Genomic DNA, 72,089 nt, shown 5'->3' with positions numbered 1-72,089 from the left:
GCCTCCAGCTTCCAAATGTTGCCATGTGCTGGTGTGACACAACAAAGTTCCTCAATGAGCGATGAAGGACGTTTCATCCTCCCACGTTGTCTCATCTTGTCCTGATTTCCCAGGTAATCTAACTGACAGGTTTTATCTGGCACTGGAGTCTGTTTGACAGCTACGAGTTTCATGTAGGAGACCGTAGGTGTGTGGCGCAAGTGTAGCCGGTTTTAACGGGGATTCTTAATTCCTGAACGACGAGACCAGACATGAGTGAAGAGCAGCAATCACTGAGTCTGTGTCAGTGTTTTGAGCAATCACCTGGGCTGAGATTTACAGTACGTCCTACCTTCGTCCCCGTGCAGCCTGATGAGGCAGCAGCTACTGCGCTGTCACAACATAGTGAGGTTTCCATGAAAGAAATATACGTGGAGTTCATGATTTAGGCAAAGAAAGTGAAATTAGATGGATTAAAATACATGGACTACAAACATAATAGGGCACGCGTGAGAACAACAGTGGACTTAAATACTTTGCTTTATTGTGGTAAATAGTTTCAACAGCTGCAGTTTTTCTTTATCGATGGATAGTTTACATCCAAAACACATTGTTAAACACTGATTACCTCTGCATAGTCACACCTATGATTTACAGATTTAATTAGATTAGTTAAGTTCATTCAGCTCGTCGTGCCAGTTGGAGTCAACTAATTAGGTTTTCTTTCTAAAGGAAATTAATGTTTTTTTTTTTCATTAAATCCCTGATATTTCTGTGCATTAGGGGTTTATTGGTATATTTTGTGAAGCTGCAGTAACATGTTTCACGTACTCGGTTTATTTTTTGTCGGCAATGAGCTCGTAACTGATTCCTCTAATGAAATGATTTAGTTCCGACCACTGAAGGTTTAGTGAGCTCCTCTCTGGCTTCATCTGTGGAAACATCTGGAGAGTTATTAACTCAGTTATTAACGTTTTCTCTTCCTGTCCTCAACACCGAGCTATTAGCTTTAGCGTTAGCATTATTGGCAGCATTCCTGAACTCTCCAACATCAACATGAAACACATCCGACAGAAACATTAATATGAGCAGCTTGGAATAAACATTATCTGAATCTGGTCCCTCACACTGAGCCAGTTCTTTTTTTCACGAGCAATTTATCCCTTAAAACTACAAATACGTCTTTGTATTCACATCAAGGTAAAAGAAGGCTTTTTACAAACTAGACACATACAGAATAACCGTGACTGTTTTTTTAATATATATATATTTAATGGGATAAATGTCTCATGGCTGAGATGTAAAGTCAAGGTAGAAAATAAAAAAAAAAACTCTTAAGAGATGGACGATCGCATTAGTGCTTTTAGTTTCAAAACATAAAGATGATTTATCACCATTTGATGGCCTTTGATCTTTTATATAGGTTTTGCTTCTATGAGCAAATTATGTCATAATTATAGAGCTCATTTAACAGATAACGTTGCTGTATTCATCCAAAGGCTCCAGCAAGATGACATGTGTGCAAACTATTTCATTCTACCGAAAATATGTTTTTTTTTTTTTTTTGAAAGTGACATGCCATCACTTGCTCCACATATCTGGTCGGTCGATACACGAGCACGCCCTGCGTGTCGACTGCCAACACTTCAGCGATGCGCTCAGTGGTCCTGAGAAGGTAATTAAACAATCACACCCACAAACAAACTTGTTTGATATCTCTGAGAAACACGCAGAGTAATGATGGATTATTACAGGATAAATCTGCGTGTAATATTGTGAAGTGGTGGGCAAGTACACACCAGGGGGAATGACAGGTACAAACACAGCCGAGACACAGTGATTATAGGCCTTCCTCTAAGTTTTGAGGGATTTTAGTGTCAGTCTCCCGTGGCAGGTCGGTGCCATGCAGACTCTTTAGGTTCAGAAGGCAAAGTCATGTAAAGTTAGCATAGTTCTTTATATTAACAGTAGGAGAGTTACTTTACCAGAAAATTAAAGGAAACTGTATGCGCCTCGTAAATAATTTCTCACAAGATTGTAACTGGGCCAGAGTTTGTAATGCGCCCACAGTTGTTTTATTTCAGTGTTGTGAAACACAAAAGCTGAGCGGTCGAATATTTGTGGGTCAGTCTAACTATTCAGTCATTAAATTCAGCTTCACGTCACATGAGTTACACATCCAAAGAGTTCTATGACATCATGTCATAGTTATCTTGACGTTAATCTTGAAATGAAGTTGAGGTCAGGATGACTGAACTGTTTCAGGAGTTTAAGGAAATAGTAACAGATTTGCTCGTCACTCGTCACTGACGGCTCTACGGCTGCTTTGTAATATGACACAAGTGAGTGAATCTATAGCAAGGCCATTCACAGGCCGCTTTAGAAAGAACAGTTACTAATCTCATAATATCAGTATCAATATCTGTTCATAAAATGCTCCAGATAGAATAGTGTTTTTCCAGGAATGTGTTACTTTACGATGTGCTGTTGAAGTACTAAGGGCCTGAATCACAAGTACAAAGGATCATTGAAGTGACAACATGAGGCTGTTCTGCCTTCATGTTTATTTGGGTTTACATGGACTGGTTGGATTGAGCGCTGAGACACTCCAGCAGAAACATGATGGGTGATGCACTCTGGTGTTGGACGTGCTGATAGAGGACATTTTCACATAAAAGTGAAGAAGGCACACAAATGATCTATTGCAAAGTGAAAGATGTGAGACAAGGAGAACAACAGAGATTCAAAACTGATTGCAAAAATGTAAGAGGACAACATTTAATAAGAAAGACCAGAGATGAAGGCAGTGGAGATCCAGCGGAGGAAGTGCCTCAGCACAGTTACTGCAGCAGCGCTTAGATTCAATCTATTACACCTTCTCTTCCAGCACGTTGATAACAGACAGAATCACACAAAGAGAAAAAGACTGTCCGACATTGTAAATCACTTCGCACATTGTACATGTTCCCATTAGCATAAAGTCCTCCCTATATTTATATACTTACCAGATGTGATCCTCTGTGCTTCCAGTTTGTAGAGCCCATGTGTGCGCACATTACCAAGTTGTATATGTTTAATTACATCTTTAAATATTAGACAAATTAAAATTAGGTGGGAGTCCCTGTATTGACTTTATAGTGCAGATAGGAATTCTCTGAGTCATTCCAGACATTAAAAAAAAATAGAAATCTTATCAGGTAGAGGAAATATGCATAATGTTGCCGTAATAGTCCTAATAAGAGTTGATAAGACAAGTTACGTATAGAGAAGAGAAATTCATGTTGACTTTATGACATTGTCTTTTACACATTGTTTTATTACTGGTGCAGATGAAGTGACTTTTCAGATTAAAGCTTTAGAAATGTGACCACATGGCCACAGGTGTTTGCAAAAGCTGGTCAGACCACATTGGCAGTGACTTTTAGGCTCCAGCAGACAGTGAAACTGTCTTATATTGTTCTATGGATCAACAATGAAGCACAATGGCAGTTTGAAACAACAAGCCAGCCTTTATTAAAACTATTAGAAAGTATTTTCTATTTCTGATTCTTTTGCCGCGGGTTGCTGTTTATTTTCTTACTCCAGTTTCTTGATGAAAAGCAAAGAAACTGTCCCACATGTCGCCGTGTGTTTTACGGCCATCCGTACCATCCCACACCGTCCCTGTTGAGGATTAAGACTACACGACCCGACTGAGTCAGAAGGTGTGTTTGTGTGCTCGGTGACTCACACACATACCAGTAAGATCGCACCTGTTCCTCCGACAAAGGTAAAACATGCACACAGAAACTATAAAACCGCAAAAGCAGAACTGCACTGACTGAGTTGTAACTTACATGTTAGTGTGTTAAATGAATCGTACCTGCAAAGAGAACCACATTGCAGCTGCCAAACCTGGTATAAAATATTAAGTCTCTCATTACAGATTAATGAATCCCAGGAAAAGAACCAACGAAAACCCTGAAAGTAAATCAAAGGCTTTCATATCAGCTCCAATGCTTTCAGCACAGCTGATTCCAGGAGCTGTCAGAACCGTGGTGTCACTGACAGAAACCAACACCCTCAATACTGAGAGACAGAAAAACAAACAAACAAACAAACACAAAGAGACACTCACCAAGTCATCAGCTGGAACTCACAGACCAGCAGAGAAGAGACACAGAGCTGGGAAAGACTGCTCAGGCTGTTGTTAACGCTTATATTATCTTCTTTTTGTTTTTCTTCCTCTCATCCCCCCCTCTCACTCGCTCTCTCTCTATTCCCTCGCTCCTCTCTCCATTGAACTGTACCTGCTGCAACATGTAGTGAGAGGGGAAGGTGTGTCCTCATTACCTGGCCTGCCTCTGCGCTGGCACACAGTCAAAGTCCTGACATGTCAGGCAAAGAATTCCAGCCCAGCGTTGACCACTTCAGGAGCCTTTCACCCAAATCCCCAAGAAGAACTAGCTCCGTCACACTGCTGGACAACTGGACAATCACTTTGGCTACTCAGTTTTTGAATCATCAACATGATCAATAAAACGGTCCAAGTGGCTAAAAAAAAAGAAAAGAAAGAAAGAAAGAAAATCCAGTGGATTAAACATTCAAACAGCCCCTAAATGGCTTTTCTTTACATTAGAGCCCAAAGTGAAACAATCCAAGCAAAGTGTAAATACAAAGACAACTATACATTTCAATAGAAGGAGCTGCTCTTTCTGCTTTATTTACTGGAGGGAAAGTGACTGGATGAGTGTAGCAGTTGTAAAAAAAGCTCATTCTCACTGTTGCCTGTTGTAACATATTGTGAGAGTCCAATCCCAGCCTACGGTAGGCAAACACACACAGACAGACCCGGGGTCGGACCCACGACCTTCTCAATGTGAGGCCAGAGCACGAACCACTGCACCACTGTGCAGCCCTATTGTGAGAGTTGATGTTTAAAAACATGCATGCTCATCGCTGCAGAAATTGTACGTCTCTCGAGGTCTCAGTCATTTGTCCGAAATGTCCAATATATTGACTTCATCTGAATTAAGGACAAAGTGGAGTCATTTGCTGGTTTTTCAACGGCAACAAGGATTGAAGAGGAAACACCAGCTGCAGAAGGACACGGTTTTCCTGTATTTCTTTGTAAATCTGAACCTTTTGAGTTCTTTTGAAAAGATAATGAATATAACATTTATTGATTTGCTGTAAAACAAAGGAGAAATATAAACATCTGGAGAGTCTTTATCCGTGTAATTATGCTGTTATCACTGGTCTGGCCCCCTCAGCATCAGATCAGGCTGCATGGGAGCCTGAGACCAGTCGACTCAGTGTCACATGCCGTACCAATGTGATGTGTTTGAGCTTTTACTTATACACACACACACACACACACACACACACACACACACACACACACACACACACACACACACACACACACACAACCTTTGTATGAAGTTGGCCTTAGCACAATATCTCCCCCCAGTTTAGATATGCTCATATTTTTCAATGGGGCGGCCTTGCATGGCTGCAGCCTCCACTGGTGAATGTGTGTGTGAATGGGTGAATGTGACGAGCTATGTAATGCACTTTGGGGCTGTTGTCAGCTAATAGGCGCTAAATCAGTTAATGACTGAAAATGTTGCAATTTGTTTTGAGGTACAACCCTAAAATGCTTTGAATGCCTTGAAGATGACTTGATGTGTTGTTTGAAAATATACCTGATGTACCTTTTGTTTTCTCTAAACTCAGACTCACTGTCATTTCAAGTAAATCAGCCACAAAAGCCATTTATTTTCCAAAATGGGATTAATGAAGCTTTTGCTTGTATTTGTTTACAAGTGTAAATGAGTGTCTCTGTTCACTGGCTGCTTAAAAGAACTCTAACTTTCATCACTGAGGCCTCTCTCAATCTAGAAAAGGACAAATTGTTGTAATGTGGTTCATAAACACTCTGGATTTAAATGAACATTGACTGAAATTGAATCATAATGAAGCCTCATCTAAGAAATTCACCACCAGCCGCCGCTGCTGAGAAGACTGTTCTGTCATCTGCTCATCTGTATTTCTTGATTGAAAATTGTTGCAGATAGTAATTGTTTTTGATCTCTTTGATTTCTGATCACATTAATAACATTTAGCTTGATCATTATTGATATATACAGTATTTATACTGTACAGTATTCATCGCTTCTAGTATTAGTTTCTTTACATACCTATAGCTGTGTACATTTTAGACAGTCACTTTATTACAACCTATATATTTTATATGTTGTAGTATGTAGTCCTCTTTACTAATTAATGTACTTTATGTGCTCAGCTGTGATATGTCTGCCACAGGGGGGCGCTGCTGTAACAGTCAACAACTTTAACCTAGTAATTTATTTGTCTTAATCTGATTATAAACTTGTACGGAGGCCCTAAAGTCCATGTAGAATAAATGTCATACAACGTCTATATTGGTTGTTGGACAAAGTTTATGTCTTACCTAAAATATCTCAAATGTTTTTACATCAATATGTGATACAGAAAACAGAAAAACTCACTCCAGCGTTGTGTCAAGCAAACAATTCCTGCTGATAACAATCCTTGTGCTCATACGCTTCTTTTTTTCTTCTTTTTTTATCTCGTAAGAACAATTTATGATCTTGTTCACGTAAGATAAAAACAACAACAAGGACTTTAGGGGCTCCGTGAACTTGTGTTTGTGCAATATGCCATTTATGTTTTGTATAAAAGTGCCTCAACTTAATAAGATTGGCATTACTGTTTTACAGAGCACTGGTATTCAGCTGTTCATGTTCCATTTTAATTATTGATCAATATGACCTCACGATTGACAGAATCAATGATCAGACACACCTGATTCATCAGTTTGTCCAACAAAGTAAGCTGGGAAGAAAAGGAGCAGAACCGAGTTCAGGAAGTAGTGGAGCTGTTCATAAAACATAAAGTTCAGTTGGAGAAACATTCTACACCGGCTGCCGCTGCTTCACTCGCTTTGTTTCGTTCAAGTTTTCAGTTTTATACACATTTTCTGATCTTCACTGTGGTTTCAATGTTTCTCAAGATATTCTGTGTATTAGATAAATCATTTCTTTCATTTTTACTGCTTCATCAGTGAAATATTTTGATATATCCTTCAGACATGGTCCCAGTTGTTAAAAACGCACTAAAATATGAATTATGACTCAGTGTTGTTCAGTGTGGAAATAGAAATCTCCAAATGATGCTGTCTAATGGTTTGAATCCGATATTTAATGTATTACACATGTAGTATTTAGTGCAGGCCACTACAAGAGCCAACTGTTATTAACATTTAAGAAAAGCAATTTGTAAATCTGTTTTCATCAACACATTAAGAGTAATGTCTCGCTGAAAAGTGTTTTTAAGCCCCATATCTAGGAAACTAAAGAAGACACGAGCATTAAATCAGCTGATGAGAATCAAGTTGAAGGTTGACGTCAGCAGGCGTCTCCTGAAAAGACTTTTGTACCTTTCAGTCGAACTCTTCTCCTCCGCCTTCGGCCTCGGTGTCCTGCTTGGTTCAGTCTGCAGCGCAGTTTGAAGCCAGATCAATGCTTTTTACATGAGTCTCTGACTGAGTTGCTTTTTCACCTCAGGAAACATTAGAAGAACTTTGTCATAGTGAAACTTGCATGATAGCATCAAAAACAGTTTGGACTGAGCAGCGTTTCTTGATAACCGTTCTCTCAGGAAGCTTTGGCGTCGCACTGTGAAAAAACAAGACTGCATACAAGTTGCTTTTCAGACACGGGTCAGATTGACTCAGAGACATGAACAGTCCCAAGGACCAGACCACCATTAAGGTGCTTCAGCATCAACAGTTCTCAGCGCCGTCATTTACAGTCAAATTTATGTAATTGCTTTTAATGAACAATTGTTCAAATGTAACTCTTTTTCTCCAGAGTTCAGAAATGTTGAAGTATTGCACAATATTAACGGGCTTTCTCCGTTAGCATTTTGCTTAAAGGAGTCATATCACACAACTTTTCAACACTTCCACGTGGTTCCTATTGGCCCAAAAATATTGTATTCAAAGTTTTTTTCCCCAAATGCAGCTTGTCCTTGATTTTCAGCCAGTTGAACATTGGATCATTGGAGCCACATTCAGAATCTGCTGGTTTCAGGGAGCTGGACTGGCTCCGCCCACATGATTTTTCTGGCAGTGCCTTGCAAAATAGGAAGTTTTCTCTAATGGCTTCTCCATCCACAAAACGCACGTTGGCCAAGAGCTGACAATGTCCACTAATATCCGTCGACTCATCAAGTTGCAAAGCAAATTTCTTACTGATGCGCATCTTTTCCAAAACAACAGTTTGGATGTCCGCAGACATGTCATCAATGTGTCTGGCAATTGTGTTATCTGACAGAGGCCCTTTAGCTCTCTCTTTGGCCGCGTCAGGGCCGAGCATCTCATTTACAATGGCTTTACAAGCTGGCAGTATTAATGTTTCTGCCACAGTGTGCAACTTTTTTGATTTAGCTACGAGTTCAGCAACAAGGTAGCTAGCTTTGAGGGCTCTCTCGTTTACCTTTGTGGTTTTTCTCAGAAAAGTTGCCTGTTTCTCGTTGTTTGTACGTAAGCGTACAAAATAGTCCATCAGCTTGTTTTGAACGGAAGGGTGTTTCGTTTGGAGATGGCGTTTAAGCTTGCTTGGCACCATGGCGCTATTGGATAGCTTCTCACCACACACCAAGCACAGCGGCGTCGGTGCTGTCGCATCCCCGGTGAAAGTAAATCCAAATGAAAGATAGCTTTCGCTGTATTGCCTCGAACTCACCGTCTTGTCTTTTTTCTTTTGTCGACCACTCATACTAGGGCCTTCATCTGGGTCACAATTTTGTCCAGGACCCTGTTCATTTGCATTTTCCCTCCTCAAAAACTTCTCCATCACTGTCACTCGCTCACCTCGTCTTGCTGTGATCCCAAACTGTCACTGTCACGTGTCGCGCAGCGCTAACTCTATTGTCTTTACAGGCATGTATCGCTCTCTGCTGCCACCCACTGAAATAGAAGAGTATTACATTATCTGCCACACTTTATTACAGCACAGACACCCGACAATGGTTAATTAGGTGATATTAGATAATTTCCCACGGCACACCTGACGATCTCTCACGACACACTAGTGTGCCACGGCACACTGGTTGAAAATCACTGGTTTATGTATTTAGTGACAATCGGTACCTATTGCAAATCACATTGTCACATTATATAAATTCTAAGTCATTATTTTAAGTACTGCAAAGCTCTCAAACTCCATCAAAACTATCATGTAAAAGTTACAAATATATCTCATGAGTTACCACAATTAATGTAAAACAATCCCCACAATGCTCACAGTTTGTCTCTTGATGATCTCAGAGTTGTTGCTGTCGGGCTCACTGCTGATGAGCCTTAAATTTCATCCTCTGAACTTGGCATGTCTTCTGAATCTCTTACAAAATACTGGGTACGCCTCAGTCTGTCATTCTGTTGTGTAGATATAATGAAGCAGTAAACAGCTTCTCCTGGGCTTCTACCTCATGTTCCTTCTGCATCAAAGACCCCAAACTAATACTGATGTTATCGATTCAATCAACTCCTGAACAGTGACACACTGTAAAGCCACAGCGGCTTTACAGTGTGTGTGACAGCAGGACTGTGACAGAGGCCGACTGCAACAAACACAACTAAAACACTCCTGTACCTGTACCTGTACCTGTACTTAAAACACTAATCATGTTTCTGAAGTGATTGAACAGAAACGTGTTTGTTTGTTAGTATTTGGGAAGATGGAGTGGACAAAAGAAGCTGAAACACCTCAAAAGAGCTTCTGTTCTCATCATTTTCCCCAAGAGTGAATTGGAGAATCTTTCTTACTATTAATTCTTACTTGAGTCCATCTGGTTTTTAACACCAGAACGTTTTTTGAACATACAATCATGGGAACCAGTATTACCAGTATGGTTGCTAAAAATGAAAAATCAGAGACTCTCTTTGACCAAAGACTAAAAATCTCTTCCAGAATTGACTGTGTCTCAAAAACATTTCTATTAAATGTCTCATATCAGTGGACTGAGAACAAATTAAATTTCAATGACTCCTTTCATCCTGTGGGATTTAGGGCTGAATATCGCGACATGATAAAACAGGATTTTCTAATCACAAGGGCTGTGATTTGACTGCTCACGTGATCTGGTCACGTGACAACTTGTGCGTCCTGCGCGTGTCATCTGCCCACCTTGCCCGAACAGGCTAGTGGTTTTTAGGGATGGAGCCGATCCGATCTGGAATCAGGTTCTGATATCAACGTAATTCATGGATCAGAAATTTCCAATCCAACCTGCGGAGATTTCTGATCCATGAAGCCTCGTCTGTGCTTTGCTGTTGCTGAAATGACTCCACAGTGTTTCCCTGCTGCTGCGCTGCTCGCTGGCTGCAAACTGTGGACTGGATTTCCTGAAGGGAGGCGGGTCTCAATGAGACCATGAGGAATGGGTCAGGAAATCCATTCCACAGTTTGCAGCCAGCGAGCAGGCTAGGGAAGTAGCACTGTGCTATCCAACTTTTCATGGCAACATGTTGCTGTTTGGACGGATTTTACACTCAAAACACCTCCATGAAGCTGCATCCTACTCCACACTAAACTCCCTGAAAATATTCCCAATCATTTGTGTTGTTCGAGCTGGAAGCATTGTGTTGGTGCTGCCTTGCTAAAGAATTTCCCCAGGAATTAATAAAGTCATTCTGAGCTTATAAAGATAGAACTAGTTTATTATGAGATGATGACGTCACTCAGACCCCCCCATTGTCCACATGGAACAAAAATTGTTTGTACTGCTTCCTTTTCTACTAACCTCAAGTTGTCTTTTGAGAGAATACATGTATACATTAGTACATTTCATACTTTACTGTAGAGAGGAGTTTATTACAGCTTCATTTAAAGTCAACAATAATGATAATAATAATATTAAAGCAAACAGAGCTCTGCTATCAGAATCGTATCAGCAGATATACAAATTAAAGTATCAGGATCGGATCAGAAATGAATAAAACGTGGATCGGTGCTTCCCTACTGCAATGTAGATGAAACTGCTCAAAATCCTTAATGTCCAGCCCTGCATTAGTATAGTGACCAAGCCGGGTTTACAGCTTTGATAAGTACAATGGACAAGCGGTTGGCTTGTTGTGGTGAATGCTTACAAGACCGCAAGTCACAGTACTTAGTAAGTTTACAACTGTAATTGAAGTAGAAGATAAATAAACTGTCTTTCATATTAATACATGATTCATTTGACTTTATCTTAACATAAGCCTCGCCTATAAGAAAGAACAATTTATGTAGAATTAATCTGATATTGTTTATTATAATACACATTGATTTATTGCTTGTGTTTGTTGAAAAATACATGGGAAAAGGTCCATGAAAAAATATCGCATATTAAATCGCAATACTGAGGAAAAAAAATCGCAATTAGATTATTTTCCAAAATCATTCAGCCCTAATCCATACTACACTCTGGACTCACTTCCGTTCGTAACGTAACGATCCTGAAACTATCTCCACTTCTGCTGGGGTAGAGCGACATCATGGAGGTCAGAGGAGAGTGACATCATGGGGGAGAGTGACATCATGGAGGAGAGTGACATCATGTAGCAGAGTGACATCATGGAGGAGAGCGACATCATGAAGGAGAGTGACAACATGGGGGAGAGTGATATCATGGGAGAGAGTGACATCATGGGGGAGAGTGACATCATGGGGAGAGTGACATCATGGGGGAGAGCGACATCATGGAGGTCAGAGGAGAGTGACATCACGGGGGAGAGTGACATCATAGGGGAGAGGGACATCATGGGGAGAGCGACTTCATGGAGGTCAGAGGAGAGTGACATCATGGAGGAGTGACATCATGTAGGAGAGTGACATCATGGGGCAGCACCAGAGCTCACTGCTGGACCCCAAAACAGCCTCATGGTTGTGACGCCACCGTGTGTCAGAGTGTCGTAGAGGAAGGAGACATTTTGGTGGCGACACAGCAGCTTGATTAAGTTCAGTTTTATCTGTTTAGTTAATGTATAAATTAATATATGAACAGGGACTCTGAAAAGGCTCAGTGGACTTTGTGATTTATCCTCAGTCACTCCAGAGGTGGAGGAGGAGGGTGGAGGAGGAGGTTGTTCTGTCTGCAGCAGCAGTGCTTCCAGAGCGGATGACCGTACTGCGAGCGGCTTTTATCAGGATTTACAGCCATAATGTAAAAATATACTAAACTGTATTACTTATCAGGTATGTATAATAATAAAATAAGCAATATAAAATCTATAATTTCTTTATTTTACATGTAACCCATTGGTAAATCATCTCAATTTCATTTTTTTTTGCATGAGACTTTCCCAGAGACTTTAGTTGTTACCGTGTACATACAGTTTAGTATATTTGTACCTTATAGCTGTAAATCCTAATAAAAGCAGCTGGGACAGTACAGGCGTCCCCAGAGACTGGAGACAGTCTGTGTGCTCCGGCAGCTTTACTCACGGCTGTCACCGCACTATTTATGTGTTTACTCTGAAATTAGACTGATTGTTACTCACTTTGTCACAACTGATAATCAATCAGTTTTATCAGCTCTGGATCATTTGAAGATGAAACTATGACATATGAACATGGTGCTGCTGATTCAGCAGTAACGTTCCACTAAAGAAACATCTATACCACTGCAGCTCGGCGGTTTATGATTACGTGGATCTGTAAGTCTGATATGTGAAGATATTAAACGTATGAGATGAATCTAGCTTCTATTCTCCACCTCACAATCAGCACCTTCAGGTTCCCCGTCTCCAAAATGTACTGCTCAAGGTTCAAAGTTTGCGTGCCGGTACACACATTCTCCTGCAAAGTTTATTTTTATAGATCACAAACTTTGCATGGGAAGTGTCGTACGCATCTTTCAGGACCTGTTTTGTGCGTAAGCAGCTTTCTAAATGAGGCTCCTGAAGAGTCCCAAGATTTCCCAGGGAAGTATTTAATGAATATGGCGCCCCCTGCAGACCTATTTGTGCCATGGCTTGAATAGAGTTTTTCTCCCCACTGGTTTGCCCACATTTTTTCATCTGTGTCGTTGCCGTGAGTTTCCTGAATCAAATAACAATTCGCTCTTTCATTCTTAAGGAACAGAACTAAAGCTTTTCTTTGTATAGACTCTCTGGAACCCCGAGCATTGAGCGACGCAGAAGAGAAAAAAGACATTTATAAAAGGATAGAGTAATTAGGAAAAACAAAATCAACAAAAACGATGAGTTCAGTTGATCTAAAAACACTAACATTTGTCCCTCTCTATTCTCTGTCTTTTTAGGATGACCTCATAGTAAATAAGTCCACTGCAGGGCGCTGCGGAGTCGTCTTGCTGTGTGGAGTTGCTGATGAGCTTTCAGTGTGAGCGTTCCACTTCACATTACAAATACATACTATTAGATTTGCAGCGTTCAAATGTGGACATGGTTACCTTGTGATCGTGAAATCCACGAAGGCTCCTCTGTGGCTCTTCCACCAAGGTCCTCTGCCCCCCTCTGTTGCAGAGGACACGCGTCTGTCTGCAACATGAGAAAACCTCACTGCTGTCTCACAAAACACAATCCTCACTTAACAATGTTGTGATCTAAGAGTTTGTGTTCATCTGCTCTCTGTCCACATCCTCAAAGAAATAAAGTCCAAGCATCCGTTTCTATCCACACTTCTAAGACCAAAGCGTCTCGTACTCGGGGGTTTGGGTTCATAATCTGACCTCATTGTAAAGGTGGAGCCAGAGTTGTTGCCTGGGAGCCTGTTGCCTGAACTGGACGGCCAGGAAGCAGCTGCTGCTACGCCCAGTCATCCATCGCCTTGTGGCGCTTCTTCCTACACCTTTTCTGAAAGAATAACAGCTTCAAGCAGTCTCCAATGTGGAACGAAGCAATGGCACACATAGAAGCTCTTGTATTTTCAAGAAAATAATAGTTTAATAAACAAACAAACATTCTTTATATAAAATATCTCACAGTCTTCATTAAAATATAATACAATGCATTTAAAAGAAAACGCTTTGAATCAATATATGTGGACCTCTGGTGGTGAAAAAAGAACTCAGGTCCTTAACTAAAAGTACAAAAAATAAACCAAATGTATAGATAATTATTTAAATGACTATACGTGCTGTATTAATGAGTCTGTTGCATTGTAGTGGATGTTTTAGCCTGGACAGGAGGGCAACAAGTAAAGTAACTAGTAACTAAAGCTTGCTGACAGTAGATTACAGTATCCCTCACAAATGTGACCTAGTACAAATATACATTTGTCTAAAATGGAAATACTCAAGGTAGAAGTACCACCAATGTGTAAATGTACTTGAGTAAAACGTTGAATGTTTTTTAACATAATCCCAGAAAAATAAACTTAATAAATGAATCGTTGTTACGATACTTTTTATTAATCAAGGTTATTGTGTCATCAAAGTGCTAATCTGGATGAATTTCCATGACCTTTAAGGAGTTTAATGATTTTTCCTTTGGTTTATTAATTAGTTAAACCTAAAACTGAATTTTGGAAGAGTTTAGGTAAACAGAAAATACTTTATAATAAATTGAAAAGAAAAAAACTGTGTTCAGATCATTTTCCCCCAGACATTGTAATGTCAGAATTTGTTTTCCTTAAATAAACAAAGTATACAAAAGTATCACTCCAGAACAAATCAGAAGAAAAGCATCCTAACTCCTTTCACCAACTCCTTTAGGAAGCCTCCTAACACCTTTCACTAACTCCTTTAGGAAGCCTCCTAACACCTTTCACTAACTCCTTTAGGAAGCCTCCTAACACCTTTCACTAACACCTTTAGGAAGCCTCCTAACACTTTTCATTAACTCCTTTAGGAAGCCTCCTAACACCTTTCACTAACTCCTTTAGGAAGCCTCCTAACACCTTTCACTAACACCTTTAGGAAGCCTCCTAACACTTTTCATTAACTCCTTTAGGAAGCCTCCTAACACCTTTCACTAACTCTTTTAGGAAGCCTCCTATCACCTTTCACTAACTCCTTTAGGAAGCCTCCTATCACCTTTCACTAACTCCTTTAGGAAGCCTCCTAACACCTTTCACTAACTCCTTTAGGAAGCCTCCTAACACCTTTCACTAACTCTTTTAGGAAGCCTCCTAACACTTTTCATTAACTCCTTTAGGAAGCCTCCTAACACCTTTCCTTAACCCTGTGATGTCATCCAGGGGGTTAAAGTAAAGTCAATAGATAAGGAGTTAGGAGAGACTTTTCGGACGGAGCCCTGATGTTTTGCGAAGGCTTCAAACTATTTTAGCAGTACTTCTCACCTGTTGGACTTCAGTCGTTCCTTCCCACTGAGCAACAAGTGGTCCAGAACACGTCTAAAAGAGGTCATCTTTAGACATCCAGAAGATGTCCTCAGAAGGGCCAAAATGAAAGTTTTTTATGTACGTCTTTCTTGGACGTCGTCTGGATGTCTTTTCTGGATGTCGTATGGACGTCATTTGACATCCGGAAGACAGCCACAGCCAGAATGAAAGTTTATTAGACGTCTTTCTTGGACGTTGTATTAACGTCTTGTCTGGACGTCATATGAACATCAATGAAAAGAAGAACGAGGACAGGTCAATCACGGGAGTAAATTATATCATATGGATATTTTTGGATTATGGAAGGAAACACATGCACACACAAGTTAATTCCTCAAACACCTTCAGCTGGATTTCAAACCCACAACCCTCTGTCTGTAAAGCAAGTCCACTAACCAGTGCATCATCCTCAGTGAGAGAAGAGACAAAGACTATTGATAGTGCAGATAAAAGATTTACTCAGGTACATAGCTGTATTCACACCATGACAGGTTATCAAAGTGCTGAGTTTCTCTGTGGAGACTTGAAAAGTCCAGTACCTCGTGACCAAAACAATAAATGGTCATAACTCAGACATTGTTCATTGAACTTCACATTCGGTCTCCTCTTGCCTGTCATGATCTACGTCCCTCATTATTTTAATGACAAATCAATAATCCTACAGGCAGTTGGACTGAACAGACAGCGTGTTCAACTGATTCTGGCTGTCCTAGATGTAAATCATTTTTATAATGTCCATCATTTTATGTCATTTGTCAACTAGTTCTGGCTGTCAAATAGACGTCCAGATTACGGCCTGGATGGACGGACGTGTTTTGGACGTGTTTTGGACGTCTATGGACGTTGCTTGCTCGGTGGGTTGAACGATCTCTACATGGACTCGGCCTCCAGAGACGGTTCGTCTTTGCTGCAGCCTCTGGATCTGGACGCCGGTCAGTTTGCTGCTTGTGGCAAAAGTTTCCTTCACTCAAACTCCCCGAGGCCACACTCTCACCCCGAAATGATCTGCCCTCCACGTCGTTTACCATTTTATCTTTGTCCCAGGCTGTTTAAAGGAAACCTTTCTGCTGAGGGACCCTGACACTGGGGGATGTGCTGACCTCTGCTGGAGGGAGAGGAGCTGAGGCGAGATTCTGGGATGCTTTTCAGTGGGACACGTTTGAATTAAAGTGTTTTATTGTTTACTTTTTTTTTTTACAGCAAATACTAGTTTTCCTGAAGTTCTTCTAAATTGAAGATTTGAACTCGTGAAGCTTGACATTTAGAGAATTCACATTTAAACAACCGTAGATTTGAAGGAAGGGTGAAACAAGAAATCTGCAGCAGGGGACTTAAATACTTCTGCAATCCTCACAATGAGTCAAACAGCAAGAAAAAGTCTATCAATCGTTAGAAAAGTCACTTCACATTTCTGCTGAACACAGCCAATGAAAAGCAATGTTGGAAAAAGAAATTGAACCTTCAGGCTTTTTGAAAACTCAGCTTATGATAAGTGTAATCAACCCTGATTCAGTTTGGTCTTTTCAGGAATGTGTGCAGCTTCTGAAGAGCTTCTAACAAGAATAGCTCTCTAGCTCCCTTCACTATAATGAAAAGCATCCAATGGTCCCTGCTGGGATTCTAACATACACACAGCTTAGGTGCCCCCTGCAGGAAGTTCTCCAAGAAGTTCTTCCCAAAAATGCGGACTCATTCTCCATTCATCTACATGGTCTCTTTCAGGGTCTTCAGCCCGTTGGTGAGGAAAAGCAGCGCACACCCGGACAGGTCACCAGTCCATCACAGGACTTACAGAGAAGAATAACCGAAAATAAACCTCAACTCGTTGTGGAGAAAACCTTCACACAGAGGAAACTCAGAAAATAGTAAATAGTAAATTACGTAGTGTCAAAAAGGCACTGCAGACAAACATGACAATGTTGTCCAGACTATGAAGCACAGTGGAGGCAGCATCATGATTTAGGGCTGGTCTGATGCCTCAGGGTCCCGACTGCAGAAGGGAAAAGTCTATCAGTGTTGACCATGAGACGAAATATGTAGGATTTTGAGGCTCGGCCAGAAATGAGTGGAGAGACGAACTGAAAAAATCTGGGAGGAAAAATGGTCCAAACTTCCACCTGAATGTGAAAATCTTAGATATTAAGTTGGACCAGAGCTCCGCAACATGTTGCTCTGGAGCCACTTCTGGCTCTACGGGTCCTCTGTAGCGGCTCCAAGATGCTTTCACTGAATTACAGGACATTTTCAAATCGCACAACAAGAGTTTCAAGTCAAGGGGGGGAAAAAAAATACAAAAAATAAAAAGGCTGAAAATGGTCCAAAGAAAAAGAAAAACTATCTAAACTGGCTAAAGTAAAAAAAAAAAAAAAAAAAAACAGCTCAAACCACTTAACTACTGGGAAAGGAAAAAATAAGCAAAAAAAATAAAAATAACCAAACGAAACGGCTAAAAAGGAAAAAGAGCCAAAATATCAAAAAGTCTAAACTGCTTTAAAATGACTAAAATGGCAAAATCCACAAGAAACAGTTTCAAAATCTAAAATATGAGGTCTGTTACTTTCCTAATTGTAATTACAAAACTAAACAAATGCAACATAATCCAGGTTGGTTTGGATAAGAAAACCACACGTTCAACTATATGAGTTGTCTCATCTCCATTTCAAAGTTAAACCTGTTTTTTTTGCTCCGGATTAAATTCATTGTGTAAATCAGGGGTGTCCAAACTATGGCTCTGGGCCAACTGCGGCCCGCAAGTCATTTCTAATTGGCCTCAGCAGCAAAATCCAATAATACAGTGAACTGGACTGGAATCTGGCCTAAACTCAGTGAGAGCAGACAAATGGTCATGCAGGTTTTACCGGTTAACACAGTTCAAACCTGCATGACAGCCTCCCTGCAGCACCGTGCCGAGCTGGGCGGTTCCACTTCAGTCAAACGTCTGTCCTGTGGGTCAGAACCAGCCGCTAACGGCTCCAATCCGGACCCACAGACCACCAAGCAAGGTGGCTGTATAGGATTTAGAGGATTTGTTTTTCCTGACATTTCACTGTATTATGCACCAGAAAGTTATTTTCAATAAAGCAAAACTTTCCAGAGTTCATTCAAAGGTTAATACAGCATCATTTTACCAGCCACTCAAGATGAAACATGACTGTATGTGGCCCCTGAAGTAAAGTTTTATTTCGTATTTATTTTGTATACCTCTTTGTATATACTATATACATGTGCATATGTGTATCTATACCACGTTCCAAATTATTATGCAAATTGCATGTAAGTGTCATAAAGATTGAATTGTTTGTTTTTCCATTAAACTTGAGGAAGGTATTGCGTGTCAGGGCTCTTTGGATCATTGGAATCCATCTCAGACTCCTGTGGTAATCAGTTTTCCAGGTGAGCCCAATTAAAGGAAAAACTCCAAAAGAGGGATGTTCCACATTATTAAGCAGACCATCACTTTCAAGCAATGAGGGAGAGAAAAAGGATCTCTGCTGCCGAAAAGCGTGAAATAATTGAATGCCTTGGGACAAGGTATTTCACGAAAACATAATCATGATCATCGTACTGTTAAGAAACCTGTGGCTGATTCAGAGCAATGCGGGTTCGTGTAGATAAAGACACAATGAGGAAGATTTCTGCCAGAGAAATATATCGGAATAAGAGAGCAGCTACTAAAGTACGGAAGAGTTTAGGGCCACTGAAGAAGAAAAAAAAATTTGGAGGCTAAAAAAACACAACCTTCGTGGCCCCAGAAAAAGTCGAAAATCAAATTCGAGATTTATTTTCTTTCACAGAGAGACGTCTATCTATCCCTCATCATTTGCCCGTAGATGTGAAATCACATTAAATCACTTAATTCTGACTATATCGGGTCGCTTACTGCTTATGGACATGTGAGTTTACACAGGATTTCCTTGATTAATAAGAAGACATTTAAATAAGCAGCCCAGGACCCGTGCCTTTGTCCTTCGTATTCGATGAACTTCCACGACAGAACAAGGCAGCAGGCTGCTCTTGTCTCTTCTAGTCCTGATACCGATGATAACTGCACCGTGTTTATGAGCTACATTCTGTCCTGAAGCATCTTTTCATCACTTCATTAAACCGCCTGATATACATTTAGAGGAAGCAGTCACACCGCTGGCATATGGATGGGCCGACTTTTTTTTTCCACCGTGAAAAAAAAAAATCTCGAATTAGATTTTTGACTTTTTTTGAGGCCACAAAGGTTTTTTTTTTTATTAGCCTACAAATTTTTTTTTTTTCTTCAGTGGCCCTAAAACTCTTCCGTAACTAAAGTGCCATTTCAAAGCAGCAAAAAGATATTTGAAGCTGCTGGTGCCTCTAGAGTGCCACGAACATGAAGGTGTAGGATCCTCCAGAGGCTTGCAGTTCTACATAAAGCTTCTATTGCCCCCCCCCCCCCCCCCCCCCCCTCCCCCTAACCAGTGCTCACAAGCAGAAACAGCTGCAGGGGGCCCAGACACACATCAAGACTCATCAAACCATCTTGTTCACTGATGAGTGGATGGTCCAGATGGAGGGAGTAGTGGATGGTAGGTGGATGGCCACCATGTCCCAACAAAGCTGCTCCATCAGCACAGAGGTGGTGGAGTCATGTTTTGGGCCGGAATCATGGGGAGAGAGCTGGTCGGCCCCTTTAGGGGCCCTGGAGGTGTGAAAATGACCTCTGAGAGGTATTGGCAGTTTCTGACTGACCACTTTCTTCCATGGTTCAAGAAGAACCGTGCTTTCCGTCACAAAATCATCGTTTCCTGCAGGACAGCGCACCTTCTCATGCTGCAAGGAGTACCTTTTTAATCATTGGCTGCTATGGGCATTAAAGGAGAGAAACTCATGGTGTGGCCCCCATCCTCCCCTGACCTCAACCCTATTGAGAAGCTCTGGAGCGTCCTCCAGCAGAAGCTCTATGAGGCTGGGAGGCAGCTTACATCCAAACAGCAGCTCTGGGAGGCTCTTCTGACATCCTGCAAAGAAATTCAAGCAGAAATTGTCTAAATACTCACAAGTTCAATGGATGCAGGAATTATGAAGCTGCTATCAAGTAAGGGCTCCTATGTTAAAATGTAACTTGACCTGTTAAGATGCTTTTGATTAAAATAGCTTTTGAGTTCAGCAAATATTCTGTAAGTTCAACAAACGAGTATTTCCTTTACAATCTATAAACTGTTTAATAATTGGGAGGTTTGTTCAATAACATTTGAGTTGTGCTCTTGCGGTTGATGACTTAAATTATGCTGAATGTCATTCGCATCAACTATTTAGGAAAATGAAAGGAATATATCATTTGCATAGTAATTTGGAACGTGATGTATGTTGAAAACATCTTTATATTGATTCGGTTATGTGCTTTTAAATAAGTATGTCTCTTCCATAACATATTTGGTGATCGGTTCGTTTAATATCGACTGGTCCTACAATTTATCACGTCACAATAAAAACAGTAGTTAGTAGTACACAGTGCATTAGAATGCACCATTTAAGGTCTATGTTTTCAAAAATCTTCCCAGGGAAGGCTCCCTGAAAGGCAAACAGACACCTCTTCTTTTTTTGCTCCATTTATTTTTAGATTATATATATATATATATATATATATACACTTGATTGTATTGTAATAAACAAATATATATTTGGGCACCGCGATATAAACTATATGCGGAAATATATACCTCACCTCCAGTAAGAGGTCCGGCTGTTAGTGTATCTTTCCATATGTGGCCGTTGGTGAAAACAGTTTGGCCCCCCTGGTTCCGTCAGCTCTGTCTGCCATGAAGATTGCAGAGCTCTGGGTTCCACACTGTGTGTTGGTGTGAAGTTAAATCAGATGTGATTACCAGTTCATGCAGAAATCCCCAGCAGCATGCACATAGGAACATCAGGCACATTATTCAATCTTTGTGGAAGTTAGAGAAAAAACAATTGCCTCAGGTTTAATCATCATAAGAGTGTTTATTAGAAAGCAGATTGTCAGTGGTTCAACAGGTCTGGATAAATTCCCACTTATTCTTTTACAAATTCAATCTTCCAGCTCATTTTACAGACAAATTTAAGAAGACATCTGTTCTCTATCAGTTTCTTTTTTTTTTTTTTTTAGTTTTTCTTTGTTTAGTCATTGCACAACTCTCATACAGACAAACGTAAAATAACTAATATTGAGCCTGGAGCTTTGGGTTATACTGGTTTCATATTCCAGTCCACATGAAGCACCGAGCTGCTTCATGAAGCGCCGAGCAGCTTCATGAAGCGCCGGCGTGTCGGCGCGGCCCGAGAGCAGGCCGCCTGCGTTTACACCGACTGTCCACATGTGGGCCGCAGAGTCCGGGGGACCATGGGGACAGGAGGGGAATCAGTCTGTGACTGAAATGTTCCTCAATCCTGGGGAAAACAGCCGGATAACGCTGCCTCAGATTATTCATGAAGCAGGTTTGATAGACTCTCCACTTTGTCTTCATGTAGGTTTAATTTCAGCCAGGCACTTTCTGCTCACTCAAACACCATGCACGTTCAGTTTGGGTTTATTCACTATGCAATTTGTTAACTGACAAATGAAAAGAGCAGCCTGTGTTTAGAGTTCTCGCTCAGCCTTTCTCATTACCAACAGATACCTCATCCTGCTGCTCTGCACAAGCACAGGTCTGACGTACTGGACCAGGAAGTACCGTCACACTGACAACAGGTTTCTTGGCTGCTGTCACCACTTTAAAGATTTCCATGGAGTCGCTTTGTCTGCAGGAAGTAAGGGCGAGCTCATGTGAAATGGATTTCACTTATAGCGCTTTTCAACTGCTTGAGCAGTAGGGACGAGAATCGAACATTGGTTCTTGTTGAGAACCGGTTTCCAGTGATTTGATTCCCTTATCGATTCCAGTGGGCGCGAATGACATGGCCACGCATGTTGCGTAAGATTACTCAAGCAGGAAACTTGGCGGCCAGGCGGCACAAACACTTTGAAGTTTGGTTCCATTTCAGGTGACAGGATGAAACCAGGGCAACTTGCAATAGTTGCAAAGTGGATATTTCATCAAAGGGAGGAAATACGACCAATATGCAGAAACATTTGCACGCAGCAGCGATAACTATGAATGAATGGTGCGTTTTCGCTTCGCTCCAGAGTGAATCTCAACCCAGCAGCAGCGCCAACGTCAGCGCGTCCTCTGCTGTTAATACTGCAGGTTTTATTTCTAAATGAGGATCGATACGAGAATCAATAAAGAACCGAATCGTTAAGCAGGATCCAAAATGGAATCAGAATCTTAAAAATAGTAGGATTTCCCTATAGAACAGTCCCAAAGCGCTTCAGATCGTTAATCACATTCACACACAACAACGGAGGCGGCTGCCATGCAAGGCACCTCGTCCATCTACTGGGAGCAATCTGGGGATTAGTGTCTTGCTCAAGGACACTTCAACAAATGGACAGGTGGGGAATCAAACCTGCAACCTTTCCGAATGGGAGACAACCGCTGTCCCAACGCACAGTGACCAGTAGCAGTGTGTTTCTATGTAATCCAGATGATGTCGTACTTTATTGGAGAAACTGTTAAAGTCAAGATTGAAGAGCACAACTCGTCACTTTAGAAAAGTTTCTACAGAGATAACAGTCGGAGTGTTTTAAAAAAGTTCCACCATGGAAGCCGTTTTCAGAAGGTTCAGTTCTCAGTGACTCCGACCACGTTGTCATGGAAACGACCCCCAGAATGCAACCAACATTTTCCACTTTCATTTGAAAGCGTTGCCGTGTAAACGAGGCCTGGAACTTAAATCAAACTTTGTTGTTGGAGTGTTTGCTGATGTGAAAACATAAACTCATGAGTTGTGACTCGTCTTTGACTCCGTAAAACTGGAAGTGAAAGTTTCACCTCAGTGACTCAGCTGATCAACGTAACGATACGCTGCAAGTCGCCTCGGCGGAGATTCTGCAGTCACCTTAAGATAAACTAGATTCCTGAATGACAGTGTCGTCCTTTGTTTGGAGGATCCGACATGGCTGAGGTCTTTCATGTGTTTGAACTGGCTTCAAAGGTCCCGTCAAATTAAAACTATTTCCAGTTTGCTTCTGTTTCTGTGTCCTACCTTCCCATGTGTCTCCTGACCTGCGCCTCGGGGGAAACGTCTCGGTGGGATTGAAACCGTCAACTACAAACATGAAATGTCACTTTTCTTTGCCCTGAAATATTTGAAACCTGGAATATGTTTGGAGTGCTTCAGGAAACCGTGTGAAGTAACTCAGCATCAACTACTTAACTTAAAACTGGTGGTTGAACAAATCCAACTGGTTGACTTGATCGAATCACAAAGACCAATAATCTGCTTGTAGATTTAAAGATTCTCACTTCTCGTCTGAAAAGCACCATCACTTTATCCAGCAGCCCTGGGTGGTGTGGACGACGTAGCTCCAGATCTCACTTTGCGTCATAAGTGGAGGCCTGAACCTTCTGTGGTTGATTGATCTGATCGCAGTCCGTCAGAGAGAGTCGACATCCAGAACAAAGAACCAAGCAGAGGAACGTCAACACAAATCATCCACTGTAACTAGAGCGTCACTCTTCATGATATATTGAGGAGTTCCGCCATCAGGAGAGACTGACAGTGGAGCTGCTGCTCCTCCACATGGAGAGGAGCCAGCTGAGGATCAGGACGGCCCCGCTCGCCTCCCATTAGGAGTTTACCAGACATGTTCGGCCCGGCACCTGAAGGAGAGATTATGTCTCTGGTTTGGTCTGGGAGCGTTTGATGATCCTCCCAGAAGGAGAGCTGGAGGAAGTTGAGGGAAACGGAGACGTCCGGCCTTCTTTGCTCTCTATACTGCCACCGTCACCCCAGATAGAGTCCGCCGGACCGCAACACACCTTCACTTCTCACACGCTCCATGTGGCCTTTAATGAATGTGTTTTCTAACTTTTTATCAAAACAGTTCAGCTGCAGCCTGGATCATCAGCTAAACTCTACTAGTTTGTAAGTACAATCCTCAGAAAGCTTCGTAATTTAGGAATAAACTTCACGGATTAAGTGGAAAGAGAACAGTAACGATTCCATGACAGCCGAGAGAGTTCTGGCTGAAAGCGCCAGGAGAACTCGTGTTCAAAAGCTCTGAACAGTCAAGTGGCGTGTGGGGAAGAAGAACAAAGCATGGATGCTCCACGTGCCTTTGTCTTCCTCCACAATGAATCAGCAGCGCTTCCATCACGTTACGCGGCGGCGGCGGCGGGGCTGCTCACTGCGGCATGCTGCAGCGGTGGCTCTTGTAGGTGCCCAGATGGCGAAACCTGCGCCCACACTGCTGGCAGCAGTAGGGCGTGGCCCCGCTGTGGATCCTCTGGTGAGTGTACAGGTTTCCCAGCTCCTTGAAGCGCCGGCCGCACTGCGAGCAGGCGTACGGACTCTCGCCGGTGTGCACCCGCTGGTGTCTCTTGAGTCCAGACAGCACTGAGAAGCCTTTCCCACACTGCAGGCAGGGGAAGGGGCTCTGAGCGCCGCTGTGGACCAGCCGGTGGCTTTTTAAACGGGCCGCGTGGCGGAAGCTCTCTCCACACTCCGGACACATGAAGGGCTTCTCGCCGGTGTGGATGCGCTGATGTTGCCGCAGGTTACCGAGGTAGTTAAAGTGGCGGCCGCAGTCCCCGCATTCATACCCGCCGTCGCTTTTGATCTCCCTCCTGCCCCCCGAGCCCGGCGCTGTGTGGCCCTCGCCCGACAACCCTTCAGGCCTCCTGGACTCGCCGCTGGCCTGCCCCATGCTGACGAGGGCCGAAGAGGTGGACTGCAGAGCGTCAGCAGAGTCTGGGTGCAGCAGCTTGACGTGTTCCTCCAGGAACAAGGAGTCGGGACAGAAGACGCCACACAGGGAGCAGATGTAGGTGTCTCCACAAAACTGCTGCCCTGAAATCATCAACATTCAGAGGTTAACATCAGCTACTGAGGATAAACCACTTAGTTCCATTCAACTGAAAGTAGAATCTGGAGTTTGGACCAGAGAACGCGTCTTTAGGAACGATGCTGCCGTTTTAAAAGTGTCGCTCTCCTGTTATCAGCCAAAACAGATGTCAAGGAGAAGTCCAAGCATTAAAATTTTTTGTTTTATCATCTCATTGCACTTCCCTTTAAAGTAAAGTAAAGATTTAAAAAAAAAAGAAAAATCCTTTTTTTAACAAAAAGAGAAAACAGAAGTCAGAAATGCTTAAAAACATCGGGGTGAATGTTTCGGGGGCTCAGGGAAAGTGAGAGAAAGAGGAACAGAGCGGAGAACAACTGGAAACACAGTTTACCAGAGGTAGACCCTCTGCAGTAGCGGCCAAAGTATTTTGATGACTTTTCCATCTCATAATCTTAAGAAGACATTTTCTTTTTGGGTCCACTGATATTCCTTTGATTAAATGGCTACAATGTCACCACATCCCAATAAGTCGGTTAGGATTTTGTTCCTAGTGTTAAACACGTTACATAAAATGAAGAAGGTAAAGGCGTGCGTCTTGTTGCTCTGCCAGACCTCCTGCTGTGTAGTGAGCGACTCCCCCACCTGCCTCAGCCCCATCCGAGTTGCCCTCCAGCGAGCTGCCCCCCTCTCCTGGGGAGTCCTGGGGCTCCATGGAGAAGTCGGGGGTCTGGATGTGAGGGAGGGGGGCCGGGGCCTGCTCCAGGGCAGTGCCACCCCCACCCAATGGCTTCTCTTCATCCTCCTCATCTTCCTCGTCAGCAGTATGGACGCCCTCACACTCTGCGTCCTTCATGACTGCGTGACAAAGAGGGAAAACACGACCAGACAAAAGTTACCGTCACACGTCAGATACACAGGAAGAGCTCAACACATTTTTAGGTGTGAAAGAAAAAACACTGGTAGTGACTCTGCTTTGCTCACAGTCCTCAGACGACACACTTCAGGCGAAGCAGCTTGGACAAACTGGGTGTGAAACTTTGACTGACTTTCAGAGCGGCTGATCAGAGTTTTTCCACTCCAGCGAACACTTTTCATTCGAGCTGCAGAATATATTGCAGATTAACCATCAACAAAATGTCAACACGTGCAAACTACAAACACTTTCAAACTCAGAAATGTTAAGAGTCCATGTGCTGTGAACAGCTGGCCAATCAGACGGAGCCTCATCACCTTCATTTTATTGTTTTACACCTAATTAGTGTTCACTTTCTTCTATTATGGGCACATATGTTTATATGCAAGTTTCTTAAAAAACATTAAAAATGTTACTCTTTCACTGAATTTGATACGTTTCATTATATTACTTCGATACACCGATCTTGTTTTTGAAGCATCTTTAATTTGATTTCTAAATCATTTTATTGCTATACTGTATGTACGGAACTTTGGGTGGGTGTCTGTATGCATAAGAAAATAGATTTATTCACAAATGTGAGTGTATATTTCAAGGATTCTTCTTTTTCATACCAGTCCACTGTTACATGACATGGGGAGGTCCGGCCGACGCCGAAACACGAATAAGTAAAAAATGGAATAGAATACTTTTAAGCCGCAGTTCCACCGCAGTAGGTACCGGAGCAGGGCAGGGCGGGAGGGTACGGTGCGGCAAAGCGTACCCAGGCCCAACTCTGTGGCGCGGTCCCACCGCAGACAGTACGGTTAAAACGTAGTGTGGTTGTGAACGACGCAGGTATGGGTTGGGCCGACCAAGTAAAGCCTTGAGCCTCGTGACACAACTTAACTTTGTCATTGTGAAAAGCAGCGTCCAGCTCCTGCTGAATCTCCTCCTGTTACTGAGAGGAGCGTCTGTATCTCGTTGAAAGACCACGATATGTCATGTGCCGACGTTTCAATAAACCCAGTTAACAAAACAAGTCATGAGCACAAAGCAGCAGATATATTATTTAAATATTGTGGGCAAGTCTAGAGTGATGATCATCACGACCAATCAGCTGCATCATCGGGTCTCCTTATGAGACCCCTTCCTCAGTGCTAGGTACCTCAACAGAGGGGTGACGAAAAATGTAACTGGTAGATACAGGTTTTTTTTCCGTACCGTCTCCAACTTTTGTCAGTGGGGCCGTACGAAAACCCGTCCCGGCACAAACAGCGCGGTGGGACTGCGGCTATATAGGTACCGACCGAATTCGTTGGTACTACTGAGCACCGCTTCACATAAAATCAACAGGTACAATGTTTTGGTACCTAAACTCATCCTTGTGATTGAGGGAGTGGAAGAGTAGGCGATTTTCCACGCCGGATATGAAGGTAGCATTGCACACACTCAAGCGTAATGGCATCAGTAGCAGGTTCCGTCAACAGAGCAGCACACGGAGCTCGAGAGGCTCCGTTTTTCAAAACGCGATGCAGATTACACTCATGAAAATATTTATTACGTGAAGTGCGAGGCCAGCGACGGGAATTCTTCTAATCTCAGGAAGCTCCTGCTTCAGCACTAGATGTTTCTTTAGGCTGAAGAGATTGCTCATTTGTTTTAAACTTATTTGGCCTCCATGGAGCCTCATCACACAATGTTTCCAGAGGGGAAAGGAATCGGAATAGGAGGACGTGGAGCTGGTTTTAGTTTGTGCATTATTAAGAAAAAACACTGCAGACATTTGTGAAACAACTGCAAAGTTAGAAAACAAACAGTTGGATGTTGTTTTGATATATTTGTTAAAGTTTTTTTGTTTTTTTTAGAAATAGATATGCAATTTTTCTATTATTAAACAAATCAGCATTTATTACCACATAAACACACAAAAGTACTGAACATTTGTACCGGTATCGGTACTGGATTAGTTCAAAAGTGAAAGGTACCCATCAATAGATGTCAGAGCAAGTTGTGAGGGCTGCAGAGCTAAAGGGCTCCACCAGAGATCAACAGTCTAACAGCTTCAGGGCTCTTGCTGCCCTGCAGCCTCCTGCCTGAGAGGAGGGGGGCAAAGAGTGAGTGTACGGGGAGGGTACAGTCCTTCATGGAGAGAGCAATCTTCCTCATCTGCTGGTGGGAATGTCTGAAGTGGAAGGTAGCCTGCTTCCCACAATCCTATTGGCAGCCTTCACCACCTTCTGCAGAGCTTTCCTCTCTCCAGCAGAGCAGCTGCCAAGCCACACCGTGATGCAGGAGCAGAGGACTCGCCACAGTTAACTATGATGCAGGAGCAGAGGACTCTCCGCAGTTCACTGTGATGCAGGAGCAGAGGACTCGCCACAGTTAACTATGATGCAGGAGCCGAGGACTCTCCACAGTTCACCGCGATGCAGGGGCAGAGGACTCTCTACAATTCACCTTGATGCAGGAGCAGAGGACTCTCTACAGTTCACCGTGATGCAGGAGCAGAGGACTCTCTCCAAGTACACCGGTAGAAACTGATCAAGACTGAGCTCCCAAGTCCAGTGCGCCTCAGCTTCCTGAGGAAGTCGAGGCGCTGATGGGTCCTCCTGACCAGGTAGGAAGTGTTGCAGCTCCAGGTGAGCTCCTCTGTCAGGCACACATCCAGATACTAAAGCTGGAGACCACCTCCACAGTTGTGCCCCCCATGTGCAGTGGAAGTGTGTCTGGCCTTCTTGAAATCATCTCCTTAATCTTATTCATGTTGGTGCAGAGATTGTTTTCTCTGCACCAACTCTCCAGATGTTCCTCCTCGTCTCTGTTTCGGGACTCTTTGTTGCTCTGGTCCTCAAAGCAGGAAGAGAACCTGTTGACCGTGTCAGGCAGAGCAGCTTCTCTTGGTGTTGCCTGTGTTCTCATTCTGGAATCCTCTTGATGCCCTTCTACATGCTCCTGTGGTCACTTGTGGTAGAATGACCCTGGATTTGGCTCCATACTCACTGCGGAGCCAAGTGAGTATATGCAAGGTCCAGCATGTTGTTTCCATGTGTTGCTATAGTGACATGATGGTAAAGCCTAGGTAGAATGTCCTCCAGCTTTACATGATTTACGTCTCCTGCAACTACACAGAGCGCCTCCAGGTGATTGTACTGACTAGGGTTGTTCGGTATACCGGTACTGTACCTTTAAAACAATGCTATACTGGGCCCGGCTGGTACCGGTATCTTTTGTCTTACGTCACCGCATAGCGTCACTGTGTTGTAATTTGCACCGAGGAGAGTCGTCAGTCTCTCTGTGGAGGAAGCGTCGGCCGGCTGCTCCGCTTTCTGACCTTCATTCCCTTAGAATCTAGTAGACGTGGCGTGGCGATCCCCTCGGGGAGCCATCGTTGACGGAGGGTGTGCGCGAGATATTGACAGCTCTTTACGCGATCGTGTGTGTGTGTGTGTGTGTGTGTGGGGGGGGGGGGGGGGGGGGGGCACACCAAAGTAGCAGACCAAAGTCTGCACCAAAGTATTAAACACTGACTAAACTGAATTTGACTTGGATGAAAAAGATCCTGCTGTTAAATATTTTTTTCTAAACTGTTTTCAGATTTTAGTTTTTGATAGGGAAATGTTTGAAATATGCTTGTAGCAATCAATAATGTAATAATTTTGACATTTCCAATGCAACATTGTCAATAACGGAACTAAATATTTGATCCAATAATATAACAATGATAATAATATAACATTTTGCCAATAATTTAATATTACAATTATTACAATATTAAAATTAATTTAAAAATCCTTTAAAATATAATTACTGAAACCATACATAAAAAGTATCCATACATAAAAAGGACTGCATTTCTTAAAAATGTATTATTGTGTAGGTTCTGTGCAGTCTCCTTAGCAAAACAATATGTACACTGGGTGTTAAATTCACTCACTGAGAAAACAAAGCAGCACTCTCAGTTATGGTTATGAAAGATATTATATATTGCATTATTGGCAAGTTATTAGTGTATTACCATATTTGATAGTCTGTATCCAATTTAAATGGCAGAAATAGTTCCGTCATTGTTACTAAAAGGTTGCCATGTGTTTTGAGGGTGTTTGAAGAGGCCAAACACAATGCTCACATTTAAATAAAGTCTACACTTCTCCTGCTTGTCTTTCTTACACTTTAAACGTTTCCTTCCAGCTGGAAGGTGAGGACTTTCTGTGTGATATGAAATCAAAATTAGTACATCTACTTCAATTCAAATTCAATTCAAATTCAAAGCCTTTACTTCCTATTTTTTTAATGATGCGGTTTGGACAGAGTGTATTCTATTTTGATAATGCTTCATAAAAAAGTATGAAAACGTCAAGCAATAACTCTACTAAATATTGCTCGATACTGAGGTCCTGTGCACATAAGTGGAAGACTTGAGACTGAGTAAAATGCACGGTACATTATTCCACAGGCGAGCGCCTCAGAGGCAATACTAGAAAAGGAAACGTGTCGGTGTGCTCAAACAGGCAAATCAGAGATTTTCCCTTTACGTCCACTGAAGAAACAAGTACTGTCTGGTAGTGGATATGCCCTTTGACCCTCCCACAGGTAGATGGGCTCTGCTTTCTAAAACTACAAGCAGGCGACATTTTTTCTCCTCACAAACGCTGGCAGAAGAAAAGACACAGAAACAGCCTGTTCTCAGTAGAGAACAAGCTGTTCTCACGAGAGAAACTTTTAGACTGGATGGAATTCAGAACCAGGATTGGATTTGGAGAAAATATACTTTGAATACAGTGGACCTCTGACACCTGTGGGGAACATTATTTTTTGTTTGTTTAACACGCCCCCCCCCAATGATGATATTCTAGATAACCTCTCATGAATTCCCTTCAAAATATTAGGTTAAATAGTTTTCCAACAGGACGTCAAAAATAAGTAAAACTGATTTATGTTTTTCTTCTCACTCATGAGCCTTTAAAATTCTTAAATAGTGTGGGTTTCAAATAGTTTGCCACCCATCTCAAATAGTTCTTCTCTTTGGTGTGTTTTGTGTGTTTTTCTTAAAAAATGATGGAACGCCAGTGTCACGAGGACAGAGGGTTCTAATGCTCTGGCTTCAGGATCCAGTATCAGTATCGGGTTCCGATACAAACGTAATTCATGGATCGGAAATTTTCCAATCCAACTTGCGGAGATTTCCGTTCCACGAAGCCTCGTCTGGGCTTTACTGTTGCTGAAATGACTCCTTTCCTGAAGGGAGGCGGGTCTCAATGAGACGAGGAGTAATGAGTCAAATCCAGTCCACAGTTTGCAGCTAGCTAGCAGGCTAGGGAAGTAGCACTGTGCTATCCAACTTATCATGACAACATGTTGCTGTTTGAACGTATTTTACACTCAAAACACCACAAAGCAACGTGGATGTTAGAAAAGCAGTTGTCCAGCGAGGCGGAGCTCTGCTGTCAGACGTCACCGTTTTAAAACTCCAGCTCTCCGAGGAGAACGGCGCTGACCGCGGCGTCAAAACAATGAACAGCAGCTCCTCCGCTGGAGCAGTCGATTCACACCTCAGTCACACCTCCTACTCCACGCTAAACTCCCTGAAAATAGTCCCAAAGGTTGGAGCCAGAGTTGTGCCTGAACGAGTTCAATGAACGTTCGTTCATAAACTCCTTCATATTTTAGGTGAACGTGAACTGAACGTTCTGTATTTCTGCCTGATGAACGTCACTGTGAGCGGCGCTCATTCTGGTGTTAGTGAACGGCGCTCTCACAGTTCAATATTGTTTAAGAGAGTTGCCAGATTTCCATAGAGCCTTCCAGTGGAAAACCCGGCTAAAGCTCACTGTAAACGGGCCTTATCATGTCGGGGGGAAAACAGCCAATCTGGCAACGGCAGCCACCAGAGTGGCACCGCCGCATGACGTCATCAAAACGTGAAGCATCGCGGCAAAAGAAAATGGAAGACAGCAGCACTACCTCAGACTCTGTCTCCACCATTAATACTTCATCTTCGTATGGTTACCGTACTTTCCGGACAATAAGCTGCTACTTTTTTTTCTTTTTTAACATGTTTTAAGCTCTGCGGTGGACGATTCGGCTTTTCAAGGGTTAACAAGCTTCATGCCGCTGATACGGGTGATGCGTTCAGGTGCATCACGTACCTCGGACATTTCTTTTTCTTTTTTTTAAATTTGGTGGGTGCAGCTTATATTCCGGTGCCTCAATAGTCCGGAAATCCTGGGACTTAAAAGAATTTTATGAAAAAGTCAGTGATGATCCAGGTGGAAAAAATCTTACCTTTTTGAGTAAAATTTGCCCGCTTCAAGCAACTCCATAAAACAAACCTGAGACAGCTCATTGAACCCCGCGAGCCTTTCAAGGTATGTGCCAGTAACTTAAACATTCCTTGAGAGTTTTACTATTTTAAGTTGTAATTTGTTTGTAGAACCTGCCTGGTATATTTTCCTTTGCACCTTAAGAACTACTGTCCGTTTTGTTTTTGTTTTAATAATTCCTCATTTAAAAAGACGATTAAAGCAGCAAGTTGTTCCTCATGTTTATGAGAATATACTGTCGGGGTGGGAAGCTGCAGCTGCTACTAGTGTGGACTGACTGGGTGGCAACAATGGAGAAATACCAGTATTCTGAGGGTAATAGCTCCCAGCAACATATTGAAAAACAAAAGAACTATGAACTAGTTCATGTAGAAACTGAACTTTCCCAACACTGGTTGGAGCTGCGTTCGAGCTGGAAGCACTGCTGTTTGTGCTGCGTGGCTGAAGGATTTCCCCAGGGATTAATAAAGTGATTCTGAAGTTTTGAAGATATAACAAGTTCATTATGAGATGATGACCTCCTGCAGACCCCCACTGCTTCCTTTTCTGACCTTATACTAACCTCAAGTTGCCTTTTGAGAGAATACATGCATACACTTGTACATTTCATACTTGCCTGCAGTGATCGCGAAATACGTCGGACAGTTGGTCATTATCAATAAAAGTGCTCTTGGTCCAGTTAATAAAACTGGTCTCATGTCCGAATTTTTCATTTATCACACTGAAGAAGCCAAGAATCACCTCCCAGTCTTTCATATCGATGGACGCCGCCATTTTGAATAGTGACATCATGTCACATGACTCATAGGTGATTTCAGGTTCCTGTGTGGTGATTCTGCTAAAGTATTTGGTGTTCATTCAGATTTTTTTGTTCTTTTTTTACATTATGACATGGTTTCAGAGTCATTTGTGAATTATAGTCATATGTTGTTTACTGCTGAAGTACTTAGCATTTATTGTTGGGAATTTTTTGTTCTTTGTTCACATTACGTTCACATTATGTTTCACATCTGTTTTGACGGTTTGTAATGTTAATAAACTTTATATTACCATAAACCTGTCTTATTCTTTATAGTTTTGCAAATAAACAATAACTTGGGGAGTAGTTAAATATTTTCATCAAACTTTACTTCGGTCCAGTAAAAACTGCATGTTTACTGGACCGGTGTCCGGGGAAAGTTTTTGCCCTTTGGCAATCCCTGTGCCTGTAGAGAGGAGTTTATTACAGCCTCATATAAAATCAACAATAATGATAATAATAATAATATTAAAGCAAACAGAGCTCTGATATTGGAATAGTATCGGCAGATATCCAGATTTAGGTATTGGGATCGGATCAGAAGTGATAAACGTGGATCGGTGGATCCCTACTGTAAATGGTCATCTCAGGGAACCGGCCGACACCACGCTGCACAAAACACCAACATGTTGTCTTTTGTCCTCAATATGTTGGAATTCATATCTGATATTCTGCATCCTGCAGCCCACTGAACGTGAGTGAGGACCCACTAATCCACTGCAGGGGGGAGATCCTGCTGATGACCACCAGAGCCACTACCACTGGTTCTGGAGGACCAGTGTCCTGGAGGTCTGAGGTCTCTCCTTACTGCAAAACATGGTTGCAAAGAAGGGCTCTCTATCAGCCTTGTTAGGGAGCTGGTTCTGCCATTACATCCAGGACCAGGTCTGGAGAATCCTGCAGGAGGACCCTGCTAAATCCTGACTCAATCTAAAGTACACACACACACACACACACACACACACACACACACACACACACACACACACACACACACACACACACACACACACACACACACACACACACACACACACACACACACACACACACACACACACACACACACACGGCTTTACCTTTGAGGTCTGCAGAGTACTCCATCGGTGCTATCCACTCGTAGTCGTAGAGCCGCTTGCTTCCTGACGGGAGCATCGCGAAGATGTCGTCTGCGGCGGACTCGGAGTCTCCGTGGCCGGGCCCCGGGGCCCCTATCCCGCTGTCCGCCCACAGGTTGAGGGGAGGCGGATCCGACTCCTGGCGAGCCTCCCTGTCCGCGCTGGTCTGGCTGCTCTGGTCCAGGTCCAGCTCGCTGCAGCCTCTGGAGTTCTTGTCCTTCATTAAATAGTCACAAATCGCGTCTATGTTCTCCTTCTTGACAGCGGGGAGCGCCGCCTTGGTTCTCCGGGGCTCGCCGTTGTTGTGCTTGGCTCCGGGGCTGAAGTCCTGCTTCTTGAAGGCAGCCTCCGCGGAGGGGTCAGAAAAACACTCCCTCCCATCCCGGTGAACCGCATCCAGCCTCGCCTTCAGCACCTCGATCTCCTCGCTTTTCTCCAGCAGCTCCATCTTCAGGACCCGTATCCTGCTGCTGACCATCTTGCGGATCTCGGACAGCGCGGTGTCCAGCACCACGGTGATGTTCCTGCCGAGGTGCTCCGTGATGTCGGTGACCGAGCAGAGCAGCTCCTCGTCGGGCTCCATCTCCAAGAAATCCCCGTCTGCTCGACTTACCGAGCCGGGAGGCTCCATGAAGGCTCCGTGGAGGTTCGAGGCCAGGCTGGTTTCAGAGAAGCCGTGGGTTCTCTTTCGACTCATGGATAATGGAGCAGAGACCCGCTGACGGCTAATTGGAAGCTAATGAGTAGATGATGCCGAACAACAGGCGGAACAGCGTCACTTAACACGGAACATATATGTCTACGGGGGACACCGGAAGTGACTTCAAAACACTGGCTTCTTCTTCTACGGAGCCTTTTCCAGGGCGCGCTGTAGTGTCACTAATGCATTACCGCCATCTACCGTTAGGAGAGGAAATCACCGTCTAATATATACAGAATTTACACTACTCACAAAAAGAAACTAATGACTAACATGAGTAAAAGTAACGAATTGAATTTACTCATACTGCAGTTTGAGTAGTTTTTTTAGTAATTTGTACTTTTTTAAAGGAATCTTTGAAACAGGCAATTTTACCCAAGTGTATTTTGACCTAAATACTTTACTTTGCTGCATTGGAAATCCCTCCTGCTACTGAGTGTCTGAAAACGCCGCCTCTGCTTTGACCTGTGGATGGACAAGATGCACATTTGGTGAAAACCTCATTGTTGTGCCTTCTTTTCTGTTTTTGGTGTATTTCAGTGGTAGTTACAGTCCCACCTATAGGCCTGGCATATGTACGAGATATTTTCTGCACCAATGCCATGTAGATGGGAAACTTTTTAAGAATAACGGGGAGAAAATGAAGAGAATGAATAGCCTTCATAAGGATATACTGAACTTTCCTTTTAACTTGTGTTTTAAAATATGTCATGGCTCCAGTTAAAACACACTCCAGCCAATTTAGAGGCTTCTTTAGATTTCCTCCCGAGGGAGTCTTTGTTCTTGATGCCAAGGTCACCATACCAGCATGTGATGGAAAAGGAGATTATTGACAGTTTTCTGGGTTTTTTTGTACATTCTGGAGTTTTCTTCAGTGTAGCATTGCTTGTTTAGATTAAAACTTATGAGAACAGAACTTGCCAAACATTGTCACTTGCTTGCTGAAGGGCTGAACCAGTAAAGCAGCTCCAAATCATGATGCTCCCTCTGTGTGGTGCAGCCATTTTTAAACTATACACCATAGTGCTGCATAGTGACGCATGTTCTTCCCCAACAATTCAATCTGTCTCATTAGTTCATGAAACATTTTCTTAGTAGAGTTGTGGAATTTCTGGGTTAGGGAAACTTTTCTCCCTTTTATTTTTGAGAACCAAACCTTGTCAATAGTTTCCTCAAGTCGTATATCATTACAAAGCTCGTCACTACTGCAGAATGCTCATTGCTTTTATACTACCATAAAAACCTTGTGACTCTACAACAGTGTCTGTCTGTGGGTCAGAGTTACAAATTCCTGAGTGAATCTTTTGTTCCAGATCAGCAGTATGCTGCTGCTTTGTTGCAGTTTGAAGCTGAGAGGAAATGTAATGAGAGAGGAGAGGAAATGCTGAGTCTGTTCCTGGGATGTTTAAGGGGAAAATACCACCGTTGGATTAAACACTCAAAGTCATGCAGAGGGAAGCGTTCAGAAGAGAGAAATGTTTAGAATACAAAGCATAGATGCCTACAATAAATTGAAGTGACGCTGGTTCAACTCATGAATCGAATATCATTGGGTGTTGTGTCAAAAATAGATCAAGCATCGCTGTGTCCCTGCTGCACCTCATTCAGTGATCTAGTAACGGAATGAACTCTGTTTGTTCTGTGACTGATTATTAACAAGCATTGCTTTGACTCTTGAGGAGACTCTGAACCACAGAAATGTAAGACCTTCTGAGGTCATTTGAACTGATGTGTTGCCAAAGAAACAATGTGCAGATGGAACGAAACAAAAACTGAACAGTAGCAAAACATAAAGTGCCAAGAAGATAACCTGTGTGTCTGTCAGTGGGGTGTAGTTCATCATTAACACTGGCTTCAGTTTAACAGAGCAGAGCAGGGCAAGTTCACTACGTTCAAAGTAAAAGTCATGTTATGAATTATATTCTAGTAACTTTAAATAAAAATTTTCAACAAAGAACAGAACTCTTTCTTACATTTTTAAAATACTTCAGCAAATGGCTATTTGAAAGACGGACACGTTTATTTCTAGCATTCCGACATGAAAGAGTTCAAGGTGCCTCACAAGCACTTTGAAATACGCCTCAAAAAAGCATTGAAGGTAAATTAATATTCCACTTAAAAACAAAAGTGATGAGAGTTTGAGAAAATTGCAACTTAAAAGCAAACCTAAAGCAAAACAGGACATAAAACCATGGCTTTTGATTCTCAGAACAATAATTGTAGTATTTTAAATACTGCAATATAAATGTACATTTGAAAACAAAAGGAAATAATATTGTGGGTTGGACGGATCGACAGATGGATGGACGGATGGATGGACGGATGGATGGACGGATGGATGGACGGATGGATGGACGGATGGATGGATGGATGGATGGATGGACATACCTTGCTTTATGTATCAGCCCTTTAAGCACACTTAATGAAATACTTCTCAGACTGAAGCGGTCAAACTTTAGTTTCTGTGAAACTATAATATTTTTTTCCATTTTTAATTTTCTTTTAAACTATATCAGACATTTTTTTGCCAATTTAATAAAACCAGTTCTGAAGTGTAAAACTGTTTGAAATTACATTAATTTCAGACATTATTGGTAGTGTCATAATGCATCTCTTGCTAAAAAATACGTTTGCATGACACCAGGGGGTTTCTTTTTAGCATCACAGTGCACACAATCAAATATTTAAACATTTTTCTAACTCTTAAAGGAATTTAAACAAACTAATTTAAAGCAAATCAGTACACAGCAGTATTTAACACAGAATCAGTTTTTCCCTCAGTGATTGTCTCTTTTTTATAAATGGATTACCAAATATCACGTAATACATGAGGGAAGTTACCAAGTGTGATACAATAAATAATCGATAATCGACAAATAAAGAGTTAAAGTGAATCAGAATGATGGGCCTTTATTTTGAAGGGAGGGGGCAGTTCCTGCCCTGGCAGCATGTGATGTTGCCCCGGGGGGCAGTAGTCTGTCTCTCCGAGGGAGGATAAGAGGACTGATAGCAGGCAGCGGAGCAGCTGCTCGTCTCTCTGGGAAATGTCCTCCAGGAGGAAGCGGGACTCGGAGAGCTCCAGCTCCCGGAGGAAGGCGTCTGCTGACGGCCAGCAGAAATCACACCGGCACCGGATGGGTAAGACCCCCAAGTAACGGATTACAAATGCTCACGTTACTCTAATCAAGTTGTGTTTTTGGATACTTTTAGTTGTACGTGTATTTTGTTTAAGTACGTTTTATTTTTCCCCTTCTCACACTTACCAGCATGTAACTTACTGGACTTTTATGACGTAAAAATCCTAATACGATTCTAATGTGTGTGTGTGTGTGTGTGTGTGTGTGTGTGTGTGTGTGTGTTGGGCAAATTACTTCCAAAAGGTGATAATATAATATGTATGATTAGTTACTGTTATTTGAAAGCAATTAGTTACATTACAATATTACTTTCTCTGAATTGTAATGCATTACACTACTTTTATTTTACTTTTGAGAGACTTTCACCAAAATAACTGAAGAAATGTTACTAGGCATTCTCAATTGCTGAAATGTAGTTTATCGCAGCCTATTATACTGCAGTGTGTATTCACCAATATACCAATAAACTGTTCAGACGGACCGATTTGCAGATTGCTGCTCTTTCCCTGCTCTCTGGTCATACAGCCGGCTGCTCAGAGAGATCTCTGTTAATTCTGCTGCTACTTTTGTTCAAATGAGCCTGTAGCATATTGCCTTCCTCACGTGGGTGGGAAAGAAGCATTGGTTGTGTGTTGATGATGATTTGTGAAAGAGTTATTGATGCCGGAAGTCCTAATATGTGAATATCTTTCCTTGGTGTCACACACAGATTATGCTTGATTATTATGTTCTTGTCCTTTTCTCTGACAAACTGAATGATATAACTGACTATGTCCATCTGTTGTACAACACAGATTCCTTAGATTGTAATGAGTATAATATTGCCAAACATGTTATGAGTAACATTATTTACTGTGTTACAGCAAATAGCAATAAATTACTGTAATTTCATTAATCTTGTAATGTAGGGATGTCCCGATCCGATATCTACCGATCGGATCGGGACATCCCTACTGTAATGTGTTACTCCCAACACTGTACATATGTATGCTTTTCAGCTTTTCATATGAAAAATATGTGTCATATTCATGAATATGAATAATATTAAATGGCTATATACATTTAAGTATGACTAAGTATTAATATTAACAATATATGTAATACACATTTGTATGTATAGAAATTAAGTCAGGGAACACTGCGTCATCAATATGCAAAGCATTCTGGGAAATGCAGTCCAAACAACACGGGCAAGCCCGCTGGCTTTTACAGTATCTGCAGGCCAGCGCTGACTGCTACATTACCAATAACACGGCTGAAGAAAACAGAGTTCAGAGGGAAGGTAAAGGCCTTTCAGGACTGGATCCGTATGATTCACCACCTATCAGCTCTTAACTTTCCCTTCCTTGGAACATTGTTCATGTTTTTCATTGCTTCCTCCTGTGTACAGTGCGCGGTTTCTCCAGGGATGCTGCAGGTTTGAAAGCGACGCTCTCATCATGTGAGGAGAACTTCCCCACAGGTAATGTGAAGACATTACAGAGGCTGAAATACCACCAGCCGAAAGCACTGCTGATTCAAAGTACTCTGTCTCACTGATATTTGGGATTAAACCAGTCAGAGGGCCACCTTACATTCCCATGTGTCCGTACTAACACAGCATATATGTTCATCAATGGGAAAGAATGACTGGATTTGGTAGTATTGATCATAACATCCAACTACAGAGACGGGAACATTTAACTGGGATTAAAGCACTAAACTGGCCTTGATCATATTTATCAGACAGGTTCCACTTTGTTCATGTTGATGACTCTTCAGCTCAGGCTGAACTTAGGCCCTGTTTCCATGACAACGTTTCACGTGACAACACCTAATCCGCATAAAATCTGCGTTTACACTGCAGCAGCAGACACTGAGATAACGATGTAGTTAGTATGCCGGGCCACTGGAGGGCGCTGTTGCTTGATTTTATAATGAAACTACTCAGACGTGTGCAGAGAACAAAACACTATAAACGTGAAGAAAATGGAGAGCACCTGACATCCGCATGGACTGATGACACATCGGATGCTATCAGGGAGAGTCTCAACTATTAAACTACTGATCTGGATGATAAAACTAGAATATAGACCGCGGGTCGTACCACTACGCAGCCGCCATGTTTGTTTACAACTGGATGAGCAGGAGGGAGGGGGAGAGATGTGCATGAGCAGTAACAGGCTCTGTAGCCTCCATCAGTCTCTGCAGGAGGGATTAGAGCCATGAAAGAATCTTTCCACCTTGGGAGCCGGATTAAAAACTTTGCGGATACAGCGGATTAAGTGTGGAGTTCCACAGGGTTCTGTCTTAGGTCCTATACTTTTCACTTTATACATGCTTCCTGTAGGGAATATAATAAAAAAACACTCCATTAACCTCCATTGTTATGCAGATGACACACAAATCTATTAATCTATGAAACCTGACGATACTAATCTACTTTATAAAGTAGAATCTTGTCTTGACGACATAAAGCCTGGATGATTTCCTGCTTCTGAACTCAGATAAAACTGAAATTATAATATTTGGCCCAAAACATCTGAGAGAGAAATTATCTACAGATATAGTATTACTAGATGGTATTACTTTGTCCTCCAGTACCACTGTGAAGATGCAGGGAGTTATTTTGATTTTGATTTATCCTTCAACTTCCACATTAAACAAATCTTAAGGACGTTTTTGTTTCACTTGTAATCTCTCTAAAATCAGGATCCTGTTGATTCAGGGTGACGCTGAAAAAGAAATCCATGATTTTTTTTTTACTTCCAGAGGCTATAACTCCCTATTATCAGGGTGTCTGAATAACTTAGCTTCTCTTCATTGGTTTCCTGTTAAATCTAGAATATGATTTAAAATCCTTCTTCTAAACTAGAAAGCCCTTAACAACCAGGCTCCATCATATCTTAAAGAACTGCTAGTCCCCCATCTCCCCAGAAGAACTCTTGGTTCTCAGTGCTGCCCCCTGGAGGTTCCTAGGTTTTCTAAAAGTAGAATGGAGGCAGAGCTTTCAGCTGTCAGGTTCCTCTCATGTGGAACCAGATCCTAGGTTCAGACAGGGAGGCTGACATGGTCTCTACCTTTAAGGTTAGGATGTAGACTTTTCTATTTAGTGATGTTCAGAGTTTGAGCTGATTCAAGGCACCCTGGGCCATTTCCATCCTGGGAAACTACACATTGCTTTTGTATTTATGTATGAGGGAGCGAGCTTGTGAGATCTGCATCGTTTTATCGAGACAAAAGGCTGAGAAGCGGAGAGTTCTGGTTCCGTCCAGGTAATGTGATGATGCTGAACAGAGGTGGCTCGGTTAGAGCTGCCGTGGCAGGGCAGTGGTTTGCACTATTGCCCTTAAATATAAGAACCCTTGGGTTTGGTCTGAGTCGTTTGCATGTTGCGGCTGTGTGTCTGTTGGTAGATTCACAATCGGAAGGTTGTGGGTTTGATTCCCATCTCCGTCTGACCACACGTGTCCTTGAGCAGACACGGAAGCCCAAATCGCTCCCAGTGGATGGATTAGGCACCGTGCTTGGTGGCCGCCTCCAGTGGGAGGGTGAACGTGACTCACGACGTTCAAGCAGTATCAGTATCATATTTTCATTCATGTTTTACACCTTGAATTAAGCTTACATTTATGAAGAGTTCACTTTTTCTGTACGTACGAATCAGCGCTGCGAGCTGTTCTGTAGACGTCCTTATAATCGTGCGAACTCCTATTTTTCATTTGTTCTGTCATTCTGGCTCATGGGAAGTTCAAACTGTAAAACTCAGCTGACCTGGCTGAAGAATCACGTGAAAGAATTAAAGAGCTTCATACCTTGACCCCATGAGTCTGTCTCCTGTCACTTATTAAACTAAAGTCGGTTAGTTAGGAACATTTATTTCACATTACTTGATTGACTTTCTTGTACATGTTGTTCTGTAGCATTATTCTCATTTCAGTTGTTTACTGGTCAATAGATCAACAATTGATTCAAATTAAACTAATATGATCCAGATAGCAAAAGTGTGAATGTAATGTAATGAGAAAAAACCTGTTAGAGATTCTCTCTTATGAACTGCAGTTTGAGTTTAATATTTTATTCTTCACCAATTCAACACGAGCTGGGCTTCAATGTTCAATAAACAAACAACTTCCCCGGAGTTCCTCTAAATGTCTTCTGGAAACTTTCATCAGTCCATTCTAGGTCATGCTGGCAGTACGGAGAGATGAGGACAGTCTTCTCATGCTCCCTCCAGCCCCCAGACACACTGAGCAGTATTCTGTTGTCTCAGGCCTCCTTCATGTTGGACGAGCCTCTAATGGAGGCGACCAGCAGGAATTCTATTCAGATGAACCACCTCAACACGCTCCACTCAGTCTGGAGGAGGAGCAGATTTCATTTCACTCCCAGACACTCCCAACTCCTTAATCTATCACGGAACTCATCCGAACCATTTGTACCTTGGTTTGTATCACCCTGTTCTCTTTAAATTCACCAATATTCCTCCATTCTTTGCTCATATAGGCGACTTCAAATGGACTGGCGATGTACTTTCCATCTGCCATACAGAACAAATTCATGTCTTCTTGTGTAGTATATATATTCATTCTGCATTACAAGTAAATTCTTGACCTACTGAAGCTTCATGAGAGGAAAAGTTTGGTTATTTATCGATTCTTCTATCGATTCTCATTTAGAAAAAAAGGAGACAAATCAAGTCGATTAGCACCAACTTTGTTTAGTTTAGAAGAAGCATTCATGCATTTCAGCTTAACTGGCCTCAGCTGCGCTGCATCACAATATTCTTCTAGATTTGGAAGGACATTCCTCCCTTACTCTTTGCAAGTTGAAGAGTTTTATATCTTGTTCTAGGTTTTTTGCCATTCCACCTGAACCTTGATATGCTTTTGTCTCAGGTGATAAATTGGTTTTGATCCGATTATGTCAATTGGAGGTCACAAGAATGAACGTTGCATCGGTGTGACAGTTTGCAAAAACCCGTTACCCGATTTGACCAGTGAACACACGTTTGATTTGATTTGATTTCTTGATTTCTTGATTTATTTCGAACGAATGAACAATTTAAAATGAGATGAAACAAATGGAAAAGAAAGAAAAGGAAAAAAATAATTCAAAAATAAATACGAAAGCCCCTTTTGATTCGATACACTTTGACTCGTTCACAGAGGGGATAGGAAGAAGCCTTGGCTTATCAAGTCCTACTTCCATTCTTCACCCATTGACAATTACAAAATCCAATAAAATAACTAAACAGGCAATACAGAAGAAAAACAAAAAGAAAAAACTCCTCCAATCAGGCTATTTATGAAAACATAATAATAAAAAACACAAAAAGAACAAAATGAACAAGTACCATTAACATATGTGAGAATTTCATTCTCCTTCTTCATTTCAGTATTTTTCAAAGATATATCTTTTGTACATTTTTTTAAATTGCGTTATAATCATACTTTGTTTAATCTTGTCGTCAAGAACATTTCACAAAACCAGCCCACAAATGGAAATACATAAACTTTTAATTTGGTCCAAGTATAATTCTGTTTCAAGTTTAGTTTCCCTCTAAAGTTGAACCCCCCACTCTGTCTTTCAACAGTTTGTGTATGTTTACAGGGAGCAGTTTATTTATTCCTTTATGTATTATTTGTGCAGTCTTAAATTCTACCAGATCCCCAAACTTTAAGGTGTGTAGTTTATTGGTGTGTTCATGATATCCTACATTATTTACTATACGAGAGGCTCTTTGTTGTATTGTGCTCAGTGAATGTAAGTTGGTTTTCTAGGTAGAGCCCCATACTTCCACACAGTACTTTAAATATGGTACCACCAGTGTACAATACAGAATATACAGTGCTCTGCCTTGCTTCCCATCACTCCACTGCTCCGGCTACTTTTGCTCTCACACGTTTTGTTTCCAGCAGATTCTGTCAAGAATCACATCCAGAAATGTATTTTCATACACTCTTTCTATTTCAACATTATTTAGCATTACTTTTACTTGCGTATTTATTTTGCATTTTCAAAACAGCATTAGTTTGGTTTTATTTAAATTTAATGATGATTTTATTCAAATCAAACCAAGTTTTTATTTTACTCATTTCTGCTGACCGCCTCCAAAAGCTGCTGCAAATTTTCCCATCACAAGAAATACTAGTGTCCTCTGCAAATAGTACAAATTTTAAGAGGTTTGACACCCTACATATATCATTAATATACAAAATAAATAATTTCGGACCCAAAACCGCCCCCTGTGGGACGCCACGAGTTATAATTCAGCATGTAGATTTGCATTCCCCTGTTTGCACAAACTGATTTCTATTACTTATGTAGCTTCTCATACACGTTTGTACAACCCCTCTGATTCCATACTTTTCCAGTTTATTAATTAACAAATAATGATCAACTGTGTCGAATGCTTTTTTCAAATCTATAAATACCCCCAATGCAAAGTTCTTATTGTGTATGGAACTGGTAATGTCTTCAATTACTCCCATTAATGCCGTAGATGTAGATCTGTTGGACCTGAATCCAAACTGACTCTCAACCAGCAACTCATACTTCTATAGTTATCAATCTACTGACAAACAGTTTTTATAATATTTTAGAGAACTGAGAGAGTAAAGACACAGGCCTATAATTAATGAATTGATTTCTGTCTCCATCTTTGTATAGAGGGATGACTTTTGCAGTTTTCATTTTACACAGAAATACACCAGTTCTGAAGGATAAATAATAAATATAAGTTAAGGGTTTTACCATTACACCAATGACTGCCTTAATTAGAGCCACATCAATGTCATTCCAGTCTGTAGACCTTTTATTCTTACATTTGCTAACAATGTCAATAATATCCATTTCATCTACTGCTTTCAAAAGCATTGAGTTTGGGTTGCTGTCTAACAAATCCACAATATTCCTCTCTCCATCTTCTGACTGTGGATTATCGATTTCTTCTGCCAGTTTGGGTCCCACACTTACAAAAAAACTGTTAAACCCTTCAACCACATCGTCCGTGTTGCTCACAATGGTGTCATTGTCTTTAAAATACTGAGGGTCATTTATGTTCATTGATCCATTCCTGATCATATTATTTAACACAATCCAAGGGCATCAACATTTTAGCCGAATGTCCTCACTGAACCGCCACAATGTGGGCTACGTTGACAATTGGAGCAGTTTTTGGGGAAAACCTGGTCTCATGAGGAGGGACGGCATCCAACCTACTTTGGATGGTGCAGCTCTCTCATCTAGAAATATCTCCAGTTATTATACCCCCTCAAATCCTGCACTACCCAGAGTCCAAACCAGGAGTCAAAAACAGTGTCACAGTCTTACAGGCTGCTTCCTCGCATCTGTCACCCTCCAAAAACCAAACATCTACTTATCCTGTAGAGACTGTCTGTTCCCTGAATACTTTCTCTGTAGCTGATCAAAAACCCACAATAATCAAATATCTCAAATATTTGATTTCTTTCACCCTCTCTCCCCCCTCCCCTCCTGTTGAAAATAATTCCTACTGCTCATATGCCTGTAAAAAAACATGGCGGATCTGTAGTGGAATGACTGGCAGTCTGTATTCTAGTTTTATTGTCCATATCGGTGGTTTTATAGTTGAGACCCTCCCCTGATAGCACAGTCTGTGTGGTTTCAATACAAAAACAAATGACAGCGCCCTCCCATGGCCCGGCATACTAACTACATCGTTGTCAGTGTGACTGCTGCTGCAGCGTAAACGCAACACTTTTAACGGATTAGGTGTTGTCACGTGAAACATTGTCGTGTGAAGTGATTTGATAACTGAAGCAACTCACACCACTAACGTTAATTATCACATCCCTCGTGAAACGGGTGGAGGAGGAGGAGGAGGAGGAGGAGGAGGAGGAGGAGGAGGAGGATCCATTTACAGCTCTAGTCTTTTCAATCAAAAGAACCAAAAATGACCAGAAACTCTTTGAAAGTCTCCCTCTGAACCTCATGCACTCCCACTGGAAAACCCAGCAGCCGCTTTTACTTGTTGTAGTGTACCGTCCTCCAGGTCCATACTCTGAATTCTTATCTGAGTTCTCAGACTTTCTCTCCAGTTCAATACAGAAATCAAAGTCATGATAGTGTGTGACTTTAACATTCATGTTGACATCCACCAGAGATGTCGGTTCATTACTTCACACAAGTCAATGAACCCAGTCGTTATTTCAATCACACCCTTGATCTTGTTCTCACTTATGGTATGGATGTTTCTATTTGATAAATCTTACAGTTAGAGCTGGTTCAGGACACCCTGGACCATTTTCTAGTTAAGCTGCCATAGGTTAAGACTGCTGGGAGACAATGAGCCTCTTTCCTTTCTCACTCACCATTTGTCACTATGACATGTCACTACCAAAGCTCTCTCTCTTGTAGTCCAACCACGGTGTGAATCCCTCTCCATAATCTGTCTGTTTGTCCTCTCCGTGTCTCTCCTTCTATCCCCTCACCCCAAACGGAACAGCAGAAAGCCTCTGAGCCTGGTTCTGCAAGGCCGTCCTCTCTTAAAGAGGAGTTTTTCCTTTCCACTTTTGCTCATGTGGAATTGTTGTTTTTTCTCTGTAATAGTGCCTTGAAAAGATTATGTCATATCTGGCGCTATAGAAGTAAGATTGAATTGAATTGAAAGCATCAAAGTGGGTGAATACATTCGATAGGCTCCCTGTTGGTTTAAAATAAGAGAAGTGCAACATGATTTCTGTGTTAAACTGATTCAGCCATTATGACAGATTAAAACTGTGTTGTGTGCGTTGTGTGTGTTGTGTGTGTTGTGTGTGTTGTGTGTGGGTGTGTGTGTGTGTGTGTGTGTGTGTGTGTGTGTGTGTGTGTAGCTGTGCCTGTGCTGCTGCATGTGGTCACAGGTCCAGATCATCTTCCTGCAGATGAGGAGTCGCAGGAAATGCTGAGAGGGAAACTCAGAATTCTGCAGGCTGACGGCACCGAGGTCAACACTCTGTTCATGGTATGAACACACACACACACACACACACACACACACACACACACACACACACACACACACACACACACACACACACACACACACACAGTGTATCCCAGGGGCCAGAACGGGCGACATTGAGCCTTGTTTGACGTTACTGGCTAAAGGTAAATACTGTAAGATCCTAATACATAATAATATAATAATTACTTCAATTGGAGGTCACAAAACTGAAAGTTGCATCAGTGTGTAAGTTTGCAAAAATGTTGTCAGACTCCGTAACTTTCTCTGGCCCATTACCTGATTTGCCCAGCGACGACACGTTTAGCTGAATGTCCTCATTGAACGGCATTAACGGAAGAATATTTCAGCCTCTTGTCCTTTTCATCATTTCTATTTGTTCTTTGTTACCCAACAAAATTGGAATTTGTAAATCTGTAACTTCCATTTCTATATATTTCTCCCCCCCTTCATAGTCAGTTGTGCACCAACATACTGCAGGCCTCAGCTGCGCTGCATAAACATAATCTTGTAGATTTGGACGTTTCACCCTGACTCCTTGCAAGGTGAAGAGTTTTATATCTTCTTCTAGGATTTTTGTCGTTCCAACTGAACCTTGATATGCTTTTGTCTCAGGAGATAAATTTGTTTTCAGGTATCATTATTGGTAAAGACCGAAAAAAGTTTAACAACCTTGGTACAATATTCATCTTAACCAGCATATTCCTGGAGGTAACGTCAAGGGGAAAAGTCCAACACCTTTGTATACTTTTTTGGAATGTTTTGGCCAAGTACATTATAGTTGGCTTTATATAGTTTGTGAAGTCTCTTTGTTATTGTAACTCCAAGATATTTCATGGTTTTACATTTCCAATTAATTGAACATCCAGAATTCTTTACAGAATTCATTTATTATTTTTTCTTTAATGGTCTCTTCAGTATCTTGTGTTTTTTTTTTTTTGCATTGTTCTGTGGATGTTTCTTTTTTCTTCTTTTTTTAAAAGATTTTCTGAAAACCAACATAACTTCAAAAGTGAAATGATGTTAGGCTGGGTTATAGACAGTACTGAACATGTTTTGTAAATTAAATAAAGTAAACCATTGATAACCTGTTGGTACTCTCATGTTTCCTCTTCCTTTAGGAGCTGAATGCTCAACTTGTCACCATCAACAGCGAGGATCAAGTCATTTATGTGACTTTTAAATCGTTTGAAGAAATATGGAAGTTCACCACGTATTACACAACAGGTATGAAGCAACTCCAGGAGGAAATGGAGCAACACTTGTGTTTAATGCAGCTTCATGATGATGAGACAGATGTCATGTTGACTGATTCAAGATTGCTCAGTTTATTCAAGTTTATCAAGAATACACATTTTTTTTTACCTTTTTCTATTCTATTCTATTCTATTCTATTCTATTCTATTCTATTCTATTCTATTCTTTCTCACCGTTTGTTTGTCAGGTTGTCTTAACATTTTGTTTTGACGCCGATAGCAAACACGCCTGATAGCCAACACCCCTGATAGCCAACACGCCCAATAGCCAACACCTCTAATAGCCAACACCTCTGATAGCCAACACCTCTGATAGCCAACACCTCTGATAGCCAACACCTCTGATAGCCAACACCTCTGATAGCCAACACGCCTGATAGCCAACACCCCTGATAGCCAACACCCCTGATAGCCAACACCTCTGATAGCCAACACCTCTGATAGCCAACACCTCTGATAGCCAACACCTCTGATAGCCAACACCCCTGATAGCCAACACCCCTGATAGCCAACACCTCTGATAGCCAACACGCCTGATAGCCAACACGCCTGATAGCCAACACCTCTGATAGCCAACACCTCTGATAGCCAACACCTCTGATAGCAAACACCCCTGATAGCAACACCCCCGATAGCCAACACCCCCGATAGCCAACACCCCCGATAGTCAACACGCCCGATAGCCAACACCCCCGATAGCCAACACCTCTGATAGCAAACACCCCTGATAGCAACACCTCTGATAGCCAACACCTCTGATAGCCAACACCTCTGATAGCCAACACCTCTGATAGCCAACACCTCTGATAGCCAACACGCCTGATAGCCAACACCTCTGATAGCCAACACCTCTGATAGCCAACACCTCTGATAGCCAACACCTCTGATAGCAAACACCCCTGATAGCAACACCCCTGATAGCAACACCCCCGATAGCCAACACCCCCGATAGCCAACACCCCCGATAGCCAACACCCCCGATAGTCAACACGCCCGATAGCCAACACCCCCGATAGCCAACACCTCCGATAGCAAACACCCCTGATAGCAACACCTCTGATAGCAACACCTCTGATAGCCAACACCTCTGATAGCCAACACCTCTGATAGCGAACACCCCTGATAGCAACACCCCCGATAGCCAACACCCCCGATAGCCAACACCCCCGATAGCCAACACCCCCGATAGCCAACACCCCCGATAGCCAACACCTCCGATAGCCAACACCTCCGATAGCCAACACCTCTGATAGCCAACACCTCTGATAGCAAACACCCCTGATAGCAACACCCCTGATAGCAACACCCCTGATAGCAACACGCCTGATAGCAACACCCCTGATAGCAACACCCCTGATAGCAACACCCCCGATAGCCAACACCCCCGATAGCCAACACCCCCGATAGCCAACACCCCCGATAGTCAACACGCCCGATAGCCAACACCCCCGAGAGCCAACACCCCCGATAGCAAACACCCCCGATAGCAACACCCCCGATAGCCAACACCTCCGATAGCCAACACGCCCGATAGCCAACACGCCCGATAGCCAACACGCCCGATAGCCAACACCCCCGATAGCCAACACCCCTGATAGCCAACACACCCAGCACGCCAGGACGATCCGTTGCAGTTGCAGTGGTGCGGATCACGCCGGCGTGCACGCCACGGTGTCGGAGTTGCAGTGGTGCGGATCACGCCGGCGTGCACGCCACGGTGTCTGAGGCCGGAGTACAACAACACGCACGCTACAGTAACGGGGGTGTGAATCACGCCAGCAGCTGAAAATCATGGCTACAAGAAACTGGGAGACATGGAGGAGATTAAAAAATCATTGAACTTCATGTCAGAGGAACTGAGTAAGGTGGCGAAGCAACAGAGAAGCCTCCTGGAGTTAATAGACAAAGTAAAACAGCTGAAGGCTGTCCTCAAAGAAAAAGACCAAAAAATTTAAGTAATGGAAAGAAGAGTGGATGATCTGGAGCAGAACACAAGGATGGAGGACCTGGTGAGAACCACTGTACCTATGCACGGATAACAGCAGGTGACAGGGAGGGTGAGGAAGCACCAAGAGGTGAACTACACACACTGGAGCAGCAGGTCATCAACTTCTTCAGCAGCGAAGACATTCACATAGACAGTCGGAATATAGCTGCTCGCCACACAACATCATCATTCCATTTGGAAATAGAAAACACAAAATTGAGGTGTTAAGGCAGGGGGAAAAATGAAGGGCTCACGGGTTTATGTAAATGAACATCTGACTAAAAGAAATGATGAAACTGCAAGGCAAGCTGGAATCCTGAAAAAGGAGAAGCGGACTCAAGACACATGGACAAGAAATTGCAAAATAATGATCCTACTAAATGGCACAGCAGAACAGGCCAGAGTGAAAACAGTCAGGGATATTAAAGAGCTGGATCAATACAGAAAAAAAGGATGGATCACAAGATGGAGAGGTGGAACACTGGGGAAATGTCAAGTATTTCTTGCTATGACACATGTATTCAGAAATACTGCTAGTAAATGACAAATATAGTACATTTTAAGTCCTTTGACTTGCAAAACCATAAAACCATAAAATGTGTGTGAGCTTATCTCCATCAGATAACACGAGCGGCGGCGCTCACGCGGGGCGCGCGTGAAGTCGGGTTAGTGAAGGAGGGAGAGAGAAGAGAAAGACAGAGTTCTGGTGAAGTTCGGTTCCGAAACCCGGTTCCTCCACACAGAGATTGAAGTAGCTTCTGGAAGTTCACTTGATTCTCTGGTTTCTAAGGTGGGGAACCGGAGGTCGTACTGCGATGGTGCACGTGAACATTGCGTACACAAACCGCTTGCAGCTTCGTGGAGAGTTATTTATACTTTATTTAAATGATATCTGTACACTATTTAATAAATTGAAATGTATAATATTTGCAGATGATACAACTTTATATTGCACAGGACAAGACATTAAAGTACTGTTGACAAACGTAGGAAAGGAGATGATCACGTGAAAACAATAGTTTGATATTAATAAGTTATCATTAAATGAAAATAAAACTAAATGTATGGTATTTGGTGGGACTCGGACCAATTGTGACATTCAATTGATCCTAAATGGAATAAGAATTGAAAGAGTGTAAAAGACCAGATTCCTGTGGGTAATCCTAGATGATAAATTCAGTTGGAAGACACATATTATATATAGAATACTGTATATAAAAAATGAATTATCTAAAACTATTGGTATTTATAAAACAAGTGACTTTCTGAACAAGTAAAGTTTGTGCATATTGTATTCCTCACTTATTATGCCATTTATTGTGTTGAGGTTTGGGGAAGTACATATAGAACACATATATACCCTCATTAAACTCCAGAAAAGAATTAATAGAATAATAAATAAAGCTTCCTATCGAGAAAAAAACTAATAAACTATTCACAAAACATGTGTGCATGAACTTCAAAGCTCTATGAACTGAATGCACTAAAATTCAACTTTTGCCCTGAAACTGTAACTGTAACCAAAATAAACCATCCATTCATTTCTTGTTTATTTTTCTTTGCCTGTGTTGCCTCATGGACTGATTTCTGTGAATGTCCCCTGACTGAACTGCAGTTTAATTAGACTGTGATCTCTGCATGCAAGTCTCTGATCTGGTTAATGTCATCACTCTACGTAAAAAACAAAACAATCACCAGCCTCTTCTCTTTTGGTTTTGTGTTTCAGCCTGACTCTGCAACTGTTGAAATCACATCAGAGTTTTAGTCAAAATGACCGTAGTGTCTTTGTTCATGTCACATCTGTACTCGCCCTCATGTCCTTCAGGTTTTCTGGGTCACTGTTTGGAGGATCTGCTGTTCGATCCGACGATTTGGCTCAGTTCCTTAGAGGAGGACGTCATGATCGAGGTTTCCATAGAAGAAGAAACACTAGACCTCTTCTACAAAGGCATCCTTATGCACGAAGGTAGGAGGGGGTTATATTCACAACATAGGACGCTGTATCACAATCTCCAGCTGAGCTGGAATCCACATCTGGCACCGTAGTCTAATATTATAGACTCTTGTATAACGACAGGTCGCTGCAGGAAAGATTTGACCTGGCTGACATGTTTCGGCTGCATCTGCAGCCTTCCTCAGAGCGTCATCTGGCATGTGATGACAAAAACAGGGTTTTGTAATGGGGGATCCACTATCTGCAATAATGAGCAACTTCTTCATGGAGGACCTGGAAACCAAAGCCACAGCACCAGCACACTGGAACACTGAAGACACTGGAAGAATACAATTATCATAGAGGAAACTAACAGGACCCTTTCCTTTCTGGACATGAACGTTCACCACAGACCAGACGGCAGGATAAAAATCCCAGTTTACAGGAAACCCACTCACACGGACCAGTACCTCCTCTGGACATCAGCTCACCCCACAGCACACAAACTTTCCGTTGTCCGAACACTTTATGAACGGGCCGCCATCATAACAGATGAAATAGACAGACAAGAGGAGGAAAGACACATCAAGAATGCACTCACACAGAGTCAGTATCCCAAATGGGCCATAAACAAAGGAAAACAACAAGTCGACAATAAAGAAAAGAGAAAACAAAGGACAACAAAACACACAGAAAAACCAGATAAGAACAAAAACATGATCACCATCCCATACATCCGAGGGTTAGGGTTAGAGAACCCATACAACGAATATTGACAAAACAGCACAGCAGTGAAACCACACACCTCCTCTGACAAAATAGACCCGGAGAACAAATGCAACGTAATATATGAAATCCCAAGTAAATCGTTTAACAAAACGTACATTGGTGAAACGGGCAGGTCCTTTAATATAAAGGAAAATGAACGTCAAACAGAATGTGAAAAAGAAACCGCAGGACGACTCACAAGATCACAAAAAGACACAGCAGAACAAGAACATGCAAAATCAGCATCACATCATAAATGACAAGGTTCATTGAATTAAAGCAAAATAAACCCGCAATACATAAATACTGTAGATGTAGAGAAGAAAATATTCTCTTTAATGTTTAATTAGCTGTATTTTAATAAAATACTAAAGTGTTTACTACTCTGCACAAACATGAAATGAAATGGTATGTCATTTTAAGATGTAGAGCTACACGCTGCTCCAGTTTTGAGTGTTTCATGTGCCAATTTGAAAACACACTGATGCTTTAGTCCTTCATTGTCGTCATTATTATGCAATTCATCTTTAATATTATGCGACATGTACGCGTTTCATCAGGCTAAATTATGAAACAAATTTTAGATCTTCTTCTACAGTGTGAAAATGTGGCCATCAATTTACAAGACATTATCGCCCACTACTGGTGAGAAGTGTGAATAGACGACACTACAATCACTTGTATGACTGTTACCTTTGTCAATGAAAGTTGAGGCGAAGGTAATGTTTTTGTCCCTGTGTATTTATTTATTTATTTATTGGTTTGTGTTTTCGCAAAAACTATTAACCCGAATTGCAAGAATGGTTCAGGGGTGATATTTGCTCCATTGTCGACACGCTGGAGCTCCGCGGTGCGCCGTCAGTCAGGGCTGGCGCTGCTGTTAGCCAGCTGCTCTCACGCTGCTAGCACACTGCTAGCACACTGCTAGCACACTGCTAGCACACTGCTAGCACACTGCTAGCACCGCCCCCTGTCTCCACTCTCAGCCAATCACATGCCAACTCACTCCTACGTAGGGGTGGCCGATATGGCAAAAATATCACATCACGATTTTTTGGGAATAAAATCACGATCCCGATTTTATCACGAGTCTTTTTTACATTGATTTTTGAGTTTAATTTGAACGTTTCTGAACAGCAACCAAACCATTTCCCAAAGTAAAACAGCCCCAACAGAAAAGATAAAAGACAATTTAGGCCAAAGAACCTTTCTGAACATATTTTAATTTATATAATTTGTGCAATTTTGCCAACATGTGCAACTAACATAAACATGCTATAAGGTAAATAACACTGATAAAGTGCACTCTTGAAACATAAAAACTAAACTGCGCCTGGCTTTTGAAGTAGCTTTTACATGAACAGTGAAACATGAATGTGAAAAGTAAAATAAAAAATACAAAACAAAATATAAAACAATTCAAATAATATTTCAAACTTATTTTAAAATGAGAAAATTATGATTATCAACTGGTATAAAGTAAGGAAATTCTGCAAAAATATTATTTAACACAGTTACTTAAACATGATTTAAGTACCAAAACACTAAATAGCTGATAGAAAAGAGTCAAATAAAAATGCTAATTTAAGTAACTGAGGTTATTTTATTTCATTACACATTTTATTCTGAATATGCTCAAGTTGAAATATGAAAATCAACAGTGCACACCAATAAACCAAAGATATTTAACCAATCAAACATTGACTCAGCAACAGTAAAATAGAATCATTTTGCATTTCCATAAAGGAGTGGAAAGAAGTATAACTTATTAAATACCACCTCTTCTCCATGTATAAATAATATATGGTGGCACTATTATATTATTCAGATTCAGACACCTTTACTTATCCCACAAGGGGGAATTTAAGGCTAATTATCTATTGAAAAGGTATAAATACATATAATTATATATATTATATATTATATATCATACAGGTATATGGTATATATGATAATGTACAATCATGATTATAAAATGATATTTTTGGAAATATACCAAAGACAGATACGTGTATTCTATTACAATAGACTACACGGTTCCCTCATGTAGAATCGGTCACATCTGCTCACATAACTGAACTACCATTGACCTCTTCATCTTATATTTTCTCTTAAAGTGCAGTGATTTAAACAATTAAACTCCATTGGCAAGAACCTAATTATTCAAAATCCAACAGCTTTAAAACATACTGCTCAGACATCTGACAGTTTTTCTCTCCTAAAAGGAAAGCGGTAGATTAGGCAGATTATATTTGAATTGTGTCTGTGCAACGCAGCCACGGGCAAGTCACCGTTGTTGTTGTTGTTGTTGTTGTTGTTGTTGTTGTTGTTGTTGTTGTTGTTGTTGTTGTTGTTGTTGTTGTTGTTGTTGTTGTTGTTGTTGTTGTTGTGTTATCCTATAAAATTCCAAACCATTTCCACACAATGGCTGTGTAGTTTCCTTTCAGGACCAACTCCACCTTTTCGCCTTCAGCCACACTTCCTCGCTACACAACCGAAACAGACATGCTTGTAATTCGCTATGATTGGTTGGTCCGGTGCGCGTGAAACATCTGATACGTCACCGCATCAGTATAGTACTGTGACATTGGAATGTTCTACATGTTGCAGTTCTTTGCTGCAGTGCTGCTGCACAGCATAGAACTGCAACATATAAAATGTCTTCTACAGACGATTCTAGGATCTCTGCTATGTCAGATCGTCAACACATTCTCATTCTTCCTATCTAATGTCGCCATATCCCACACCCCTACTCACGTAAAAGTCACATAAAAGAATAGGAACCTCTGCTGTGTAACTTCGCTCCCCGCCCCCTTCTATACTCTCAGCCAATCACACGCCCACTGACTCTTCAAGTAACAAAGAGAATGGAAACCAGCAGAACATCCTTTAACCTTCACATTGCAACAACATGACGCAGTTCAAACGACCCTGACAAACGATGGAAGGAGTAGTGCGGTGGATCAAATAAACGTGTAATCCATTGGTTTCCATGGTGACAAATGTGGCATTGGAAAAGGTATGCGCTCTACTGAGTTCCCGTTCTAGTTGTCTCTGTAAAGGCCTGCAGCCCGCTGAAAACAGAGCCACACACTGATAATCACAGTTTTAGAGGAGTCGTTGTAAGTCAAGACCTTAGTCTGAATCATAACAAACGATCACCTTTGACCCCCCCCGAGCCTGGTTCTGCAGGTTTCTTCCTTACAACTGATGGTTTTCCGTCCCACAGTTGGTTATGCTTGTTCATGTGGAATCGTTGAGTTTTCTCTCTAACAGTGCTCTGAAATGACTGTGTTGTATTTGTTGCTATATAAATAAAGGTGAATATTACTGTCGGATCATTTACTGATTTACAGACAATTCAATACGTATCAGAACATCAGATTTGCTCCATATATCGTTCATATTTCATTCACATCTCTCTCTCTTTACCTGTCCTCAGGCTCATGGTTTGCGAGCTGTGGTTCCAATCAGATGTTTGACAGCTCCACCTCTGCAGGAGACCTGTACCTGGAGCAGGGTGAGATTGCCCAGTTCGAGCCCCCCTTCCTGGGCTCCGGCTGGACCGTCCTGTGCCTGGCTGATGGAGCTCGAGGTACTGCACCCAAACCTGCCCTGGAGCCCGTCAGCCCCTTTCATCAGTGAGTCTCGTCCATGCAGAAGCATCTTACCTGAGCTCCGTCGTCACACTATAGAAGAAATAAAGTCTTGTGCTCTGTAGTCACATGATCCCTTCTGCCCTCAGGTGGTTCCTCAGGTCCTGTTCAGAAACCATTCTAGTTGGTGATGGGAAACCTTCCTGTGAGTTCCCTCTGCAGTTTGGTGAGTGCTGTGACCTGATTAATCAAACAATTAAATTAAATTTCATGTCTATAGCGCCAAATAGAACCAGCGGCTCCGCGGGAAGGAAGTTATCAGAATTATCAGAGCATTTTAACAATTGATTGTGAATAAAAGAATCTAACCTGTCACAAAGTCAACATTTTAGGCACAGCACCTCAAATATCTTCTAACAAAGTTTATAAATAAAAGTTGTGGTGGGCCAGTTTGGTGAATTACTCTCCTCATAATAACAGCAGTATATCTGCTGAAGACTGAGCTGAGTGGCATCACAGGGTGAAACAGAATTTACAAAAGTATTTAATCAACATTGTGTGTTGGAATTGAATCTATTGACCTAAAGTTTCCTGGTATTTTGAACAAATTGGGAGCAACATATTCTCATCTGCCTTTCTACATCCTAAAGGCTTTCAGACTTCATCTTCAGCATGTCCCTTTAGTAGATTAGCCTCCAATGACGAATACATTGATTTTTATTGAGGGTCTATTTCCCAGTTCTTCATCTTTGTGGGCGTTTGGGTTTCCTGGCTGTAAACAGTTCTGTGCATTTGGAGAATGTCCTGTGTACAAATGTTTGTCAGAGAGTTTACAGTCTGAGTAGAAGAAATATTAATATTTCAGCTTTACCTGTATTCATCCCCGACGTTCTCCAGCCACAGGTATTTGTGTGGCGACACAGGAGTATGATTCTGAGGGCCCAGATGAGCTGAGCGTGGTGTCTGGTGATCGCATCGTCATCGTTGGATTCCTGGTGTCTTGTTTCGGTTGGTTCACGGGGAGGAAGGAGACGACAGGAGAAGTGGGCCTGGTCAAGACCAACTTGGTAAAACCTTCAACTGAAATCCACGAGTAAGTCTCTCACAGAACGTTGGGCCACAATCAGATTGAGTTATTTGAAAGTGAAAGCATTCTGCACATCCTCCACTCTCGTTAATTCTCTCCATCTTTATTGTAGTTCGGCAGATATTTGTTTGGACGGAGAGGAGTGGATGAGCTTCAAACAAGAAGAGAAAGAAGTCATTGTAGAGTCAGTCACCGCACTGAAGAAACGATCTTTGAATGATACGGGTCACAACTACAAACTAGGTAAGAGAAACTTTTAGGGTCTCACTTTTTCTTCATTCATGTCTCGTATATCCAGAACCTGCTTTTCCTCCATCACAGGTTAACAGAGAAATCCAACTTTATGTTTTGACTGATGTTGGGATTGTAATTAATTGATCGCAAGTAATTAACTGTTTCTATTGTATCTCACTATTTGATGCCAAATCTTTCAATTGAAACTTATGTTGGTGGATATGTGGGTCAGTAAAATTAGTACCGTATTTTTCGGACCATAAGGCACATTTAAATGTCCATATTTTTTTCAAAAATCAACAGTGCGCCTTACATTCCGGTGCGCCTTGTGTATCACTTCCAGCTGTGTTTACGGACCTAGCTGCGCCGCTGAGTATTTTGCCCATCGGATTTTGCCGCCTCGCGGAGTAATACACATTATGTACTGTAATATTGTTGTGTTTATTTAATGACCCTAAAATGGCTCCTGTGAAGAGACACGCTTACGAAGCAGAATTCAAGCTTAAGGCCATCAGTCACGCAGATCAACATGGAAATAGAGCAGCTGCGAGAGAATTTAATATTAACGAATCAATGGTACGTAAATGGAGGAAGCAAGCAGACGACCTGCGCCAAGTAAAAAAGACTAAAAAAGGTTTCCGCGGCAACAAAGCAAGATGGCCAAAGTTGGAGGACAACATTGAACAGTGGGTCATTCAACAGAGAGCAGCGGGTAGAAGCGTCTCTACTGTCACTATACGACTCAAGGCAACAGCAGTAGCGAGTGATATGCAAATCAACGACTTTCGAGGTGGCCCTTCTTGGTGCTTTCGTTTTATGAAAAGACGTAATCTCTCCATACGCACAAGAACTACCATCTCACAACAACTGCCAAAAGATTACGTTGAAAAGCTAGCCCTTTTCCGCACCTACTGCGCGGGAAAGATCGCTGAAAAGAAGATCCACGTAGAGCACATAACCAACATGGATGAAGTGCCACTCACCTTTGATATTCCCATGAACCGTACGGTCGAGAAAACGGGGACGAGCACGGTGTCTATCCGCACCACAGGGAACGAAAAGTCAGGCAAACGGCCAGAAACTACCACCGATGGTCATTTTCAAGAGAAAAACTGTTCCAAAAGAAAAGTTTCCAGCTGGCGTCATTGTCAAGGCAAATGCAAAGGGCTGGATGGACGAGCAGATGATGAGTGCATGGCTGAGCGAAATTTACGTGCAGCGACCGAATGGCTTTTTCCACACATTTCCGTCCCTTTTGATCTACGACTCCATGCGCGCCCATCTCACTGACGCCGTCAAAGACCAGGTAAAGAAAACAAACTCGGAGCTCGCCGTCATTCCCGGTGGATTAACGAAAGAACTCCAACCGCTGGATATTGGCGTCAACAGGTCGTTCAAAGTTAAACTGCGAGCAACGTGGGAGCGCTGGATGGCAGACGGCGAACACACATTCACCAAGACAGGGAGGCAACGCCGGGCAAGCTACTCGCTTATCTGCCAGTGGATCGTGGATGACTGGGCCAAGGTTTCCGTGACAAGTGTAGTTCGAGCGTTCACGAAGGCAGGAATCATCACGGAGCAGCCAAGTAACAGCGAGAGTGAGTCGGATGAGGACGAGAGGGATACAGGTGTGCTTGACGCCACCATCGCACAACTGTTTAACTCAGACACTGATGGCGAAGATTTTGAAGGATTTGCGGAAGAGGAATGAACTGACAAGTATGTGTATTGTATAGTATTTCACGAGTTATAGCTGAATTTTTTGAGTTTTTGAAATTATTCAGTTTATTTCGTATTTCATGAATAAAAACTAAAAAATGAGTTGAGTTATTGAAATTGTTGAGTTTATTTAGTATTTCATGAATTACAATCAAAAAATGTTTTATTTAAAACAAATGTTTTAATTATTGACTTTATAATAAATAAATTGAGTAATGTTTGACTTGTCTGGCCGTTTTGTCTCGCTTAATTGATGCGCCTTACAATCCGGTGCGCCTTATTTATGAAAATTGACACAGCTATTTATAGTGCGCCTAATGATCCGGTGCGCCCTATGGTCCGAAAAATACGGTAAATACTTAAATATATTTACAACTAAATCAAATTCATTCCTCTCTCACTCCACCCGTTTGACACTCTCCAGGTCCCTCAAACACTCAAACACCCCCCCAAGGCCCGATAACAAATCACTTTAAACAACATTCTACATTTCAATTCACTCAGTAACAGGAAGAATCTCTGAACACAGTGAACATTATGAAGTCACTGCAGGAGGAAAGGAACTTTCTCTGGTGTGCCGAGGAACTGCTAAAGCTCGGTTTACACTATGTTCCTGGCAGCCACGGCAGCCCCGTTTGCCCCAAACGTAGTGCGCCGTGGCCTTCATACCTCTTGATTTCTTTTTCGATGGCAGAGCTTCCTCCCGGACTGTGCGTGCCGTGGCTGACCGGAGTAGAGTGCAACACGTGGGGTCCACAAACCATCACATGCCGGGATAAGCCCTGATTGAACGTGATGAAACAGCTACCATACACCGTAACCACGCCGTGAGAACCGTGACGAAGCGCGGTGCGACGTGATAAAACGCGAAGCAAACGTGAAACAACCGTGATAGAACGCGCACTAAACGTCACTTCCTGTAAGCCTCCCGTCCAACAACGGACCGCCTCCAAGTTCTGTTACGGACAGTTACGTGCTGCCATGTTTTGTGATGCCCATCCTGTTTTGCTACGGGCGACTAGGTTTCTCACCCGCACCATGGCGGTGCATGGCACGGCGCCCACGGCAATCACGACCTATTACTTTTGCCCATCCCGTCCCCCTGCGTTGTCTCACGTCCATCCCGTTTTGTCCACGGTGGCCTGAAACGGGGCTGCTGTGGCTTAAATTCTAAAATACAAACATACTGCATGCAGCAAATGAGTCCGTATATATATATATATATATATATAAATAATATGTTCTTCATAATAAATGAATACTTTATTACTGCATTTAAGACCAGTAGCAACAGGGATGTTCTTGTATTCTCCATCAGTCAGCCTAAATATTCAGTTAAGAAAGTGTTTTACAGTGTGCTGAATCTATTATTGACAAACAACTGTAATATTTTACAAAATTTCTAATCAGTTTTTGAGCACAAACATGAACATTACACGTGGCACTCGTCAAATGAATTTAATCTTTTGTCTGGCTTCATGATAGCAGTTGAGAATAGCGATGATTCACTCGGTGACGGAGTCATCCCAAGGGATTAATAAAGCAAAGTCTGAAGTCTAAAGTGTGTCAGGTTTTTGTGATAATCATCCGAGTGTGTGGAAATTAGGAATTTAAATGAGTAGATTTAAGGCTTGTCTTTTTGAGCTGTGTTGAATCAGCTTACAAAGTTCTTAAAAATGGTTGTCATTTTATTTATTTATTTGTTCATTTTGAACAGAATCACAGTTTGGTCTTTTCAAGTATCAGAAGGCACAAATGTAAAGTAATGATGCCGAGCTGTACTGCTTAAGTTTCACATCACTGAGTAACAGGTACCTAGAAGCATCGAGAGCTCAAAAGTGGTCTTTTATATCCTTTCACCTCCAAGTGCTGTGCGTCACATTTCCTTTTCCTGGAGATTGAGGTCTGAATCTGTTTTCTCATCTGGAATAGCTGAATCAAAGGCGCAGTTATTTCAAAATAAGTTTAGCTTGCAATATTTATCAGGTTTAAATAGATCTCACTGAGAATGAAGAATTTTATTTGAATATTTTTGCTTAATTGCAGACGTGATCACTTACCAAGACTCGGACAAGAAAACTTCAGGTACGTGATAGGTCAGAGTATTTTCATAGTTTTTTAAATATGTCTGAAGATTCCAACTCTGAATTAAGTTCCTTCCTATCATTCTTTTGCAGCAGTTTCTTCAAGCAGAGCTGATATTAAGCCATCAGAGCTAAAAAGAAAGGTCCAGAAGATTCTGGAACAAAGGAAAGACCCGTCACCAGATTGTGTTGTGACCCTGAATGGGAGCAAAGACTCTGATGTTCCTCCAGCTGAAACGCCAGGCCCTTTCACTGTGCACCCCATCGTAGAGGGAAACAAGAACAAAGAAGTTTTTGCTCCCCTCTTCTCCTTTCTGGAAGGCGGGGAGTACCGAGAAGAGTTTGGTGGTCTGTACGGCCTCACGCCTGAACTCCTCTCCTCCTCCATGTTTGAAGGTCACTCTGATGAGGACCAGCTCACTGCTTTTCTGGGCGTTGCCAGAGAAACAGCCCGGATGAAACGACTCTTCTGGTCACAGACACGACTGTGCTTCCTGTTGGGTAAGCTTTGTGCCGGGAGGTCAAAGTTCAGCCAGGCCCGGGTTTACTTTGAGGAGTCCCTCAGTGTCCCCCGGGAAGGCTTCACAGACCTCAGGCTGCTGACCAGCATCTACTCCCACCTGGCTGACATTTACCTTCTGCAGAAGAACAAGGAGAGCTTCTTCACTGTGACTGAACGGCTTGTTGCTCTGCTGTTGGGAATCCCAGGCTGCCTGAAGAGCTTACAGAACGACCGCCCTCTCAAATACATGCTGAAGAAAGCCATTCTGTCGCACAACAAAAAGGCCGAGTCGCGGGCTTGTCATCTGTTGGCGAAGCATCACTGGATCCGAGGTGAGGAGGCTCAGGTCGTTCCTTATCTGGAGAGACTTCTTGTCCTTTGTGACGAAGCTCAGAGAACTTGGAGCTTATCTCCCAGTCATGGCTACCTGACCCTGGGAAGGTTTTACAGCAAACTCCAGCTTCCGCACCTCAGTGTCAGTTCAGCCAGAAGAGCTTCTCTTGACGTCTCTGTCTCACTGCCAGACTGCCTGGTCTGCATGCTCCTCCTTCTGGACAATGTCAGGACACTTTGTGGGGCCACGGAGCAAGACATCTCCAGCTTTCCTCAGGCGGTTCCATATTTACACCGAGCTCTCGCTCTGACGAAGCTCCGAAGTGGAGCAAGTGACTGGTACAATATTCTAAATCACCATCTAACGTTTTCTCTCTGCCAGCTGTTCCACAAGCACCGGATGGTTGGACATGCTATCCGCCTCATGCATGATCTCGTCAGTGACAGTCCACCCTCACAGTTTAGCTCTATTTCTGTGGCAGAAAGAAACAGCACCCTCATCTGGTTGGCCTGGCTTCACATTGAAGACCAGCAGCCAGTCGTTGCTTTGGACCTTCTGGACTGTGTCCTGGCTTCTCTGCCGGAACATTGCACAACGCCTCAGGAAGGTGAGTGAGATTTATATGCCACTCAGTACATCTGAACAACCTTGACCATGTGATCTGAACCTGCAGTGTGGTGAAGCATGAGGTCAACGTTCATTTTATGCACTCATGCTTTAAGTTGAATTGATTTTCCAGATACATATGTGATGAGTAATCCATAGTATTAACAAATGTAACTGTGCTTCATACCAACTGCAACCAGTAAAGGCTTTTATTTTGACACAAATGGGACCACCATGGCAGAAGGACATGACACATAAAACCCTCTTCACTCCTGGTTGCCACCTTCCAAATATTAAACTTAACTAAACTAGATCAACAACCTAACTATACCAACTAAGCAACAAAAAGACAACACAACACAATCACTACCAACACTAACAAGCCTAATAAAACCCCAAATAAAGACATTTGAAACATCGCCATTCCACTCCCATAATGCATTGCAGCGATCAGCCGTGACGCTACAATATGTTTCGGCTGGCAGGTGTTAATCTAATATAATCAAGATCGTAAAACACCATTAAAGGAACTTAAACAATTATTCAAAAGCAGTCTCCAGACTCTCCCAACAAGATATATCTCATGACATGGCAGTACATCCGTTGTTTGTGTTGGAAACACAGAAACACGGAGAAAATGAAAACAACTCTGACGACTGAGCGTCTGCGGTGCTGAAACTACTCCTGCTGCGCGTCTGCTCCTCAATTTCGCAAGAAAGTACAAACAATTTTCTGAGCTTTCCTTTGATGGAGGTCTGGTAGCTCAGGTGTTGGTCTCCCATCTTTTAAAAGCTGCTGTTTGTCCGCAAAAGAAAGTTGTGAAAATGTCTTCCTGCCATCCTGCCTGTCAATCCGCCAACTAGCTAGAGAGCGTAGCAGCACTGTATCGATTCACTGTGAACGTACGAATAGCATTTAGCATAGCACGGTTATGTCCAAAGGCAGCGTAGCGATCTGCCTTTTTATGTAAATGATTTTCACGTTGGGGAACTGACATGAGCAAACACACCCAGACACTGGATATGAAGAGCAAAGGCAGAGCAGCAGTGTGACTTCAAGAGAGGGTGTGGCCTTTGGGAGAGGGTGTGGCCTTCACAGTAAGACAGTGCAGGAGTGAGTGACTTGTGCAGCCTCTCTGCCATATCAGCAAATAGCGGTGTTGAGTCATTTGGGCTATGAAAAGCACAACATGCTGACACTTTCAAACCTATAGTTATTGTAAGCTACCAGAAATGTAAAAATAAATTATAATCAAATTATAATTAAAACAAATAATCAAAATTCATATTTCATTCATTTTAATTCAGCCTTTTGATTCAGATTTGTGAATCTGTGGTTACCTAACATGCACTGAATGCTGAGCTTTAACAACTGGTTATTTGATATCTTTTGAAGTAAATGTGTTCCTCCCAACAAAGGTGTGGTTCTCAATATGCGTGGCGTGGCACTTCGGTGTCTGGGTGACCTGCGGAGGGCAGCAGAGAGCTACGAGGCGGCTGTAGACATCTGCCAGGAGTATGAGGACATGGCAAACTGGGCTGTAGCTCAGTCTAACTTAGGTATGATGTCCTTCAGTGTGTGATTGTTCAGCTCCAGGGCTGTGACGTGACTGTGTGTATCTGTCCTTGTGTTGTAGGGTTGCTGTGTTTGAAGATGGGAGCTAAAGCATTGGCACAGCGGCGCATGACTGAGGCTGTGCAGCTCTTCTCTGAGCTCAGTGAGGAGGAGCAGGATGCAAACTTCATCATAGTGCTGCTGGAGCTGGGACAGCACTACGTCCAGCAGCAGCAGCTGCACTATGGGAAGGCTTGCTATGAGTGGGCTTTGTTGCTGGCAATCAGAGCAAACCTGTTAGACTGTAAGTGTGAGAGACACACACTCACCTCAATCTGCTCCTTTTTATACGCTGTTATTTATTTGTTTCTTTTACTCTTTGTCAGGTCAGCTCAGAGCAACCAGACATTTGTGTCGTCTGTATGGGTGTGAGAGTCCGGATCAGGCCCAGAGCATCATCTACAGCCAGCACCACGTCCAGCTGCTGAGACAGTTGGGGGACAGAGGACAGGAGGGGGAGGCACTGGTGGCCCTCAGCAAGCTCTACCTCACTGTGGGAACACGGAGGTGAGTGGAAGTGATACACTCCTGAAAGAGGGATAAAACAATCACATAAGATTTTTTAATGGTGTTTTCTAATTTATTTATTAAACTGGAATGATGATCACCGTTGCTTTTTCCCACTACACTGGTGAGTGGAGCCCAAACCGATTGACGTAATCAGATAGATCACGGAATCATTCAACAAATACACGGTAGCTACATTAAAGATATTGAAAACAACACAATAAAATAAACATTGAAACAGGAGGGCTGCCAACTTTTCAAAATACCTTGGAGTGAGATTTGGTTGGGCCAAACAAAAATGTTGCCACATACAGGGCAAAATTTTAGTTTGGCCCATTCATCCTCATTACTACTCAGCAAATACATTTTTTATACCATTTACTGTATATCTGTGGTTCTCAGTGTAGGGTGCAGGGTCTCTGAGTGATGACAGATTTGTGACACACACACACACACACACACACGTCTTTATTTTCACTATTTCATTTTCAATATTTCAATATTAAAAGCAACGTTGTTTTGAGGGATGAAATCGTTAAAAACACTAAATAGCCTTCAGAATCACTTTAATAATCTGTGTTGCCACAAGCATCTGTGATATACAGTATAGTCTTCCGCCCATTTATCAATGAGCGCCTCGCTCACTACTTCCTCACTACTCTACTAGATACACAAGATATTTTCAAACTTTTTCTTTCTGCATCTGTTTTCCGTTCTTCAGATTCACGGTGTTAGCTTTGTTTGTTTACTATCCAAAATGCACTGCGCTCTACATCACGTCCTCTTGCTCCGTCCACTGGAAAGTCCCCTGATAGTCCCTGATGCATTCACATTGGCCGCAAACCGAACCTCAGTTGACTTTCAAGTGAACCGACACCCATGTTTTCAGGTGGACCAGAATTCACTTCTTTGATCCGGATCAGAGTTCAGGGGAGCGTTCACACCTGAACAAATGAAGCAGACTTTCCCTGAACGTCCCTGAAATGAACTCTGGCCCAGATCAAACAGTACTTGTGTGAACGCACCTTAATTAAAAAATGTAAGTGCTTTGGGAACTGGTCACACGGTGGAAATCTGCTATATAAGTGAAATCCATTTACAATCTTGGAAACAATAGGTGAGTGAGTGCATGTGCAGTGAGTGGATGTATTTCCAGTGTGGAAGGTGGGCGCTATCCAGATGGTGGTGTAGTATCGGGGGAGGACTGAACGGGTGAAAACATAGCTGAAGGAGCCAGGCAGCCATGTATTGAAGCAAGGCAGCAGATAGATTTGATAATATGGACAGGACAGTCCAGAGAAGCAGAAAACTCATGATCCACATGATAGAGAAACGATCTGTATCCAGTAACTGTCATTGTCCAGGTGAGGGGTAGGAGCCCGCCTATGTGCCACAGGTTCAAACATCCACTGCTAAATATTCAGTTGTTTTGATGGTAAGACGGGTTCACAACATGACCTTGCTACATTTTGATAATAAGGTCTAGAGCAAAGTCCAGAAATTGTCAGTACTCGCCGTGTGTCTTTGTCTTGTCTGTGTGTTTTTGTCCTTCTTGTTTTACTTTGTAGTTGTCTGTGGTCTCTGTTTCGTCTCACCTGTGTCTCGTTAACTTCCAGCGTCCATGTATCTGGGCCAGATTGTCGTCGTACCCGGCGTCTGAGGCTTCCTTCACACTGCAGAGAAATGTGACTCAATTCACGTTTTTTGCTCACAAGTGACTCATCTCTGACCTGTTTGTTGTCGCGTCAAAGCTCCAATTGTGATTGTTTCACACCAGGCCCAGGCCTCGATCATAGGTGGTACCAATTAGGATATTTTTCTGCGGCTGCCTCCTCGTTGATATATTCTTTATTACACCTATAATAGTTTCACGGTTTTCACATGATTTCTACACAGGCTGAAATTTGGGCTGGTTTTCATTCAGGAGTGTGGGGTTTACATTGTTTGGGCTGGAAACAGTGAGTCATGTCTGGCAACCCTGGTGCTGACCATCCATATTTACTTCTGTCAACAGCGTCTTCTGCGTATGCGCTCTGTCGACTGAACCCATCGGGTTTGATCATGTTCACACGGCAGTCTGATCGAGGTCGTGTTTCAAATGTAATGTGAATGATCAGGCAACAAACTCAGATACCAGCAAAGAAATTGGAATTGAGGATTAAGACCTGCAGCGTGAACGGAGCCTAGATGTTCCACGTCGTCAGTGTTACCCTCGTGTCTACTCGTGTGTTTTGGACCCTCAGCTCATTTTTTGGACTTCTGCTTGGATCACTTTCATCTGTGCCTGTAAGACTTTGAAATAAAGCTCACCGTTGAACCTGATTCTGGTTCGTGACAGAAATATGTAAGAGCTTCATGTGACCCGGAGAGCAATGGCAGTTAGACGCAGCAGCACGAAGTACCAACGTTCACCCAGACTCAGACTTTACTGACGATTGTGATCATTTACATTTCCACAATGAAACCTTTTGTTTCAGTGGGTGATTTCACGCTCACTTTTGCCTGCATAAGAGTGTCTGAATGTTCTCAGGGCGTACCAGGTGGCCCTGGTCGACACCAAGAGCAGTCTGGGTATTTTCATTGACCTGGGGTGCAGGGAGAAGGAAGCTTACGGGTGGCTGCAAGCAGGGAGGATCTACCACCTGCTGGGGCAGACCGAGCTGGTGGACATTTACATTCAGGTCTGAAGTCATTCATTCCAGCACAATATATCAAACTCCTCAAGAACTGAACACAAATTAAAAATATGTTGAGACACACTGACATGAATATAAAGAATGCATTCCTTTGATAAAATGTAAATCTTGTACTTAGAAATAGTAAAAAGGCAATGGCCGTTTCAATGCTTGAAAAAGTGGAATTTTAATATGTTTGTGAGTGATTTATTTTTTTTTGCCGCATGACATAAATATTTACAGGCAGCACAGGATGTCGCTCTGTGCACAGGAGACACCAGCTTTGTTCTGACGTTTCTGGAAGCTGCAGGAGACATTTTCTTCAACAGCAGCCAAGACCGAGAGAAGGCTATCACCTACTACAGGGTACAGTCCGAGCAGCAGTTTGACCAACAGTAGCTTGTCGGTTGGATTGGACCACTCACGTCAATGAGCCTCCTGAGCTTTTCAGTTTCCCTCTTTCCCTTTGACTGCTATGAAAATATACTGGCCACTGTAGACTGGGAATCCTCCACAAGAGTTGCAGTTTTGGACATGCTCTGACCCAGTTATCTCGCCATTACAATGTGAATGTCATCAAATGTGCTCAAACCCTTACATTTGTTCAATTTTCTATTTGTAATCTATCAATTGTGGACACGACTAAAACAAACTATGTTAAAGACATGATGATGGATAAATCACCATCTGTCAGTGGTCATAATGTTGTTGATTAAAAACCAATAAATTACACCAAGTTCAGAAAAACCTGTCTTCCAGCCTGTACATGCTGAACATCTCTGTCTTCTCCACCCTGCAGGACCGAGCTCTGCCCATCGCAGTGAAAAGTGGCAGCATTCAAACCAGGCTCAGGTTGTGTAATAAACTGACTGAAGTCATGCTTCGCCTTAACCAGCATGAGGAAGCAGTGGAGTTTGCTCAGACTGCACTGGACATCAGTGTCATGCTTGGTACGCAGAGTTCGCGCACACATAGCAATACTCTGCAACGCTGCAGCGTGGGATCATGGGGAACGGCGGTATTGCAGCTCAGGGGAGGTCAGCCAATAAAGAGTGAAGTGCATTGAGTTACTGTTATGCTTTCATTCTTATTGTTAATTCTTAATGTAGGGGACATTTTCAAAATGTATCTGGTATGATTCAGCACGCAAAACCCAAAGAAAGCAAAAATAGACTTAGATAAGTGCATTAGACCCCGAGACATCAATTTAAGTTGAGCACTTGTGAGATGGCCTTCTGTTTGGAAAGCACTAAGTCCACTCGTCCGCTCTTCCTGCCCATGAGCCAGAACCTTGCCAGCCATTTCTGTGACCATTGACTTTGCCAAGTTTGTGAATGAGTGAACGTGATTAACAGTGTAAAGCACTTTTGAGACAGTAAAAGTGTTACACAAGCCCTTTGTGAACCAACACTACAGCCAGAAACACACAGTTGCCTAACTACTGTTTGCACACATGCTATAACCGAACTGCGGCCTCTAATGTTATGTTTGACTCCATGCAGGTCAGCGACTAAACGAACGAGTGGCCTCCCACCGTTTAGCCTCCCTGTTCCACTGTTTGGAGATGCATGAAATGGCTGAGCACTATTACCTGAAGACCCTCAGTCTCTGTCCAACACCTTTACAGTACGATGAGGAAACACTCTACTATGTCTGTGTCTACCAGACATTGGGAGACATCATGTTCTATGATCTGAAGGTAAAGCTGTAAGATGGGTGGTGTGAAGTCCCTCTAGCTGTAGCCATGGCAGCAAATGCTAAATATCCCTTCTGTGTCAACAGGATCCTTTCGATGCTGCTGGATACTACCACCTTGCTCTGGCTGCGGCCATTGATCTGGGCAACAAGAAGTCCCAACTTCAGCTGTGCACGCGTCTTGCCACCATCTACCATAACTTCCTTGTAGACCGAGAGCTCTCCCTCTTCTTTTACCAGCGAGCACGAGTATTTGCTGCAGAGCTAAATGTGAGGAGAGTTAACATCTCTTCAGACCTGCAGGGCAGTATCCCACAGCAAAAGAACAAAGGACAATAAGAGACTCTTAACGGGTTATGTTTGGTACAGACAACTCATTTTTGATTAGACAACTCTTCTATTTACAACACAGATAACAGTTAATATCACTAGTTGTTGATTGCACTGTCAAATTAAATTAAATTTGGTTTCATTTAACTAACTTGGTTTGCTGAAGTTCAAGAAGGATATGATTATTAGCATTGTTTTGTAGTATTTGGTTAGATTTGTTGGTTTCATCTATACAAATGACTTAGATGCAGATCAAATGCACAATTAATACAGAAAATGACATTTGAAAGGTTAATGAAAGTCATAGGAAGTTATTGAATTCAGTTGAATGAGATTTTTCCACATATTTTGTTCATACAGTGTAATATGCATCAGTGACCACAGAGACCACAAATACCACAATCTAAGTGCCACTCACATTCTTTTCTGTGTATGCGATGGCATGTTGATGTTATCAGGAGCACACAGCTGTAGAAGATGGAATGAGATGACACAATGAGAGGATGAGGTTCATGAAAGAAATATATCAGGCTTTCCACAGCAGTCTGTTGCTCGTGCCTTCAGGGAATGACCACTTTAGCTGCAATAACCCTCAGAGTGGACCTGTACTTCAGTGTATTACGGGTGTCCTTTAAATGTAACATTCATTTGATGTTTCCAGCAAATCTACAGGACACGGTAAAACCTGTCTATTTAAAGCCTCTGTCCAATGGCAGAAAGACGCCCAAGACTGCTGCATGAGCTCAAATATTAAATCCCACCTATCATTAGCAGGGGCATCTCTGGAAATTCCAGGGACCCCATTGAAGAGGCACCTTGAGGGAACATGCAACTGTGGTGGTGACATTAGAGACTGGGAACCCCCCCCCCCCCCATTCTTTACTTTTTATTTTTGGATGCCCTTACAGCTAAATGACTTTATTTTTCATCATGTTTCACAGCAGGTATTGAGTGGGGGACACCTTTAGGAGGATGCCTAACGTGTTGTGATCTAAATGCCAATTAATGTTTTATGTACAAATGAAAATGAATGTGTATATTTCAAATGATGTTTGAGTTGCAGCCCTTATACTTCTGTGCTTCTTCGATATTTTATAGCTTCACAGCAGGACAAGTGAGTCAAGACTGTCACTCAAAAAAGACCCCCCAAAAAAACGATTACCTAAGATTTTAACCAGGCTCAGAATGACTTTATTGATATACTAAACCTAAAAACCAATTGTTTGAATGTAAGTCTAACAACGGTACTGTTTTATACTAATACGTTGTCTGCAGTGATAGATCAGAGGCCCGAACTACGCAGTGGGATTAACATACCCGAGATATCTCGCTATTACAGAGATTAATTTACCCAGACGTTGGCAATCCTGATAAGCGTCAACAAGAAGCAGGTTATTAACTCAATAACTCAATCCGGGCTTTTCTCATCGGGATCCGTGTGCAAGCACATAACAGGGGCGGAGTTTGCAGCACCTGACCAATCGTAAACCCTGCAGAGCAGCTTACCTTATTGAAACACATCACTACCCGTGATACCGGTACCATTGATTAGTAATGCATTACTCTAATATGACCACTATATTCAGTGATGAGTAATCTAATGCATTACTATATCCAAACCACTAATCAGATTGAAGTTACTTATCCAAGTCACTGTGCGTTTCTATTGTAGTGTCGTTGGAAAGGAAGATGAGTTTCTTGTATGTAAAGCCACTTTATTACTGAACAGAGCAGCTCCTCCACCGGACACACACAGGCAGTCTCTCACCTCACGTCTCGTGCACCTGACCCGCCCCCTTCTCCACTCTCAGCCAATCACAGGTCAACTCAGTCCAACTGTGCATTCACACAAAAGAATAGTAACCAACAGAACGTCATCACTGAACACAACTCGAGAGATGTTACGCTATTTTTAAAATTCACTTTGTGAAAAGCAGTGGCAGCGACACCAGAGATTATTTTCTGCTGGTGCTATGAGGGAAC

General features: G+C 42.3%; 3 protein-coding genes across 4 annotated transcripts in view; 1 reads left to right on the top strand and 2 right to left on the bottom strand.

Annotated features, from left to right (window-relative positions):
• LOC308123367 (leukotriene B4 receptor 1-like) overlaps window positions 1–4,293 on the bottom strand; it is a 13,639-nt gene extending 9,346 nt beyond the window's left edge. The window contains exon 1 of the mRNA XM_080485814.1: window positions 4,097–4,293. The gene's annotated coding sequence lies outside the window, so the exon portion shown is untranslated. The remainder of the gene's footprint in view (window positions 1–4,096) is intronic.
• Window positions 4,294–21,309: 17,016 nt separating this feature from the next.
• Window positions 21,310–35,180, bottom strand: znf16l (zinc finger protein 16 like). Its single transcript, XM_080486400.1, has 3 exons — window positions 34,339–35,180; window positions 25,888–26,100; window positions 21,310–25,250 (listed from the first exon to the last, which is right to left on the bottom strand). Exons 1-3 carry the CDS (start codon window positions 35,072–35,074, stop codon window positions 24,586–24,588), a joined length of 1,614 nt encoding a protein of 537 aa, XP_080342526.1. The 5' UTR covers window positions 35,075–35,180; the 3' UTR covers window positions 21,310–24,585.
• A 2,881-nt stretch (window positions 35,181–38,061) lies between these two features.
• On the top strand, window positions 38,062–71,173 carry sh3tc1 (SH3 domain and tetratricopeptide repeats 1). 2 transcript variants are annotated; one of them, XM_080486677.1, is made up of 19 exons: window positions 38,062–38,215; window positions 39,605–39,676; window positions 47,049–47,179; window positions 48,301–48,406; window positions 52,248–52,388; window positions 56,566–56,764; window positions 56,869–56,945; window positions 57,617–57,812; window positions 57,919–58,049; window positions 61,806–61,844; window positions 61,940–63,286; window positions 64,704–64,844; window positions 64,922–65,143; window positions 65,226–65,406; window positions 67,937–68,087; window positions 68,325–68,447; window positions 68,881–69,031; window positions 69,584–69,780; window positions 69,864–71,173. In XM_080486677.1, the coding sequence occupies exons 1-19, from the start codon at window positions 38,122–38,124 to the stop codon at window positions 70,113–70,115; spliced, it is 3,951 nt and encodes a 1,316-aa protein (XP_080342803.1). In that variant the 5' UTR covers window positions 38,062–38,121; the 3' UTR covers window positions 70,116–71,173. The 2 variants fall into 2 exon arrangements, with proteins under 2 accessions (XP_080342803.1, XP_080342802.1); XM_080486676.1 differs by having other exon boundaries at window positions 38,064–38,215; window positions 61,937–63,286.
• Window positions 71,174–72,089: the final 916 nt, after the last annotated feature.

This window comes from Lipophrys pholis, assembly GCF_963383615.2.
Source record: "Lipophrys pholis genome assembly, chromosome: 18".
NCBI classification, from domain to species: domain Eukaryota; kingdom Metazoa; phylum Chordata; class Actinopteri; order Blenniiformes; family Blenniidae; genus Lipophrys; species Lipophrys pholis.
Note: the sequence above shows the minus strand (reverse complement) of the source record. Positions and strands in the feature narration are given on the sequence as shown.

Coding starts and splice junctions, on each gene's coding strand:
- sh3tc1 (XM_080486676.1), top strand. CDS start 38,122: ATGTCCTCCAGGAGGAAGCGGGACTCGGAGAGCTCCAGCTCCCGGAGG. Junction 57,813..57,918: donor CCTTCAACTGAAATCCACGA/GTAAGTCTCTCA, acceptor TCTTTATTGTAG/TTCGGCAGATATTTGTTTGG. Junction 69,781..69,863: donor TCATGTTCTATGATCTGAAG/GTAAAGCTGTAA, acceptor CTGTGTCAACAG/GATCCTTTCGATGCTGCTGG.
- znf16l (XM_080486400.1), bottom strand. CDS start 35,074: ATGAGTCGAAAGAGAACCCACGGCTTCTCTGAAACCAGCCTGGCCTCG. Junction 26,101..34,338: donor GTACTCTGCAGACCTCAAAG/GTAAAGCCGTGT, acceptor TTTGTCACGCAG/TCATGAAGGACGCAGAGTGT. Junction 25,251..25,887: donor CTCGGATGGGGCTGAGGCAG/GTGGGGGAGTCG, acceptor TGATGATTTCAG/GGCAGCAGTTTTGTGGAGAC.